The 69,999-nt window shown below is 42.4% G+C and overlaps 4 protein-coding genes across 11 annotated transcripts; 2 read left to right on the forward strand and 2 right to left on the reverse strand.

The window, feature by feature from the left end:
* Nucleotides 1-1,957: 1,957 nt before the first annotated feature.
* On the reverse strand, nucleotides 1,958-17,605 carry sytl2b (synaptotagmin-like 2b). 2 transcript variants are annotated; one of them, XM_076146477.1, is made up of 20 exons: nucleotides 17,468-17,605; nucleotides 16,486-16,646; nucleotides 13,613-13,776; nucleotides 13,346-13,460; nucleotides 11,451-11,499; nucleotides 11,280-11,367; nucleotides 10,795-11,200; nucleotides 10,523-10,695; nucleotides 6,498-8,708; nucleotides 5,524-5,634; nucleotides 5,367-5,417; nucleotides 5,168-5,259; nucleotides 4,956-5,072; nucleotides 4,549-4,718; nucleotides 4,057-4,159; nucleotides 3,773-3,934; nucleotides 3,464-3,548; nucleotides 3,251-3,353; nucleotides 2,959-3,164; nucleotides 1,958-2,631 (listed from the first exon to the last, which is right to left on the reverse strand). In XM_076146477.1, the coding sequence occupies exons 2-20, from the start codon at nucleotides 16,584-16,586 to the stop codon at nucleotides 2,483-2,485; spliced, it is 4,656 nt and encodes a 1,551-aa protein (XP_076002592.1). In that variant the 5' UTR covers nucleotides 16,587-16,646; nucleotides 17,468-17,605; the 3' UTR covers nucleotides 1,958-2,482. The 2 variants fall into 2 exon arrangements, with proteins under 2 accessions (XP_076002592.1, XP_076002593.1); XM_076146478.1 differs by lacking the exon at nucleotides 6,498-8,708 and having other exon boundaries at nucleotides 1,963-2,631.
* Nucleotides 17,606-19,246: 1,641 nt separating this feature from the next.
* picalmb (phosphatidylinositol binding clathrin assembly protein b) lies at nucleotides 19,247-34,385 on the reverse strand. 6 transcript variants are annotated; one of them, XM_076146493.1, is made up of 22 exons: nucleotides 33,673-34,385; nucleotides 29,473-29,615; nucleotides 29,273-29,348; nucleotides 28,649-28,751; nucleotides 28,397-28,490; nucleotides 28,135-28,246; nucleotides 26,950-27,056; nucleotides 26,786-26,827; nucleotides 25,579-25,664; nucleotides 25,335-25,458; nucleotides 25,111-25,241; nucleotides 24,732-24,832; nucleotides 24,390-24,542; nucleotides 23,990-24,073; nucleotides 23,570-23,662; nucleotides 23,291-23,401; nucleotides 22,464-22,580; nucleotides 22,308-22,338; nucleotides 22,117-22,216; nucleotides 21,914-21,973; nucleotides 21,667-21,771; nucleotides 20,784-21,298 (listed from the first exon to the last, which is right to left on the reverse strand). In XM_076146493.1, exons 1-22 carry the CDS (start codon nucleotides 33,800-33,802, stop codon nucleotides 21,206-21,208), a joined length of 2,196 nt encoding a protein of 731 aa, XP_076002608.1. In that variant the 5' UTR covers nucleotides 33,803-34,385; the 3' UTR covers nucleotides 20,784-21,205. The 6 variants fall into 6 exon arrangements, with proteins under 6 accessions (XP_076002605.1, XP_076002608.1, XP_076002604.1 ...); XM_076146490.1 differs by lacking the exons at nucleotides 20,784-21,298; nucleotides 23,570-23,662; nucleotides 23,990-24,073 and adding an exon at nucleotides 19,247-20,634; XM_076146489.1 differs by lacking the exons at nucleotides 23,570-23,662; nucleotides 23,990-24,073 and having other exon boundaries at nucleotides 20,785-21,298; nucleotides 25,111-25,238.
* Nucleotides 34,386-39,801: 5,416 nt separating this feature from the next.
* Nucleotides 39,802-45,976, forward strand: LOC142995433 (zona pellucida-like domain-containing protein 1). 2 transcript variants are annotated; one of them, XM_076146498.1, is made up of 10 exons: nucleotides 39,802-39,907; nucleotides 40,850-41,070; nucleotides 41,337-41,518; nucleotides 42,185-42,257; nucleotides 42,360-42,457; nucleotides 43,063-43,143; nucleotides 43,358-43,529; nucleotides 43,613-43,724; nucleotides 45,604-45,633; nucleotides 45,796-45,976. In XM_076146498.1, the coding sequence occupies exons 1-10, from the start codon at nucleotides 39,802-39,804 to the stop codon at nucleotides 45,966-45,968; spliced, it is 1,248 nt and encodes a 415-aa protein (XP_076002613.1). In that variant the 3' UTR covers nucleotides 45,969-45,976. The 2 variants fall into 2 exon arrangements, with proteins under 2 accessions (XP_076002613.1, XP_076002614.1); XM_076146499.1 differs by lacking the exon at nucleotides 43,063-43,143.
* Nucleotides 45,977-47,894: 1,918 nt separating this feature from the next.
* On the forward strand, nucleotides 47,895-50,619 carry LOC142995274 (zona pellucida-like domain-containing protein 1). Its single transcript, XM_076146265.1, has 10 exons — nucleotides 47,895-48,009; nucleotides 48,247-48,464; nucleotides 48,769-48,953; nucleotides 49,044-49,116; nucleotides 49,221-49,318; nucleotides 49,516-49,596; nucleotides 49,907-50,075; nucleotides 50,161-50,263; nucleotides 50,367-50,387; nucleotides 50,483-50,619. Exons 1-10 carry the CDS (start codon nucleotides 47,913-47,915, stop codon nucleotides 50,617-50,619), a joined length of 1,182 nt encoding a protein of 393 aa, XP_076002380.1. The 5' UTR covers nucleotides 47,895-47,912.
* The last annotated feature ends 19,380 nt before the right edge of the window (nucleotides 50,620-69,999 follow it).

Here is a 69,999-nt window from a genome sequence, read left to right on the forward strand (position 1 = left end):
TCAGATTAGGGTTTGAGCACAAGACTTTCCCATCTGCCAGATTTGACGAACACTAGGAGGGGACATGCTCAGGGTTGGCTGGCCTTCCACAGAGAGTGCAACTGACATTCATCCTCTGAGACTAGTTCACACCCTGGGCCAGGTGACTCATTGCGTCACACTGCAGTCATGTTAGAATGTTGAAATCATTGTAAGGGGGTGGGGGTGCAAATTGCTCTTCAAAAGTAAGAAACTTTCTTTTATCAATACAGAGCAGAGTTAAGGAAGCTTACTTTCTAACAATGCTGTCCCAGCATTTCTACCACGGGTGTTTTCAGTTTGCACCTCCTCTCACCTGACAGTTGTGTGGCTCCGTAGTGACCAAGCCTTGAAGTAATATTAAGTAGATATTGAAACATGATAGCACAATCAAGATGAAAAAAAAATTACAATCCAACAATGTCAAAACAATCAAATTATGTTCTGTTCATTCTGAGCAGTTTTTGTTCTATTTCTCAACAGATTTGTTTACTTCAGCTCATGGTAAGAATCTGCATTGAATGTGTACCTGCTTTGTGTGTATAGTGAAGTTTTTATGTCATTGAGGAAGGCAAAAGTTTGCCCTTTCAATAAACTCCTGTGGATTGTAAATTTAGTTGTGAAATTGTATTACTATTGTATATACGTATATTTCATACTTTGATATTGTCGTAATATTCCTCACCTTTCTTCCCATCCAGGCACATCAGTCCAGACCACCTACCCTCTGACTTTCCTTGTTTGCATTGCATTGTTTGCATTGGTGTCCATGTAACTGCTTTGCCGCAATGGGTATTTTCTTTGGTTTTTACGTCTGACACAGCAAACCAATAAGGGATTAACATCCTCTGACTAAGCGCAGAGTCCATTCACCAGCTCTATTGTTTATGGCCACTGTGTTAACAAGAAATAAACATCATAAGAAACTAAACTAATCAAGATTATCAAACTGACTATGATCAGTATGAAAGAAAAAGCATGGAAATGGGATATTTAGCTGAATCTCACACTTCTGAATTTTACAAAGGTAGCATCATAACAAGATGGTATGAGTTATCTAGGATTTAAGCAAGTAATCATCATCAATCACATAGACTAAGAGATAAGGGCACATAATCTGTAGAATAAATGTGTATTATGTTAATTATAATCATAATAATAATGCATTTCTAATGAAATCTTTGCATTCATCTTGTGGTCAGAATCATATGAAAGAAATTCAGGTTTGATTAGAACGTCTGAAATCAGAATTTATAGTGTAATTAAAAACTTCATATATTTGCATCAATCCTGCTCAAATATGTACTTTTTTGTCTTGTGTTGAATTTTCATACATAATGAGGATTGTTTTGCAATAGGAGAGACTTGAGGCACCCTCAAATTTTTATCATTTACATTTACATGTAGTTCTTTAGTAACACGATTTTATTCGATGCACATATGAAACACCATCATCATCATCTAAGCCTCATAAGGAAAGAAAAGAAAAGAAAGACCTTTTGTTGCTTTGGTGTAAGAAATTATGGCACATTTAAAAAGCTCATCTTTTGGATGAAGAAAACTATACCGACTGAGCTATGAAATAAACAAGTTCATTTGCAAATACACAAATCACATCAAAAAGTTTAGAAAACATTTTATGAATATTAGAGTTAGAGTGGAGTTATGTATTCTTGCAAATAAGCTTCACATGGACAACATGGTGGAAATTGCCACCAGTTTACCAATTTACATACATTAAATATACAGATATTCATTATTTTCTTTTGACACTTGCATTTGAGTTCTGGTGACTGGAGTCCACCTGTGTCTAATTGAATTGATTGAACATGAATAGGAAAGGCACACATCTGTTTCCATCAGGTCGGGAGCAATGAGGTAAGGAGAATTGTCTATAGACACAGGTGTGTTATTAGTTTGCAAAGCACGTAAGAGTTCAGACATCACAAAAAATGGCAGACAACCTAAAGATGAACCCCCTCCTTTGTTCTTAAGATTTGATCAAGGTGTGATGGTGTAGCTTGCAGACCAAAACTGAGCCAATGTTCCTTATCTGCACCAAACTTTGCCCCAAATATCTCACCTGTCATTGTTTCCGGAATTTGAGTAAAATCCTTTCAGAGACTAGAGAACACCCAGTCTTCTTCCAGGTGGAAAAAAGTGTAGGTGGAAGATTTTTTACCAAAACATTGATAACATCGACAAGGGTACTTCAACAGTGAGTTTTTATTAGTACATTTTCATAGCTGACATTGGTCCACATGTCTTGCTGTTCTGCTGGTTAACATTAGCCTCATACAATGCAATCTGAGATATACCTGCCCGATAATTTGGCTTTATTGACTATTTTATGGTAAAGTGCTGTAACTAATGGGGGGCAGAGCACAAAAAGAGCTTTTCCTTGACTGAACTTAAATGACCACCATAGATAATTAACACAAGATTGTTTTTTTTGTCTTATTGCTTATTTGAAGGTGGTTTTGGTAGAGTTTAGCATCCTTAATGGGATGTCCCCTTCCACCCATTCAGTAGGGTTAGCCATCATTCGATCCCACAGGGCCACTTCATACGGAGTTGAATCCATCCAGTCCACCAGTGCTCCATAGCTTCGACCTGTAGGAGTGATATACAGACAAATACAAGCAATGAAAGCACTATAAGGTTGGGTGCCACCTGGAATATGGGACGCGATTACAGGTTGAAAGGTGGTCTACTTCATATGCTGCCAGTCAAGCAGTAACAAAAGCATGTCCAAAATCTGTGCATCACCTACTTTTAAATCACCATTGTCAGTCATGGCTTAAAATCTGAGCTAAAATCACGTAAATCTCAGCTCAGCTTTGGGGGAACCAAGTCATTGACAAAGAGTCTGACTAAGTTGATCTTGCATTGTGATATAGACCACCAGCTAACAATGAGTCGGACTTCTCCCATGGGTACCTGTTCCAGCTCCAAGTCTTAGGCCCCCCAGCAGGTTGGCGGCCAGCCGGTCTCTGTCCCAGACAGTGAGTTCCACACAGGCTTCAGTGAGGTCAACCTCTCTGATGCCGTCATACACCATTGTGTGGTTAAACACCGGATCCACGGTCCTCCGCAGCACACGTGTCTTCTGCCGACTCTTCCTGCTCGTGTCTGGTAGTACAAAGCTTTGAGATGGAGAAAAGAGACTTTGAGTTGATACAGCGTAGATTTCAACTGATAACCTCAATTATGGAGTATTATTTGCGCTTACCACTTAACGTATGGGTCAATAGTGGGCCGGATCAGAGGCAGGTTCCTGCATTCTTTCACCCATATGTGGATTTCTCCAGTGTCGGAACCCTCCTTAGCCAAGCCTTTACGGTACAAAATATAAGATTTACACATTTAATGAACGTAGGCCTAGTTATTTCTATATGAAGCCAACATGTAAAAAAGAGGTATGTCACTTCTGATACTGTATGACCTTCACTATGGATGATCTGTGGCAGGAAACGTACAGCCAGTTTCATCTCTCCTCTGCCGTTTGAGGGAACAAGATTGGGCATTGTCTGAAAACGATATTACATATGTTGCAGGGATGTTAATAATACGTAAATATGTAATAACATGTAGATATGTCCAAAGCCAACGTGAGGCTGTAAAATCCCTCTGCTCAAGTTATATAATAACTACAGTACACAAGATAATATCTGGTCAAATAGAGCTGACCACATTGTTAGATAAGGAGATGTTATTTGATGAGAAAACAAAGCTGCCGGTGTGTGTGTCTTACCCGGGCTTTCAGGGCTAAGTAGTTCATCTGGGTGTGGTCGAAGTCCCACTTGGAGAGGTCCACATCAACCTCACCCAGGAAACTGTTCCTGCCAAACGTGTCATGATGCCAAACAGAGAGAATGAGCTTCTGGGTCCTGAGATACTCCATGCGAACACGATACTGGAGGGACAGAGCAGAGCCACCTTTTGTTTGTCCATTATCAGGCACAGAGAGTATTAGTCATTACAGTGTGGGAAAATGTTTGCGTAAATTCAACATTTATCGCCTCTGCAGAATCTTACTCTCAGGATCTCATTGAAAGTTGGATTTAGTGTCTTCTTTTTCACAGACGTTTTCCTCTTTCCTAGATTGGCTTTATCAGGAACCAGGTAACTTTTGATATACCTGCAAAAGCAGCAAACAACAGACTTGTTAAGGCACCAGGCAAATTACATGCCTACACTCATATCTACCTTGATAATAACTATACTTTTCTGGAAAAACTTGGGATAATTTATTTTAATACCAACCACCTTCAAAGGTTTTTTTTAATAGTTCAGTAATAATACATACTATAAATAATCAGTACTAAATATATTTAAATATATTATTTAATATTTAAGACTTCTAATATGAATAGGAAGTTATTATTGATTTCTATACTATTTATAAAAGCTTTATAGGGGCATTAGTCATGTTACTTAGCTATGAATGGACACAATGTGAAACACAATCTCCTTTGCTTTGGAGATTAGTTGGCGTTTATCCTCAATTGAATAGAGCAAATTACTCACGGATCTGAACGCATCCTCTTCGGGTCCACAGCAGCCAAGTCTTGGCACTTGGCCACAAAGATGTGAAACTCTCTGAGCTTCTGCACGTAGTTGATGGAGAACTGGATGTTTCCCTGAACCTCCACATTACCATAATCTCCACTGTACATGGTCATCACACTTCCACTCAGCTAGGGAGACACACACACACACACACACACACACACACAAAGTGTGACAAAATGTGATGACAGATACAGATCACAAACCAGTTGCACATTTTCTGGATTCATCTGTTTCTCCTGATGATTTGTGCGATTGCTGTTGCATTTAAGAGACTTGTTAGGATAAGAAGCAAAGTTGCAGTGTTTGATGCGGACACAAGCTCGTGCATACAAGCAATGCATGCTGCGGTGTTTAAAACATACAGAAGACTCAGATGCCAAGCTGGAGGAGTTGGTGAGGTTAGTCATTGACCTGCCCATCATTCCTCTTCGTCGGCGGGAAGTGTCCTCGCCAGCAGAGTCAGTGTCTTGGCCATCACTCTGCAACACAGACAGCAGGCACAAGGAGCAACGTGCCCGGGGAGGCAGAGGGGGCTTTTACACAAACGGACTAAAGCATGCGTGGCGGCTTCTACCTCTTTGTCCAAGAATGAAGGGACGGATTTGCTCATCTTCTTCAGGTGTTCTGTATCTGAAAATGACGACGAGGGTGATGGGATGGACACAACTAATAATACAGGAAGGAGAGTGAAACCCTTTCATTAGTGTCATGATATACTGGCAAATCAATTTATTATGAATGTATCAGTATCAGCACTTCTGTCACGTTCTTACCATTACTGATGCGTCTTGGCTCAGCAGCTGAGTCTTGTCGTCTTTCCTGTCCTGTGAGAGACAGTCGGGCTTAATAGAAACTGAAATCATTCTAAATCTGTCTTTGGGGACAATTTGGGGGAAGAAACATCATTTTGAAAGTTGAAGACATTCTCACGTGGTGTTACAGATGTGATGTCCTCCATGCTTTTTGTCATATTTTTGGGCCGTGCTTCAGCTCGCCTCAGTGCTCTCCTCACAGGGTTTTGGTCAGCGCCACTTCTTTCACCTAAGGATGAGAGGAAACACTTCCCTCAGCAAAGTGTTTCCATTAACAGTGGCATGGTTCAAATTATACAGTGGTATCTTTCTTGAAAACATAAAAACAGAGAGGGATCACATGGTTGTGTGATCCTACGATCAGTGTGAGTCTGATTAAGTGCGGAAATTCTTTATATGTATAGTAAATGAAAATATGTAAGTGAGTATCATGCTAATATTTGCCAATATGTGTTATTCATTCAGATTTTATGTCTTTTACTGTGAAAAATATTCCACAGTTGTACAACTTAAAAGGCAGTATAATAATTAAACTAGGATTCATTGAGAGCAGCTTTTACAGTGGCTGGTTGGTCAGAGGGTAAAAGAGTATTTGTGCTGTGTGGTGTCAGTAAATTCAAACTTCTGTATAACCCAGCCCACTAATCAAACACGGGCAGCTGACTGCAGGCTGTTTACAGAGATTTGCTTCTGCCAACACAGATAACCACACACAGACATGATGCAGAGTATCACACCGGACACATTCTGATGACAGCTGCCTCACAGCTTACAGGAGGTCAAAACAAAGGCATTGTGGCATACTGTACACAGTTGATTTTAGTGTGTTCAAACACTAGCTCTGCATTTTAATTTAATTTAATTTAATTTAATTTAATTTAATTTAATTTAATTTAATTTAATTTAATTTAATTTAATTTAATTTAAAGTTCATGATGGAGTTCATGAAAACTCTTTAAGACACTTAAAATAATTTCCATTTGAAATCATCCAAAAAAGAAAATTTAACATGAAAACTGAAACTGAAACTGAAAATGAAAAATTCTGTTTTGTTATTGCTATGGGACTGTAGAAACTGAAGTTGCTACTCACGGTTAGAACTGTTTCTGGACCAGGTTTCTGATGTACTGCTCATAGATGACTCTTGCCCTGTGTCTGAACTACTGTAGTTCACCCAGGGGGGGTGCTGAGAGGTATTGTTGCCTCTCCTGCCGTGGCGCTCCTCCGAGCTCTGGTCAAGCTCATATCTGGGACTTCCCTCTGACCCGTCTACTTTTGTTGCCGGGGCAAGAGAGGTGTGGATGCCGGATTTATCTGTCATTCCCAAATAGTGCCGGTAGTCAGTGGGAACAAACGCACGAGCGCGGGGAGTCAGAGTTTCATTCTCCTCCGAAGATCTCCTTGACGTGGTGCCTTTCCTGCTCAGTGAGTGGATAGGGCTTGCATCCTTTTTCAGCTGGCTTGAGAAATCATCTTCATCAGCAACACTCAGAGCGAACATGCTGGTGGCTCGACGCAAAGAATTTCCACGAATGCTAAAATTACCGGCTCCGTCTTTCTTGTTCTTGGGACAACGGGGCACTTTCCCAGTGCTGCTTTGGGGTTTATTGCTTTTGTCCTCTCTGCTCGAGTCTTTTGGCCCCTTTGTCGATTCTCTCTGTGGCGGCTTTGATCCAGTGGAAGAAGATGATTTCACAATGACTGCTCGAGTGTTTGAATTATCTGTTGGGGAAGATGTGCAGTAAAACTCTGAATCAGCACACTTTAACTCCTGAGGTTGAAGCTGGGAGGTTATTTGTTCTTTCCTTTTGGTGCTTTTGGGTTTGTCAGAAGAAAACAAACCCTTGGAATCTGATGAGGCGTCGTCCCAAAACTCCAGCAGAGAGCTAAACTGCGTACGGTTTACGCTGAGACTTGGGGAGAATTTTTCTAGCCTCTGATTGACGGCAAGAACAGTGAAATTTGGTGGATTTCTGACAGGGTCATCTCCATCGCTGTCTGAATCTTTGGAAACTAACGTCAGGTCAAACTCTGACTTGGTGAATCTTTTGCTTAGTTTGCCTTGGTTTGCACCACGCATGGCTCTACCTTCGCCCACTGCTTTAGGTTTGCCAGCGAAGAACATGGTCTTGTTCCTCTCCTGCTCCCAGAACGATCGAAGCTGCTTGATCTTCTCCGCATTGCTTTCTTGATTCTGTCTCTGTGGAAGTGGGCTGGTCAAGCTGTCTCTATTCGAGGTGTCCTCTGTTGTTTTGGGAGGCACACTCGATTGCGCACTTTGATCTTCAACGTTCCTTAACTTCGCTTCTTCATTGCGCATTTGTGTTTTGGATATGTATTGCACATCAGTACCACCTTGCCTGTAATCCATGTGCGCATTGCTTCTAGACAGGTACTCTGGACTGTCCTTTGCTTGAGGCTCCGTATGCAGTTGAGATTTACAGGTGGAGGACTCATCTTTCAGAGGACTTTCTTTAGAGTGGAAAATACTGTCGGTTTGTGGATTTGGTGTCTCTGAACAAAAGCTCTCGGAGTCTGGGATGAGTCTGGACTGTGAACAGGTTCTTGGCTGTGGGCTGCATCTGGTTAAAGACAGAATCTCAGTGTCTGACTCGCTCCTGTCTTTTAAATGGGGACTGGTTGGTAACTTGCAATTGATTGAGTTGTACGTTGGGTCGTCTGTCTGTTGGTTATTTACTGTATTTATATGGAGACTTTCAACAGATGCAATGTCTTTCTGTGGCTTGATTACTATTGGCTCTCTGTGAGGGTGTTTTAAATTTTTGTCGTCTTTGTCCACCGTGAGCTGAGCAGCTTTCTGTCCTTTGTCATTGATCAAGTGTGATTTGCTAATAATTATCTTGGGGCCTGGGGTGCTCTTCTCCCAGAATGACTTCAGGTGAGAGATTTTCAGTGTTTGGCTCTCATCTTCCTCATCTGTTACCTCCTGTGGCCTCCATCTTTCTCTTTCTTCCTCGTCTTGGGTTTTGATCGCTTCCTTGTCCGTGGCTCTGCCAGTGGCTTTTAACTGGATCTGTTGCCCGTCGATGTTCCCAGCTGCTTCACTTCTTGATGCTTTCCTATCTGCATGTCTGTCAGTAGCCTCTTGACCATCCTCTGTCTTTAGCCAATCGATGCTGTCTGTGCTGCGGCTGATCCACTCAAGCACCCTTGTGATGGTGTCCTCCTCCTCCACAGAGGGATTAGACATGTGACGGGTTAATGCGAACACATGTTTCTGATTTGTCTTTGTGGACTGATCAGTCTTATCAATGAAGTCGAGGTCATAAGATAGTGGTGGATCTGAAACAATACAAAGAATAAGAATAGAAAGAATAAGAAAGAATTGACCACTTAAAAAAATTCATTTCATTTTTCTTGTGTTCATTAAAAATGATGAAATATATTGACATTTTAAGCGACGATCAAAAGACACATTTCTGGTGTCACTATACAAGGAGAGAAACACAAAACCACCAAAGTGTAGCTAAGATGATGCGGATTCCACAGAATTATTAGCTTTTTACATATTTTACATATAGTTATTGATCCAGAAGGAGATGATGTCTGCAGTACCACTGTTAAGTACAAAGACTTAATGTGGTAAACCTGTTTTGGCTTGGAGGTAATAATCCAAAATTGGATGAAGTTTGGTTCCATATTAGCAAAGAAAAGTGAAACGCGGTGTCCTTGGTGGAGGTATGTGCTCTCTGAATGATCACTCCAGGCAGCAGTAAAGCCTCGGTCACATCCTGTGTCTTCCCCTTTTTTGCTGTCGCTTGTCTCTACTGTACGTACGTATGTATATGTGTGTGTGTGCGTGTGTGTGTGTGTGTTTGTGTGTGTATATCTCCCCTTTGTTCCAGGCTGCCTCTCGTCTGTCACATGTTTGCTATATCCAGTCAGTCACACACCTGATTCCCATTCCCTCATTAGTCCCCCCAAAGTGCAGCACCAGCAGCACTGCTCTCCTTTGTTCTGGTGTACTTCCCCTGTTTGTCCATGTTGTGACTGCCAGCTTCTAATGACATTTTGAGAGTTTCCACTGCTGTTCTTGTCTGTTTTCATGCTTTCTGGGTTTCTCGTGCTCCTTGGACTTGTGCCTTCCAGACTCGCGGTTCACATCAGAACTATTTCTTACAGAGTTTGTTTCCCTGCTGGATTTCTTGATTTCTTCCTCGTTTTTGTTTTTAATTTTGGACTATTTATTGAGCCCTTCTCGCCACCTATTAGACTCGGAGCCTCCTTATCTCATTTCTTATACTCTGCCAGCATTACATTTCTTCATGTTTTACCTCCTCCTCCTGTTTGCTCCTGCCTCTTGTCCTCACTTTTTGAATTGGAACGACCTTGCCAAAACATCAGACACTTAAGTTTTTCTTTAACAATCATGGAGACGGCCATCCTCACTGATATGACTTGAGGTGGCTGTTTCCTTTTGGCTACCCATGACCAGTTAACTTTCTGTTTGCAGAAAGCCATTAATCTCTGCAGACCCTCAGATGTCCTCCTTCTTCAGTCTTTTCAGATCCAGTCGCTTTGTCGTTGGTCCATGGCTCAGCTTGGTCTTCCCGTCTATGTTTCAGGTCGTAAGATCCAGCTTCGTCAGCTCTGTCAACTGCAACTACTGTTCTGCATGGACCCCATGAAATCTGGACGGGCCCAAGCTGCCAGGTTCATCTCATCTCTTTTTTCGTTCCGTGTTCTCGTGACATTTTGTGAAATCCCAGTGCTTGTGTGAGTCCTGCTGCTGTCAGTTTCCTTGCGTGTTTGACGCATTCTTGTTTTCTTGTGTTTCTCTGCCTCCAACCTCTCGGTTTGTGTCAGAACTCTTTTTTTGGTTGGTGCTTTTTTCCTGATGCATACCCTTTTTTCTGTTCCTTCTTATGTTGAACTATTTATCTGAGTCTTTGTCAGACTCAGTATATCTTATTTTCCTCTACTGGCGTTTAAATTTAATAAAATGTACCTTTTATTCCTGCCTCCACACTGAACCGTGACAGTTTCTCAATTCATTACTAGGCAACTGGAATTTCTAAAAATGTAAAGTTGTACTGCAGCTGTCACAGTCACTCTGCATATGACTTAATCAGAGTTGTGTTTGTGGCTGAACTTACCCACAATGCTATGGGTCACACTGAGTTCCTCCTGTCTCGTTGCTGTACCCACACTGCTGTTGTTTTGACTCGCTGAATCCCGAATCCTGGTAGTGTGTAGAGTGACAGTGTGCACTCCCGCTTCTTCTCTCCCACTCTCGGGAGATGTGTCGCGGTTGGTGTGTGTGGCTGCTCTGAAATTGCACAATTGTCAGTTTCAGTGGAAGGATGAGGAAGATTCAGTGGAGGTGTTTGGGCAGATGTTATAAGGAGCGAGGAATTTTTCCACTGACCTGTCTCCTTTAATAGTGGGTGGGTTTCTGTATCCGTCCAGGCTGGTGTGAGCGGAAACCTGAGACAAATCACCCGTTGGCTGCTGGGAGGTTTCATCTGGACGCTGACTATACTGAGATACTAGATGAGATTGTGTATCCATGGTCCTCTGTGGCATTTCATCTTGGTCTATTAGGCTGGACTCGTGAAAGTCCAAATTTAGGAGGCTCCCTCTTGGGGCAGGGATGGCCTTTGAGCCTGGCTGAGGGTCTAACCCAAAGCCGTTGCTTTCTGATGCCTTACGTTTGGGCAGAATTGTCCTCTTTTTGGGCACAGGCCTTCGGCAAGAGACTTCGGTTGTGCTGGAACCTCCTAACATCTGATCAGCCTCAGTAGCTGGAAGACTCTTCAGTGGAGATATGACCTCTAACAGAAACAGAGAAGTTAGATGTCTGTTCTGCCTGTATCAATGTGCAGAATTAGTGTTGGAGCTATTCCTTCAAACCTTTCTCATTTGAATTGGAGTCCTGATCTGTCTTCTCTAGAGGCTCAATGAGAATAAGAGAAGCTCTGTTGAATGGATTGTGTCTTTGCTGAAAGGAAAACAATGGATGAACTCTTGGATTATGACTGCAACGAGTCCAACCATCTTCCTTTTATAACATGTAATGCTTACCCTTCCTGGTGAATGAATTGCCGAATTTAGATTCTGTTTCTCAGTGCTCCTAGGGAAAAAGTTGAGTAAAAAGTGTGGTATCAAGTGTGAAACATCAAATAGAAACAACATAAATTAAGCATTTAACCACTGTAAAATTGAGCTGCTCCTGGATGAAAGAAGGCCCAGCTCACAAACAACTGGAGCTGAAGCTTAAGTAAGTCAAAGTTATGCTGCAATGTGCATGACTGACACTTGCTGACACGTGAATAATGCTTGTATCAATGAGAAGGAAGTGCAATGGCTTTAGCTTTAGGTTAAGCTCCTGCCTATATTCGGTCCCAGCAGGACCCTTAGATGCTCCGATCGGGGACTCCACCCTTTGTCTATGCTGAAACCAGAGGTAACGGAGCTTGAAAGTTATGAACCCAATTTTTATTAAACTTGGTGGGCTAGTTGGACTTGATCCAGGGAAGAACCCATTCAATTATGGTGCCAGTTGATCTGGTGGTGGCGCTGTAACTACCACTTTTTGGTCTATCATTTTTGGAACCGTGAGCCATAGCATCAAGATTCTTTCTTTCCTTGTCTATCTACTTTCATCATCACTAGATTTTCTGTTGTTTTGCATTTCCTCCATACCTATTTTTTAGGAATCTTCACCAATTTTGTATCTGTTATCGCAATATTTTATACGTAGAAGGTATTGTCATTGTGTTTTGCCTCAGGATTTTGCTGGAACTGACTGACTGATTCATCAAAAGTGCTATGCCTCATGAATGAATGAATTGTTAGCCAACTTGGTTACAGTAAACATACAAAAAGAGCGCAAATCTGTCAAAATACTGTAGTCAAACCATCTCCAAGGGCCACAATAACTTCCATTGTAAGTTTTACTGTGTATTGAGGGGAGCGTGTTGATTTTGCAGCCAATTGTACAGCTTTTAAAGGCTCGAGTAAATAGACCAAAGGAGCTGCAGTACATTGCTAGACCTGCTGTTGCCACATTATGAGCAGCTTGGCATTCACAGCCGTGGGGCCTGTATTTGTTTAGCCAATTTACAGCCCGGCCAAGTCAAACATTAAACTGGATGCTGATAGAAGTGGAACTGCCTTACTGAGCCACTGTATGTGTTTTATCTTATACATAACAGAAGCATCCACTGGAGCAAGTTGCACATTAAAGAAAATCTCCAAAATGTTGCGATAATCTCGACGAATGGAGAAAACTTTTAGGGTGGCTTCATTTTGATCCCTTTGGAATTTCGTTACATGAATTACCAAAACATTGACATAAGCAAATCAGTTCTCATTAAAGAGTTATTATCTTGAGAAGCATTAATTATTAATGATCAAACACTTTACGAAAACAAGTCTTGGTTCCCATCATACATCAGACCTGCCTTGTTAATCCACATCCTGTGTTACGCTATGAACAAGACGGATTCCACATTGGCACCACCTATGTTTACACAGTCTGAGTCACAAGACAACCACAGATAGGGCAAACACACACACACACACACACTCTGAAGATAGGGTAGCTACGTAATTTCATAGGAGTCATAAAGGTATTTAATTAAATTGTTACTTTTCTGTGAGTTTTTCTGTCCCGATAAAGAACTACAGACACATCTTGTGGGTTTAGTCAGACAGATTAGACAATAGCCAAACTTTGTTGATATCTATAGAAGCACGGCATGGCCTATTGATTGATTTTAGAAGAATTTCACTATGTTTTCAGATGGCATTTCTTTCTGACCAATCAGAGACCAGCATTATCCTATCAGATGTAAGAAGGGTTTGTGTTGATGTCTCTGTATCCCGCACTGAAATAACGTCTAACTGATTCTCTCATGGCTGTGTTATGCTAATGAAGAACCTGAATATAAGGGAGGGAGGATTAGAACGTGTACCTGGCCACCAGCTGCGGTGTTGCCTGCAAAGATCTGGCAGGTTTGGGTGGAGGAGTGACGTCCAGACCTCGACCACTGGGCGCCTTGTTGGGTTTTTCAATTCTGAGGGAGCCATCTGCAGCAGGGGAAACAAGGAGTGTATGAGTGTGTGTGTGTGTGTGTGTGTGTGTGTGTGTGTGTGTGTGTGTGTGTGTGTGTGTGTGTGTGTGTGTGTGTGTGTGTGTGTCATCAAAACATCCCTTTTTATTTGCCATCACATGTACACACCTAAACTTCCACCCTTCCTCTGCTTCATGGAGGCCAGGATGATTTCTGAGCCGTGGATCTTGTCCATGTGTCGGCGGGACTTGGCCTCATAAAACCACTCTCCCGACAGGTACTTGAGATTGGCATCTGCCTGTGAGCTGCTGTTCAGTATTGTCTGCAGCTTCCTAGTGACACAAAAGGAGACGCGATTGAGAGGCATGGGGTTGTGTGACTTACACTCAACTTGGACTCGAGTGACAGATTTGCTGACTTTAGCCTCAACTTAATGAATAAAGATTCACTTGTATTTAAGCCTTTTGACTCGGAAAGCCTGGTACCTTCGAAATTTTTTTTTTTTTTAATTTATACAAATATCACATCTTTATAGTCTCATCTATCCAAAAAAAAAGGATACATTTCCTTAAGAAGCAACCACAAATTTTATTAAACAGATGAGACTAATAATGATATCAGATTTGTTTAGGACTTGAAACTCACTGTTTATGACTTGTGCCTTGACTTGTGACTCACAAAACAATGAATTGGCTCCACCTTTGTCAACAGATATTTAAATTTAAGTTCAGAATCCAGTAAACGGGATTACCAATGTATCAAAGTGAGAAGAAGAAAGGAGTCCAATGTTAAAATACCTGAACCGTTCTTATTCGTCATGTATTCAAAAGCTTTACAATGACTTTCTGACAACAAACTGTTCACCGCAGCTCTTTCTTATTGAATAGAAATAATGAGCGACACACATGAGATTGTGCCGCTCCGGCTCAGTGGCTACAGACACAAAAAGTCTCTCCTGAACAATCAAATAAAAGACGGTGAATGGAGAATCTGACACCTTTTCAACCCGGGCAGTGAATAGCTCTGAGCAGCACCATTATTCTAATATGAGGCAAAACATAAAGTGAGGGGCAGACAAAAGGAGCCCGAACTAAGCAGAATGACTGATTCACGCTGCACACTTTGAGAAACGTTAGTCTATTTTTAGTTGTTTCACTCTTATTTTCAAGCTTTATTCTGCACAACCTTACTCTCTTTCAGGGCTTCATAAACTTCTCCACCCAAGTGCCCATAAGCAAACGGATCATCTCACAGAGTTGGGGCTGAGTCAGTGTCCCGCGAGTCATGAGTGAGTCACAAGTTTTGGCATTCAAGTATAAAAACTATATTTGCATGATAGTATAATTGCCAACCAACCAGCCCACAAAAATCACAGAAATGTGCAAGTGTGTGTGTGTGTGTGTGTGTGTGTGTGTGTGTGTGTGTGTGTGTGTGTGTGTGTGTGTGTGTGTGTGTGTGGGCTGTTCTGATCCTGAGCTTGAAAAGTGCGTAATGAAAAAAAAACAGAATTTATACAACAATTGTTTAGATTTTTGTCAAAAATTCAGTACCACCACCGGTACATGCCCCACAGATTGGGAACCCATGCTCTATTTTCTTAGCAAATTCAAGTGTAACAGAACTGATGTCAGTGTTTGTTTGTAGCGAAACTACAAGGTACATTTTTGACCTCCTGCTTTGCCGTCGACTGGTTTCATAGAACAGGGCGCGTGATCTTTCCAAATAACAAACCGACGAGCTATAAAAGGAACTCACACCTCAGAGTGAGCGAGCGTCCAACTCACTGCAGCTCTGGACGAGCAAAGTGGTCATGTGAAGAAAGGGGAGCACATTATTACGGCCTGTTGGCTTAATCCTTTTACACCAGGCCGACCAACCCGAGACACAGCGAGCATTCAGTCTCCCGCTGATGACAGAGCCCACTGCTCAATTCCATTACGCCAAGTGAAATAGCACATTGTTTCATGCCATTCTCCACTTTTACACATGGAAACGTAGCAAACATCTTCAAAGAGGTTTTAATGGCGCATTTCTTTTTTGTTTTGACACAAAGCAAAACAACAAAGACACACACGTTGGACGCTTCAGGACAGCCAGGAGGGTTACACGACTTGTCTGGAATGTGTGAGTGAGTGTGTGTGTATGTGTGTGTGCGTGTGTGTGCCGCCCGTAGGTTACATGGAGAACGTGACTGCAGGCGTGTTCAAACTTCAATTACATTCAAATTCAGTTAGAAAAGCTCAATTTAAGCATCCTGTTTGGCTGCTCCTCCATTTTCTCCAACCGTAATGTTTGATAACACATATTTCTCCCACGTTAGAAGGCGTTGAAACTAAAAGTACTTCCAAGTATCTAATCAGGATCAAAATTCATAATCATACTGTATGTTGCTGTTGCCTGTGTCGTGATGGAAACCTTGTATCTCAATTTGTTTTGAGGAGGTGAATAACTTTTTCAATCCAATGTTGGAGACTGTTCTCTTCCATATGCTGCTAAGGTTCTCAACATGCTGAACTCCAGTTTTCGAAATTTCAAATTAATATATGATTAATATAACCCCTCTGAGTAGTTTTACCTTTGAATTTTGAGTAAATTATGCTGCTAATGCATTAACTTTACTTTAAGTATAAGTATGAATAGAATTTTTCAGGTTGTTTTCCAAACTGGATCTGATCAGGATCTGTGCACCTGAGGAGCCTCTGAATGCCCTTTGGCGTTTCTATTCCCGTCCATCAGTGCAGCATGATCCTCTGCCGTGTGTGGAGTGGAACCTGCTCCTGATCTAATTACCTGCAGTATCTCACATTGGGGATTCTCTGTGATGATCAACGTCTGTATCTGGCCAAGCTGTTATTGTGTTAGTCTATTATGGCCAGACAAGCATCATTTGAACCTGCATGTTCACTGTCCCACAAAAACCCCCTCTCACAAAACGTTTGATAGAATACTTTCGCTTACTTATTAAATCATTAAAAGGCCACTGGCTTAATAGCTTGAGGCGAACAGATTTGTTTTTTAAGATGTGGATCGCATATTTGTACCTGATTCGCTCCTCCTCTGCCCTTTTCAGTTCAGCATCCCTCCTCAGCACCGTCATTATCACGCCCTGCTCCTCCTCCGTCAGGTGGCTCAGGTCAATCATGGTTCCTCTGCCTCGTCTCTCCCGGGTGTGAAAACTTTCTCAGGCTGGAGACACTCGTGGCTGCCCAGACAAAATTCCGTCAGTGAGACCCCACTAAGACTCTTAAGTCCCACACTCTAAGACACTCATACTCGCTCCCTGCATCCCGACTCCATCGCTACACCTTTGTTTTGATGCCATACAAAAACATGTGAGCTATACACTCTGTCAGATACAGCAGCCTCTATAAACATATGTAAGTACATTCTACATGATGATGGTGAACACTTGTATTGAATAAAGTTTGATTAGAAACAGTGAAACAAACATCTCTGCAGCAGGAGTTAGTAGAGTAAATGTATCTCATCGCACAGTTGCTTGGAGAACTGGTTGCTATTATAACATCAACACAAAGTCACAGAGTTCCCTTAATATCACCGCTCTTAAAGCACATTGATACAAATACAAACGTTGACTTTGTTATGTTTGTGTTATTGTGATTGTGTTATTCTCAAATGAAAGTAACAAGAATATATAAATATAGTTGAGTGATTTCCTCTCCTGGGATTATTAAATGATTTGGCTTTATTAAGCTAATTTAGAATAACTGCATCATGTTCCAATATAGTTTTCACTTTTTTTTTAATCTAATCCGAATTAACTAAACTTTATGATTTAAGGGGGTTGGGGTCAGTTTACCAGATAGAATTTCCCTCCAGTGGGCACCCAAAGCATAAATAATAATGTAATGTAATAATTAACAAAATCACTTATGAGACTACACTAAACTTTGGCAAACTGGTTATCCAGCCAGTGCGAGCTGAGCGCCTCCCTCTAGCTTTGACATATGAAGCATCGTTTTTCTGACTATATAAGAGCAGAGGAATGGAGATGGATCCTACCCAAGCGCACCCACGGGACCCTGCAGCTCCTCTACACGGCTCCCGGCCCTTCCATCCTGCCCTGCTGGCTAAATACTTGAAAGTTAGTGTGTGTTCCGCGGGACTGGTGGTGCTGCTACAGCTGGAAGAGCTGCTCTGGCAAAGCAGTGGTGGGGAGGAAGGAGGGCGGACTCCTGCGGATTGGGAGGACCTGACAGAGGCGCAGACGCACCAGCTGAGCGGCCTCACACAGCAGTATAACGCTCTGAAGTCTCTGTTTCTCCCTCCAAACCCTTATTTGGCGTGCATTTGTCCACATTTGCAAAGTCAAATCAAAGACATGTGACACAACCATAGAGGAATCGGTGAAACGGGTTAAGCGTGTCCATGTGTGGTGTAGTAGCAGGTGGCGTCCAGCAGGTGGCCTCTGTGTTTGATAAAGAGGCGTGCGTGTGTTTAGCGTGTGTGACAGCAGGCGCTCCCTCACCTGCGCGTCACGTCAGCAGCTTGGAGGGTAAATAAAGTGATTTCATGTGGACAGTGAAGATTCAAACTCAATGATCCAAACAGATGAATAATGATGAAAAACACCGCTAGGAAAAGTTAGAAGTATTGCAGAAGCAAACAAGTACAAGCAGTGTAATTTACTCAAGAATCAACACTAACATTCTGAGTCAACATGATTGTTGCGTTGAATGCGTTCACTTGCAGCTCGTACGTGACAATGCATAAACCGTGACTTTGTTTTGAAGTTTTCGTGGTGGTAAAATCGTCACTTTTTCTTACCACCAATGCATAAACATTGGAATTATCAACAACATTCCTCTCTGGACATATTTTGGAATTGAATGATGAGGGTTTTCACGCATCTTTATGGGATTTTAATGACAATTAATTGGGAATACGAAAGGAAAGTGGCTCAAAATGACAGTTCAGTTCGATATTAGAATATCTATTTTGCACCATTGAAAACTGAATCCATCCCAGTTTGGTTTTATTCAAAGAGAGAAGTTGAAGTTCAAATACTGCATTTAGCAAACAACATGTCAATTGAAAGCTTAGAAGCTGACGTCATTGGAGGCGGGAGAAAGTAATATTCATTCAAAGTGATTGGTCAGTTTTTGTGTCAACTGTTTAAGAATTGCGCGCGAGACCACTGCACGGCCCTGGCTGGAGCCTTACCGTGACTCTGGATAGTTTCAGGACATTACAAGCTTCCAACTGACAGTGAGTGTCCACATTTATTCCGTATTTTGGCGGTTTTATGACTGTGAGTGTGTTATAACTCCATGTCAAAGTTTAATGCCCTGCTGTGTTGGCTGTTGTTGTTTTTGTTGTGCCTTGTCAGCTTCTGTTGGATTGTTTGATGCTAAACGCTGCTTCGCTTGCTTTGCTAGGTAGTTGACCATATTGCTAACTAGGTTGCTCTTGTGAAATATCAAGTTCAAACACTTTTATGGCTGTTCGTTTGGAGGTTGGTGTGTATGTGTGTAAAAAAAAAAGTGGTTCTTTACAACAGAAACATGGCAGGTTCAAGATTGATACTTCTGCTGTGTTCTGCGTTCTGCTCATTTTGAAAGTGTTGTTTCCATGTGAGAGTGGGTCGGTTGCGTTATTGAACTGACAGTACTGTCCCACCTGCTGGCAGCGCAGGATAACCAGGCTGAACATGAGGCATGAACATTGAGAGGCTGAATCCACTTATTGACAATCAGTAATCAATAGACATGCAGACACAGGGACAGCAGTTTGAATCCCCCACAAGGGGAAGCATCCAGCAACACAACAAGAACAGGAGTTTGTGGAAGCTGCTCTTTATTTGTAAAAGAAAGAAAAAGACGTTGTCTGAGTCATTGTCTGCTACACGTTCTAATTACATAAAGAAAAGATCTGCGGAGACAAACGCAGAGAATATCCTGAATCAAACTTAGGTAGAGTCAAATTTGATTGAATTGCTTTCATATTTCATACATCTTTCACGTTTGCACTCAAAGAACAGTCAGTATTTATATACACAGAGCGCCGATCAACAGCGCTCCACTCCCCCCCTACTGCTCCTCTGGATCTTTTATACAATTAATTTACATCGAATCTGCGTGACCCCTTCTCTTTTTTTGTTGTTTTCCTTTCACCGGCGCAGCGGCCCGTCACAGCCACCAGACGCCACTGTCTTCTCGTCTCGCTCAGTGAGGAACTGTAGTATGGAAAGATGTGTGCAACATGAAGACAACTCTTTCACATTCAGAGTTAAAGGCAGCCTTGAATACGGTCAGAGAGTCGACGGCATGCCAAGCTTAAAGCAAACGGAGCCCACCGCCCAGTGTGAGAACCCAACAAACCAAAACCCTATAGGCACAGAATCGACTATATACTGTAGATAACTGACTCGTACTCTAACCCCTGCACTTTAAGTACAACGGAGACTGTGAAATTTTTCATCTAGTAAAAATTCATCTTAAAACACAAAACTTGGAGAATATTTAGTGCTCTATCATTCCGCTTAATAGGTGTAAATTTACATAGTAGCTATAGTCTGAGATCCTTGTTTAATGCTGAAGCACTCCCACAGGTGTTCGTTGTATTTGTAGAGTTTTACACTTTACATTTTTTTCCCCCAAATCTTAAAACTGATAATCATAAATAAATACAAACAACACACAAGGAATGTCTACTGTAAACACGGTAAAAAAGACAAAAACTAAAACAGGTGTAAACGTCATTAGCATCACTACGCAGTGACAGGGAAATAACTGTGGGACACGGATGACTGATGGATCGGATCAAGAAAGGGAAGGACCGCCACTTCCTGCCACCTCCCTATCCCCTCCCCCACATCCAGCCTTTACATCCAACCACAGTATTTCCAAAATACATAACATCAAAGACTCTCAGCACCCGGAACTACCTTTACAGATAAGGACTCCTTTTTACGGGGGGTGGTTAGACAGCAGCATCATTCAATGTCTTGGACAGATTACACAATAATGGGTGTGAGTTATCGCCAAACGTCACTTGGACACGGTTACCATGGTTTCTGACGGTCGTTGCACCATTGTGTTCTTGACATGTCTGTTTCTGGGGGCGTGTGAATGTTTCTCTGAAGAGTTACGACTGCAACGAGGACAAAGCTTTACTGCTAAGTGCTTCATCTTCCGAGAGACACTTCCTTCATATTACATGAACTGCATCTGCATGAAGGGCAACACACACACATACACAATATTACTCAAACTATTAACACAAGAAGTTAAATCCCAGATCTCATAATGACCATGTGTCACATTCAAGTTCAACTGGGAATAAATAAAACTAAAACAAACAAATTAACACCCAGTGGCAGCAAATTATTTAGAAAAATATATAAAAATGCTCATTAGGTCATTTATGTATCAATCACTATCTTTGTTGACACTGGTAATATCCATCTCCCACTTATTTTGGCTGTTAGTATGCAAGTAACTCATAAATACACTATTTCTGATAGTACGTGAAGGCAGCATCAGTTAATTGTTCTTAAACTTCCAGATATGGACATTTGTATCAATAGAAGACAAGACAAGGCAGGATATCAACAAGCTACAAACAAACCATCACGATAAAATGAACCAAAACAAGACAAAAAACAACAGAGAATCGGATGAAAAACAAGGATATGCAAACGGCACAAGACAAAAGGAGAGCAAGGAATCAGCACTGAGCATGTGGCGCATGCAGGTTCATCCACAAGCAAAGTGAGCATGCTGTACCTAAAGAGTCGGTCTACAAGAAATCCTTGAGAGAGAGGTGTGCAAACGGGTCCTGTCCAGGGGCTCGGAGAGGACTCTGGCTGGAAGGACTAGAGGCTGCAGAGGGCTACATCAGGGAGAGACAGAGGAAGAGGAGGCGGGAGGACCAGAGAAGTCAGAGAGTCAGACACCCAGAGCGAGCGAGGGAGTGATGAGATTAGTTCGGAAAAGCTGTGACGTACCAAGAAAAAGGTTAATAAAAGGGAGAACAGGAAGTCGCACAACGAGGGCGATGACTAACAGTTTTGCCCCTTTCCCATTCCACAGAGTAAACGGTTAATGAGAACGTTGACGTCAGTGTTCAAACGCACAACAAGGACTAACTCTGGCACACAACACACACACACACAACTTTACTCCGACTGTGTTAATGGATTGTGACTGTGTGATGCACTGGTGTGGGCACAGTGGGCAGACTCGCTGCCTTTCACCCACCTGAGCACTCGACACGGCGCCAAAGGGGTTGGGTGGCCTCATCACGGGCTGGCTGTACATCATGGTGGGTGGATTCATTATACCCATGGAGCCCATTTGTGGAGGCTGCAAAGTATCACAACGGCACAGAGGAAGTTATTTCATATCAGCGACACAGCAAACTCATATCAGAACCGCAAAGATCAGTCCATTAATCCAATAGCTGATTGATAATGAGGACATTTGAAAGTTGCGATACAACACTAACCATGCCATATCCCATCATGCCTGTGGGTGTGGTGGCAGGGAAGGCCATGATTGAGGTGGGCTGCAGAGAAAAGATAGGAACATAGCATTTACCATCACAAACATTATGCACATTATGACAAGAATAATTATTTAGCAGTAAATGACAAGCATTAAATAAGCACAAAGGCAGATAGCGTCAGAACTACAGCGTGTGTGTGTCACCATGGAGACGGGGTTCCAGGTTGTAGTCGGCGCTGCCTTTGGCTGCCAGTTGGTGCCGCCGGTCAATCTTTTCTCGCCTGGCTGGCTCCAGTGGATGTCACTGGAGATAAAGGCAGTTCACATTAGCATCAGCACACGCAGAGACAAAGCTGCTGCTGCACGGAAGCTTCCGGCGCTCAGCCATCACTTACTTTTTCGTTGTGCCGTTTCCAATGCCGAGGTCTGAAAGGGAGAAACAGGAAGGTGTCAGATGTTTGTCTGCTTATATTCAGTGTCTGTGTGAATATTTGCTTTGATGAGCCTCCTCTGTGTTTACTTTGCTGAAGAGCCACAAGCAAAACACTTACTGCCAACTAGATTAGCCAAGGAGGAGTCCAGGTCGTCTGACACCAGCTTCTCTGGCTGCTGATTGGATGGCAGGCCGGAGCCAGCGAGAGTTGGTTTTAAAATGGCCCCAGCAGCGTCTAACATCACAATCAATAACGGATAACAAGCAGGTTATGAAGGAGAGAGTCACATTTTAACATGTTTTATGCATTTTGTCAATGCACTTTCAAAGTACACAATATATACAACAACAATGAAAATGTTAACATTACACTAAATCCATCTTTAAGTCCCAGTCCTATTTTTAGAGGGAAATTTAAATTAATATTTCAAGGTTCATGGTGAAAAATAAATGATAATTTTTTTATATCTCACATGTGGTCTTGTGTTAAAGGGTGTATTAAAATCTGTCAGCAAGTTGGAAATGGGTGAGATCGTTCTACAAACATTCCCCGTGTCATCTTGCTTATTTGAAGAATTTCTGAACAGATCTCAATAAGAAAAGGCTTCCTGCAGGCTTTGTTTACATTGTGGTGCGTTTCAGCTCGGCTTTGGTCAGAGACGAAGATAAAGTGACATTCTGCACATGCGGACTGCTTTCTGTTACTAATGCTGCCGTGCGGTAAAAATAGTGCAAGGAAGACAGCGGCCTGTACTGAATGTGCTGCCATCTGTAGAAAACCTGCACGACCGGGATGCTGCTGCTGCTGCAGGTGTTTGTGCAATCTGTGACAGATGTCTGAGAGCAAACGACATACTTAGATATTCCCTCCTCCTCCTCCTCTAAAGCTTTGGTGGTTAACATGTTTATGTGCTCATCAACTTTCTTTTCTCATTTCATCCTCACCTTCAGGATTCAGACTGTTGCTGCCTGTAGCTTTGGCTCCGAAAACTGATTCAAAGTCCACTTGAAGTCCCCCTGCTGGCTGCTGTGGAGGGCCCTGTGGTGTCGAGTATCCTTCAGAGAGACGGAAAAGGCGACGGATCAAACGTGACGAATGAATTTCCAGAGATGGGAGAGAAAACATGGGACCCCGGATTTTGGATTCTACCCTGACCCCCTGGACGTGATCATCTAAAACACTGGGATGGAGAGTCTAATATAACTGAGCTAACCCTTCAGTACCTCTGAATAGACCTGCTACAGTAGAGGGCTCAGTGGGGTAGGGAGCCTGGTGTGGGAGGTGCTGGGCAACGGACACTGGACCACAGAAGGAGTCTGACACACCACAGGAAGCAGGGAGAGGGAGAGAGGAAAGAGGACAGCGAGAGGAAAGGCGTTTCAAGGCCGTGGCCAGAGTGACAGGTGGGAAACAGCAATACACGCAGGAAGAGGACGGCTAACATGTGTCCAGGGTTACTAACTGCAATTCAGTTTAAGTAAAGTCAAATATAGCAGAAAGCAGGATATTAAGGATCCTAAGGGGTTAGGATTAGTTTAAGTCCATATTAATGTACATGTAACAATAAGGGCCCATGGGTAAGGTATAGGATCAGGGGCCTATGTTTGCAGGAAACATGGGCTGATGGTGAGCCATCCAAGTACCTGAGATGGAGTGTTCTATCCGCACTGTGCGTTTGTAATTGGTTGAAACGGATGAGTTTGTGTCAATAAAGGGATTGTAACGATCTGGAGAATCAAAAATAGCATTGGTAAAAGAAGAGCAGTGTTCAATTTAAAGCTCTACGGCACGTATCTAAAACAACACAGCATGACACACAGCGTAAGCATCAGAGAAAGAGAGAGAGAATGGAGGGGAGGAGTGTGTGGCTGCTCTAGTGGGGTCCTACTTGGTTGATGCACAGAGGGAAATAAGACTTTGCTTCATCAGAAATAAGAGGATTTACACTACAGCACACAGTCAACATGCAAGTTAGTCATGCTGCTTAAACACGTCACTACAGAGAAATGGGCAAGAGTGACAAGAAACAAAATGAGTCGTTACCACCAAACATTTCATGAGCAGATGTCCTAGAGGAAAAGCTAACACCGTCTGAAGACACGACAGGTAAGTGAGCGGCATCGACAACGAGTTTTGAGAGGAAAGGGTTAAGGTTGGGCATGGAGTCATCTCCAGCTTCGCCGGAGGTGAAAGGATCTACGCAGGCAGAGGAGAGAGAGAGAGAGAGAGAGAGAGAGAGAGAGAGAGAGAGAGAAGACAGAGAGCAAAGAAGAAGAGGACATCAGAGTCAAGACAACAAACAAGAGAAAGGAAGGCATGCAGAAACGGCTCATGGAAGATTCCTGGGGGAGCAGCAACTCAGGCTGCGACTCGGTGATGCCTCACCTGCCCACGCCGTCGCCACCGGAAGCCCTGTGGAGCCCGACTGCATGGACGGCTGGAAAGACGACTGCAGGTCAAAGAGGTCGCTCTCCATCTTCAAAGCACTGCGGACAGAAAACAGCGGCGGCTGAAAAATCCAGACTTTTTGGTTTTAATATTTTCTTTTTTCTGCCCCTTATCAAAACTGCAAAACCATTGTCTAATCTTAAGTGACAAATAAACAGAAATGCAGACGATTTTCCTGCAAGGCTGTTATGGCAACTGTTTTTTGCAAATCCATTGCAGAGATATTTTCAATAACATCACGAATTGAAGTTTTCAGATTTTCTAAAGTTTCTCCAAAACCGCGTTCTTCATCCCCCTTGGTCAGACAGTACAGTACCCATTAGAGCAGCTGGCTGTGGAGAAGTCTATGGCTGGTGCTGTGCTGATTGTGCCCCCAGTGGTGGAAACGGGCGACGTGTCGGTGGTGGCAAAGGACGGCCTTTTGGAGAGCTCCTTGAGCCTTTGCTCCTGGGTGAGAGAGTCCATTTTAAAAACGCTGGCAGAGACACTGCAGTCGTCTGTCACGAACGCGGTGGCGCTGTTCGTAAACGGCGCGGATACCTTGAGAGCCTTGAGACGAGCCTGCTCTTCCTCCAGTGCCGCCTGCTTCTCCCGCTCATCCACTTTAGTGAAGGACATCCCCGTGCTCGCCAGCGATGACACTGCGTTTGACAGAGTGCTGGCCCTGGAGGGAAACCCAAATACACATCAGACTCTAAACTGCTCTAAACTGTCGGTAACCGTGGCAACAATACACCTGCTTCACGCAACATAACCACATAACTCAGACTTGACACAGCCTTACCTGCTGGCTGCAGTGGAGTCTTTGACCTTCTTGCCCTCTAAGGAGGCCAAGTGCTGCTCCAGAGCTTCAAGCAGGCTACTGGGAGCCTGTTATGACACAAGACATCATCATCAGCACGTTTCGTACTCACACACTGTAGGTATATCTATTTGCACAACACAAAACGATATGTGACAGTGGTGGGCAACCAAGCATGAAGAGAGAACATCTAACGTCGCACAAGATCAAACTGACTGCGATGTAGCAAACCAATTGAAACCTCTGATTGGAGGTTGTTGTTTTGCACACACAGGTAGAACACCTTCACTAGCTACCCACCACTGATCCATGACAGCATTCCAGCAGAAAAGATACTGAGGATGAGAGCAACATCTGAGTGGAATGAAACACCACAGGACTTTCAACAACCGAGGGCGTTGTTGAATCGACCGTGTCTCTAAGCACAGCAGGGCAGCCAAGTTGGATGAGCTACACTGGGTTACACGCCTCACGTGACCAAAAGTGAACACCATTAACCACAGAGCGTTTCAGCTCCTTCAACTGCTTTCACCACAATGTAGGAGACAAGAGTCAAGAGCAGAGGCATGCAAGAAACAACATTAAAGCAAGTCACAGACACAGAAGAAGAGTTAAAGGATAGTACTTACACAAACTGTGAACTAAAGTGGAAAGATAAGGGAGAATACAGAATATAAAGGTGGTGACAGTCAGAGGGGGGAAGCAATTTAGCTGCAAAACTCAGGGAGGAAATATTCCATCAATATTTCTCCCCAAAGCACCGCAGGATAATGTGTGTGCATCAGGTGTAATCAGGAAATGTCTAACTGTCACTGTGTAGGAAATACTGAAGGTAAACACAGCGAATGTTTTGTCACTTATTTTAAAACATAAAAGGACAGACTAACACCTTTATTTACTGTAGAGAGTAGACGCTGGTACATATGAGAAAAAGGCAAAGAAGGAAACTGAAGAGGAGCAGAAGAACAAGATAAATATAAAACAAGACAGAGAATAAGAGGGGAAGAAGAAGAAGATGAAGAAGCCCTCTGGCGGAAACATGCACTCGAGAAGAAATTCATGCAAAGTGTCTTATTTTAGGGGGCATTTGTGCAGTTTATACACAAAGAAAGAAATGGAGAGAAAGAAAGAAATTCGTAATTCAAAGTGGACATATGTCTCTAGACTGTCCTCAGATTGTTCTTCTTACCTGCGACAGGTCTGGGATGTCTCCTCGGTCGATCCCCACTTGCTGTCAGAGGAAAAACAAACAACGTTGTCATCATTTCACTCGGTGTGACTCGGCTGCTGCAGCCTGCACACTGATTTGGGCTTAACCATGTTCTTTGTGTATTTAAGGAAACCAGACTTTACCTCTGCTACTTTGAGGAACTCTGATATCCGGGTCATTCTGGTGAGGAACTTCTTGTAAATGTCCAGACCTTCTTTACACTGGGTCTTCTTCATGTCAAAGTATTTCTCTGTATGGTGGGAAAGAGGAAAATAGGAGCATTTGCAATCCCAGAATATTGTCAAGTTCTCTTTTCAGCCTGTAGAGGGTGTAAATTAGTCATTTTCATACCTCAGGAACTTCAGTACTCAGATCATTTTGTCCACCGAAAAATATGAATATATGAATATGAATATTTCAAAATATATTGTGTATATAATATATTTCATGTGTGTTTCATATGTTCATCCTTTTAAAAAAATCAGAATTTTCGAGCTGAATTTCTGTTACAACAAGCAGAGTTTCTACAAATATTTGACGATGAGTATACCTACACTTTTCCATAAACCATCCGCTACGTAATTTATTTTAATTTATTTATATTAACTTTATTTTACCAGGGAAGTCCCATTTAGATTAATAACCTTGTTTTTTGATCAAAGTACACGCAACAACACATCCTCTGTCTTGAAACGCTAAGGCTTTCTTTAGCCGCTACTGATATCTTTCAGTCAATAACCAGGTGTTATTAAAACTGCATTTGTGTGGCTTTGTGATGATGACTGAAGCCAGCTTGCTCTGGTCTAGCAAACATGAACAAAATCAGTAATTACACAAGAAATGACGACCACAAAACACCCCATCTCATCTTCATCGGCTGCTTTCCTGAGATGATATGAGAGCGGATTTGAAAGAAAATAGAAATGTCTTGATTACTGTTACTTCCCAAAATGATTATGATCACTATTAAAATTTACATGACCAGGATTTTATCAACCACAGAATGCCTCAAACCAGCCAATAACAATAATCAAAGCACCACCTATTAAGACGACGTTGTCGCCTGTTCAAATGTCTATAATAACTACCTGAAGCACCGTGGGAGCAGGGAACTCTCAGAAGCCACCATGTAATCCCTGCTCCACAGAGTTACATAAAGAAGTTTCTAATTACACTGGGAGGGGCAGGAAGATCACGCTATACCTTCCAGGTGCAGGTGTCCCAACCAAGCACTTAAAAGCTGTAACCGTGGGGACAAGAATGAAACCCCTCGCTGGCCCACACCCCTCCCTCGCCAGTTAGAATAAAGAGAAAGCTTGCGTTCTTACCCAGCAGGTTGATTATGCCTTCGTTGTAAGCGGCAAAGAGCCTGATGGAGTCTTTGAAGAGGAGCATGAAGGCTGCATTGATAACTCCATTAGTCAGCTCGTTGGCATTAACCTGAGAAAAGACAATTGAGTTAAGAGGACAAGCGCAGCATTGGTCTCACAGCTTCCCCGGTTGTACAATCTGCAAGATCCAGACAGACGAGACCCTATTTCTTTTATTACACAGGCAGAGCAGCCGTGGGTGGCTTCACCTCAGACTCACATTGAAATCGAGGAGGGCGTCCATCTGGTTCTGAATGATGGGGATCGTCTTAAGCAGCTTCTCTGTATTCATGGTCCTCATTACACCGTCCACCCTGCACCGACATGTAGCGGAGCGGAAGACAGCACAGGGGACAGAGACAGAGAGACGGACAGAGGGAGGAAGGGAGCAGCAATCAAGAAGTGTGACCTTTTTTTAAATCCCTTGAAGTAATTTGTGTAGGTATTCAGTTTACATCAGACCGCTCCTTACCCTCGCTTAACTTTCGTGAAGTCGAAGGCGACCTGTCTGTATGAAACAGCTTTCTCATTCAGGTATCGACTATACCTCCTGATAAACGTGGACATGTCATAACCTGGGGACAGAAAGGCAGCGGACACTTTTAATTAACACAAGTCACAGCAATTCATTTGAAAATGGTGTTTAATTTCAAGTATCTGTGTGTATGACCTAAGATCCCAGTATACTTTAAAGACATTTGATAAAACATCGAAACGACACAGTCGTTGAATGCAAGTTGATTTATTTTTGGCACCAAAGGCAGTGGTGAAAGAGGCTCACAGTTGGTGGCAGGCGACAGGACTTGGCGCCTGCCGCAACAGTTTGTCTTCCGTCCTGAGGAGGAACGAAGACAAACTATTTTTGGTGCCTAAAGGTACCCAAACCAACCAATAGGAGTTTCCGGAGCAGCAAAACAGGGACTAGAACCCTTTCCCAGGTTCCCGCCCACAGATACAGCCAAAATGTCTGTGAGAACTAGGGTTCGTTTTATCCCGGTGTCAGCCATTAGAACTTTGTGTTTCTAGTAAGCACAAGTAATGGCAGTATACTGGGACCTTTAAGGCTGACGTGCAACAACTGCCATCACGTTTTTACCTTGTAACCCACTTTTGTCCAAAAAATTACTGAGGTTGAATAGTGTATTCCTTGAAGCCAAGTACTGGACAAAACGCTGTGTGAGGGGAAAACATTTTTAAATACAATTCTAAATACAATATTCTGCAACATTTGCCACATTATGAAGTCATAACAATCTGCTGCGGTCATGTTTCGGTGATCTGCGCACTGAGGCTCACCTCGTTGCCGTAGACCATGAGGTGGTGCGTGGAGATGAGCGACTTGAACACCACCACCCAGCTGGTGTTGGTGGTCCTCTCGAACAGCGAGTCGGCCAGCTGGGGAATATTCACATTCATCTCATTGGTGCAATGGATCAAATCTGAGGCGGAAGAGAAAGAAACGGGAGATTCAGAGGGTCGGTTACACTACACGGTTCAGCTGGTTACCTCATGGCAGCGCACTGTGCAACACCCTGTGTAGAACCAAGATGTAATTATAAGTTATTTGTGCAGGAATGCTGAAGGGAACAAAACTCAAACCAAAGCTACCAGCTGCTGTTTCTTGTAGTGCCATTAATCATCCAAGTCTATGTAAACTATGCACGCAGGGCTGCTGGCAAATATGTAAGCAATGACTAATTAACACAAGGGGACATGTTATCCTGGTTTTAATTCAGCTTAATACCAAATAAGTACAAATTGCAAGCTTTCACTGAGAAACATAGTCCTGTGGCTAGCCTAGCAACCGCATTGCTATGTCAACAATGGCGTCCAACCACTGACAACTTGAATTAAATTCCAAACTTGCATTATGAAATGCAACATATGAACGTGATAAATTAATGCCACTTCTTTCAAGATGTTGACATCCCCAGTTAGCACTTGATAGCTGTCATGGTATGCTAGTTTGTAGCTAGCTAGGTATGCCATGCCGCGATGTGAAACAACAGCGAACGTTGTGATAGTTTTTTCAATGTCACAATTTTGATGTCAATATGTCTTAGTTTGACAGATTTATACTAGCAGATGGAGACGAAACATCATCTGATTGTCCAGTTAAATACTTAAAATTCTATCCATTCAACAGTTTCGATGCACTTCAGATGCCCATTTATGACAGAGCAGACACCGTGTTGAGCTTTTTCCTATTATGTAAAAATGGAAGATGACAACAGAACAGAGACACCCACTGATCCTCGCAGAACTGAGCCGAAAAACAGGCCGACGTGACTCATGTCCTCTGCAAAACATCACGTATGTCCACAAAGCGTGTGCTGGTGACCTGTACACAGTATCGACTCGAGCTGAATCAATTAGTCAAATGCTGGAAAATCAGTCATTCACTGAGTCTCTGTGTCGTTCTGGTTTTGTATCCCTCTAAATCAAAGCACTCTTAAGTCTCGCGGCATTAAAGGATCTACAGCACAACAAATTTAAGGCTACAGTAGATACAGAGCCATTTTGTTAATTACAGCCTTAATTGGCAAACCCCCACAGTTGTGTCTGTTAGCTATCCCCGTGTTTCCCACTTCGTCAGCCTCTTTATGGCTCCAGTACGTCCGTCGTGTTGTCCATCATTAGCCATGAGTGCTAACAACCCTGCCATTCACAGCAGTGATCAGACTGATGGCTAATTGGGTCTCCCTTTCTGTCCTATATTTGACTTTTCAAAAGGCAGGGGAGGGGGGGGGGGACTCTAAGTAGGACAGGATAACCTTCCAGAGGAGCAGCAGCTAGCATGGGCGACAGAAGACCGAGGGAGAGGAGAAGGAGGAGGGGGAGCACTCACAGCGCTGTCATCTTACAATCATTGTGCTCTACAATAGCTGACATCACTCTTTCCGTACGCACCTATTGATGTAATAACCATGATGAGGCGTGATGTTGTATCTGCTTGTGTTTAGCGTGATCAAACACATTTTTGGGGAAGGTGAGTCGTTGATTGAGAGAAGTGGGTTGATCTGTCTGTCACACTTTCTCAAAACCATCAATAATTCATTGTGTCCTGTTGCATGAGCCAGTCAGAGAGCAGTGAGGATTACAAGGGCCCTTAATAGAGCTCATACCTCTGCCCAGGCTGTAAGATCAGGGTTTATCACTGGACCATCTGGCATTTAAGGGCAGAAATGACTCTAATAAGAACAGGACTCACAGCCAAATTGCACCAACTAGGTACAATGAAATAAATATGCCTGGTCTGCACCTCACCTTCCCACAACATCAGTTCAGGACAATTTGATGAATCCTTCAAACAAACCAACCAACGGACGCAGGCAAAGACAGCTGTAGCATCCAGCACATTCCAGTCATGCTGCCCATCACCCAAACCAACATGAATGAGAAGATGAAACTCTCTCCCTCTCTCTCTTTATCTGCATAGTGAGAGGAGTCAGTCCCACTCAGCTCAGGGGAGTCGACCTGAGCTACACAACAGGTGAGAAACCTGCAACTTCTTTTTTAACCAGTGGACAGAGTGTTCATGTTATGCAACACGGCTGCTGTGATGGATATGAAGCTTGAAATCTTTTTTTTAATGACGGTCACATCCATTTCCTCCATTTCTGCCTGAGAATCAGAAAATAATTCCCAATATGTTACAATTGATGTAGTGCCTGTTATAATACTGTTAGGGTTAGCCAGAGGTAATTCTGCTGTACTGGATCAAACCTGTACTCTGCTGAAAGAAGCTCAGCTGGATGTTTCTGAGCACTAAACATTACAATAAACCATTTTCATATTTAAATTGTAGCATGAAAGAGCCATTTTCAAGCTGAGATGTATCATTTCAATATGAAAAAATGTCAAATTTCTAAATTGGAAAAGGTTCAGTTCATTCAACAAGTGCATGAACTTCTTGTAGATTCATTTGATAACCAGAAGTGGCCAAGTAAGACGGTAGCATGAGACACATTATGTTTAGGTTAAGGGATCCGTTTTGTAATATACGGTATATGATTTAAACCGATCGCTAACACACAATCTAAAACACACAGTTCCAATTTTATTTCAAAGTCAAACCATAACCTGTCAAGAACCTAAAATGTTAATGTCTATGCCTATAATGTCTCACACTAAAATGACACAGAGCCATTACTATCATCAACAATATCCTGTAAATCCACTATTGCAGCTCTAGGGTTTGACTATTTTACCTTTGTGTGTATCAGTGTGACCACACAATGTCTTATTGGATACCAGCCTTGACTGATAAGTTCTGAGCCTAGCATAGATCTTCTCCATTCATCTTGACACACTTCTGCCGAGAATTCTTGCGGGATTTTTTTTTACCCACAGTTTTTTTTTATACATTCAGTACGTGAGTACAGCCACTGCACACTGGCCTAGTTTGTCCATCTTGTAAAACTCACAGAGCGTTTAGGATGCCTCCAGAACTCAAGCCTCATAATCATTCAACTCCAATGAAAGCAGCTAATGCTGAGAAAAAGCTATGGAGTTATATTAGTCAGCAAGTTCCATGGCAGTCATCCAGGCAGTCTAGGATGTGTACCTGGAATTGTTCTAGTGTTGTTCGTGACATGTTCAAGTTCAGAGATTGGCCCCTAACCCTCCCAAGATGCATCACTTCCCCTACTCACTTCCTTATAAGATGGGCCCATAACTTATCAATCAACAAATGTGATACTGGAAGCATTTCAATTACAATATATACATACTGGCATCACTCTACTGACATCTCCTCTACAGGCCAGCAACATTCATTCGTTCACTCATTCATTCATTCACCAACACCCTGCATTTCCATACTTCTCCTCTCGTGTTGTCTGTAGGAGTACACAGGAGGTATCACATTACTCAATTGGTATGTACAGAACAGAACAGTACAGTACAGTCCAGTCCAGTACAGTGTGTGTCCGGCTGAAACACACACTTGTCTTCCTGCAGGTGAGCAGAAGATGGGAGATGCCTGCAAGCATATTCCTGTCAATGTGGCTTCCAGGCCTGAGTGCATATGGGCCCACTGACACGGACACACTCCTCTGGTGCTCAGCAGCTGAAACAAGCACTCTACTCACAGCAAATGATCAAATCAAATAAATGACTCTTTACATACCATTATGTATGATGATAAACATGCAAGCTGGGAGCAAAGTCTAGATGAGACACATACAGACAAGAGATCTGGGATTTGAATAATAACCAGCAGCTAGACGTGTTTTTATAACATCTCACAGGGAAATTAACTAAATAACATCATCGACAAACACGTCACGCTGCTGCACTTTCATCAAAACCCTTATTATGTGTTGTATTCTGTCCCTTAGGCCTAAACTGCTCCAACATGAGCCAGCAGTAGCATGTAGCCTATGCTGAGGCTTTGAGGCCTGGCTCACTCCACCATCCTCCGCCATAACTCCGCCAGCGAAGCCGCGTTTCATTGTGAGCGTGTGTGATCGGTGACTCGGGTAAAATACTCACAGTCCAAATGTTTCTTTTTGGGGCCCATGATTTCATGTGTGGTGGCCTTGCATACGGTTTTGGACACAGCAGATCCCGTTACACTGTGCTGGGCTGCAGTTATCCTGTCCGTAATGCTCTGCCCCGACATCTTCCTTCAGCCGGTCAGTGAACGCAACAAAAGACTCTCAAATCGCGATAATGTTGTAATAGTTTCTCCTCAGTGGATCAAAAATGAAGTACAAAATGAAATAAAGTGTCTGTAACCTTGCCCGGACCCCCCTTTTGCCCCAGCTACAAAAAAAAATCCAAAAATCAAAACTAGGCTATGGCAACCGAGCAGGGGAGGGCGGAATAAAGACAAGCGGAGGAATATGACAACAACAAGCCGGGATGTGTGGATGTGTCGATGGCTGTGGAAGTCTGTCTGCTCTCACGGAGATGCGGCGCAGGCTCCGCTAGCTGACTCATCCGCCCCGGGTCTCCGTCCAGCGCTCATCCCGATGTGCCACACCGGATCCCTGCGTGTCTCCTCCTGCCTCCGCCGCTCCGCCAGTCCAGTCGTCGCCGCTCCTCCTCCTCCTCTTCCTCTTCCTCCACCTCCTCCTCCCCCCGCTGCCGCTGTTGGGCTTTAAAACGGGGCTTTAAAACAGGGGAAATGGCGGGCCCGAGCTGCTCCCGGGGAAAGGGTTTGAGAAGAGCCGGTGTCAGGATGTGACTTTGCGGAGGTGGACTCGGGCTGATGGCGGTGGAGCAGCTGGAGGAAATGTGTAAAGAAGCCGCAAAGGGCGCAGAGCAGTCCAGGCCTCAGTGTGTGTGTATGTGTGTGTGTGTGTGTGTGTGTGTGTGTGTGTGTGTGTGTGTGTGTGTGCGAGAGAGCTTGGGGACGGTATTGATCAGGGAGCTCAGCAAAATCAGGTTACAAGTACCCTGATAGAGTCTTGGAATGACCTCATTTGTGGCTTTGCTTCCTTTTCAACATGCTGTTAAATTAGAGTTGGAACTAATGATGTAACTAATGCTTTATTACTGTTAAGATGAGGTAATATAAGATAAAGTTTATGTATGAGAGCAAGTGTCACACACGCTGCATCTCAGGTGCCCGGTGCAGGACAAGCAAAGACAAAACACAATCAAACATTACAAATACTGAGAGAAAACAACAACAAATGTGTTTTTTAGAAACTTTGTGGATCAGCATAATCCATCAATAAGATCAATTATTGGGTTGCCAGGTTGTGGAAAAACCTCTTTACAAAGATCACAAGGTTTTTATTTTATCACCTCTGCAGATTTAAATGCTATTGAATTGCATTTTAGTAAAGGGATCTTCCACTACAGTTATTTATAAAGACTGTAAATGTTAATAATGCATTTTGCACTGATGCTCTACTTTTGCAAAAGTGGTACAACTGTTCATTAGTGGAAAAGACAAACTGGGTTCAGCTGAAGATCCATTGGTCACTGTCAAGTCATTATTGATCTCCGCTGTCAGAGTCCCTATAGAAGTATTAGTCCCTCTATCTGATAATAAGCTATACTTTCTTTTATAATGGCTTAGTAGGTTGCAACTAATGGCTTTATTTATGGTTAATAGATCATATACATGCTTCTGGATCAGAATAAAGCCATTGTAAGGGTGTAAGCATTCTTCCAATACAAACACCTTTAGGTCTGTAGTTATGAATATTGATTTAGTTGTAAATAAATACATTTTGTGGTTGCAGGGTTGTAAAATTACCTCTGGCTGATGTATATCATGGTATCCAGACCCTAATTCATCGTTTAAAAAGTTATGAACAGTCACAACTTCAGACGTGATTGATTGTTGTAATGGAAGAATCCTTTATTTCTGCTCTATAACAAAGGACGCATGAGGCCATTATTGAACCATTAATTACAACTTTTAAAGCCTTTTTTAAAGTATACTTTTTCAGAAAGTGGTACAAGTTCTACTGGAACTTTAAGGGCCGCAGTCAGGATTTCATCCAAAAGTTCATGTGATTTAAACCACAACAGGGTAAAACTACTTAAATGTTGCCTTTGCTGACATTGGCTCAGTTTCCTTCCACTCCTGATTGGAAACAGCTTGTAGTAGTGGAGGCGGTGTGGCCACAGGGGGGCAGCACAGGGCCACGGTACTCTGTGTGTAAAAGGGTCAGCCTTGATGCTCACTTATGGATTTAGCAGAATCAACCAAAAACTGTGTTAATTCTTTGTTGGTGGTGTGAAATCGTTCAGTAATGATTCTGCTCGTCAAGGCAAAGCATCTAGGCGGCTCAGTAGCAAACGTATCCACATGTGGCCTCACAAATGGGCTTAATTGGAAGTTTTGTTTATCACTCTACATAAACAGTGGAATTGCTCATTATCCCTCATTATAAAGTTGTAAGCGATATTGGATATTTGGGCAGCAGAGTCCAGATTCTTTATTATTGTTATGGCACAAGTAGAATACAATGAAATCGCGTTGGGCAGCAGTCCGTGTCAGATGCATTGATATTACACACAAAAACTAACAAAGAGACAAGTCCCATTAGCGTGGGACACTGTTTAGAAGGGTGACATCTCTGGAGGGGGAAAGGCTGCTTCTCATTCTGGAAGTGCCTGTGTGCAGTGTCCCAAAACGCATCCCGAGGGCACAGGGACAAACAACTGGCCTGTGAATGACGGAAATAGCTACAGTTTCGTTTTTTTACGTGTGATATCCTCAACAAGGTCACAGTAAAGAAAAGGTGTGCTCCTTTCTCTCTTTCTTTTTTTCTTTCACCCACCCACCCCCACACACACTCACACACGTTATTGTCTTAATATAGGGTGGTACGGTTACATACATAACCAATATATGTCACCCTGTTGTTTTTCTCCTCTCACCCGGGACTAAAGAATCAGTCACAGGCTGCTGTAAAAGCTCCCAACTGAGAGCTAAAGCCTTAATGTGGCTCCATAAAGATGTTTTCCAGGAGCAAGTACCCTGTGAAACAAACACATTTCTCTTAATCTAGCAACAGTATGAAAATGATGATTAATGTGGGCATCTCCATTCTCAGTCTGTACAATTAGAATCTCTTGGTACAAATACCAAGTAAAAAACTACCAATCTTCTTCCCCCAGTTGGTGATAAACTCTGTCTTTAGAAAATCAGATATATTCCTGTGCTGTGGCAGAAAGAGGACTGTGGTTTTTTTGGAAATGGAACTGCAGAGGATCAAATCGCAGCACAGCCTTTTGATGAGGGCTTCGCTTTCACCCTGTGTGTTCAGACTGGAGCGTCACATTACAGGCACGCTCTCACGGGTGTGGTGATGCAGCCCCAGATTGGGATTTGGGAAGCGTGTTTGTTTGGGCCTGAATGTTTGGGGTTAATCAGATAGAGACGTCTCTATCAGGCTCGATCTCAGCGTGGCGGCAGGTCCAGAGCTTTCACCAGTCTCTGAGCACAACGACCAGCACAGCACAAAGCTCAGGAGATGGCTGTTCAGTTACACACTCACCCACTCATGGTATTAGAATGGATGATAACAGAGGACAGATTACAAAGACGGAGGGTGTAAGATATCAACTGACTGTGATATATGTGTTCAAATATACAATAAGTTTCAAGATTAGATAAACATTCTCTTGTTCTAATAACATTATGGAAGAAACTCCAACAATCACAGGATTTAACTACTTTATATGTCATTTGAAAAGTGGAATCTTTAATTTTTAATCTGGATATGGGTTAAATTAGACAGAAGACAGTTTTTAAATTGAGATTGGTCTCTTAGTTTTGAAAAAAATTGACAAAAATAGGATGAATTCTCTTTCTATCTCGCTGTTATTTACATTTATATTAGATTTGTTTTGTTTATCTCAGGGCAGGGCCTTCACTTCAGGCTCATGAAAATCAAACAAACAATCCAGGAGATGTGGGTGAAGGTTGGAAAATACGTTTTACGTTGATTTTCATGGAAAAGCAGAAGGGGATTGATATTTACCAGGAAATCTGTGATTGTCCCACCTGACCTACTGAATGTTGTTTATCAACACATAAAGCATATATGTGTAGGCCCAGGATAACTTTACATCTTCAAGACAGTCAGGTGCTTATACAAGGAGCAAGTAGGTCATGTGCTGGGTGGGTTCTGTAAAATAAAGGTAATGGGTTCAGTGTGTGTATTCATTTCATTTTAGGTAGCCATCTGATCCCATGTGCTCTGAATGGCAGTTGTCTGCTTGTAAGCTGTCCATATTTGATTTCAGGCCTACCTCATCGTTGTGACGGCTGAGGCTGAACAACACACGCCTCACGCTCGGCTGTGGGTCAGAGTGTCACACGTGAGGCCACAGACCGTGGTGTGTGTGTGTGAGGGAAAAGTTTTCTTAGGCAGACAGGGAATAATAATATGGGCAAAGTAAACAAAGGGACCTTATAAGCACACATACACATGAAGTCTCACTCACACAGATACATGTATAGTACAAGGTGATAAAAGAGTAATTAAAGTGAGGATTCTTTAGCTTTAGATAGCTGATATGTGGATACAAAAGAGCACAGCTCAGGAACACAAAGAGGGTTTTGCTATTCAGTGCACATACAGTATAAAGAGAAATGCAAACACACTCTTTGCAAACACACCTACAGTATAGGGCTGAAAAACATTGCAGTATTCTGTCTTTCAGATAAAAGTAACACCAAGGGAACACAGCTCAGAGCTTAAAACTATAATTATTGTAATTAAGTGCTTTCATTTGTCATGAGACCCAAGAGTTTCTAGACAAAACTGCACCTATTGATAGTCAATCATTGGATCAATACAGATGTGGTGTGGTGGGTTTTTAGTTGATTTTACTTTTAAAGAAATTGACACAATAATTGCCCAATCTCACATTGTGGAAACCTACAAGTCAAAAGTAATTACGGAAAAGCAGTAATTTGTTGATGTTCATTTCGCTTCACTTCACTTCACTTCACTTCATCTTTTTGTGATAAATAATCAAAAATGAGAGAGGCAAACTAAGAGTCATAAAATACATTTTCCATGAAGCTCTCTTCTTTGTGCCTCTTCTTATTCTGTTTTTAAGCTGGACCATCGTTTGTAGAATGTTTATCTGTCTCCTTCAGTGTAAAAACTCATTGAAACTCTGTATGAATGTTAAAGGTCATAGCAGTGAGATTGCAGAATATGTGGTTGGAGAACTGCAGCTAAATAAAGGGTGAGCAGGTTATCTCCAGGCAGAAAAACAAACTGTTGGAAAAAGCAGCAAAATTGACTCAAGATTCTACTTTCATCCCTCTGCAACACTGAGCACATTATGCTGTATATTCCACAGCATGCCTGTACTCAAAGTGACGCCTTGTGCATCACAATTACCTACACACAGCCCTGCATCAGACCGTGAGTTGACTTTTATGTTCATGTGAATGTGGGCTGCAGATTGCTCGCTGTTCCAGACGATGACAGACTAATTCCTGTGCTGTGGCCCCCCTGCTGAGGCCCCGGCGTTTGTTCAGGCTGACAGACAGAGATCAGACTGAGGAGAGATGAGTGGGAACCCTGGGAGAACGCTCAGGTTTCGGGACACTGTGAAAAGCTTTGTCCAGGCCGTTCTCCATCTGATGGAGTTTCCCCATGCTCATTGCTGTTTGGATAATGAGTCCCCTCTATCTTTCACACACACATACACACACACACTCATGCATACGTAAGGCTGACGTTGCGGTCGGGTTCCCAGAGTTTGAGGGTGCTTGATGCCACCAAAGCTTCGTGGCACAGTGCTGAGCCTTTCTCTCGTCATAAACCAGGGTAAGAGGGGCTCCAACTGATTACGGGATATAGCAGGAAATGGGTGAAAAAGTGTGAAAAATAAAAAAAAGAATCAAAGTGGGGCGAGTAGAGAATTTGGACCAACATGAGGGACTTAGGTAAAAGGCAGCAGAGGGAGCAGGATAAGGAGGATTAGGGGACTTGGGGAGAGAAGGTTGTACTGCTTGGATAGAGGTCAGAGCTTGAAGTCGTCCAGGAAACAGGCGAGACAGAGCAGCATTGTTTCTCATTTAGAGATAAGCACCGTTTTTAGCAGCAGAGCCGTATAGCCGAGGAGTGTGGGTAATGCAATGTTGACCTTGTGACGATGACAGTGGCTGAAACTCTCTCAGGTGCGGAAATGACACCAATGTGCTTTGTCTTCCTGCTGATGAGCCAGAGCGCGTCTGTCTTCGCACAGTTTAACGGATACAACTGCGATGCCAACCACCACAGCAGGTTCCCCGGTGAGACCCAACAAAGTCTATACATTAACATGTCAGAGGAGAGGCTCACTTAACACGTCTTCCCTTTCAGGGCATTAACTTGTTTTGCAGATGAGGCGTCTGTCTCCTGAATCTTGAGTCTGTCTCCGCACACAGAGACAGACACAGTTAATCTGAGAAAAGACTTTAAATCACTGAAACTAAGTGTTCAGGCTGAAGCTGTCAGTCATATTCCTGCTGGGTAGCTTTGATTTATGACCACTGTTACTCTGTAGTCTTTACTTGCTCTTTTGATTGTTACTGTTTGTTGCTATGCATTTGACACAGTTATTTTATTTTATTTTATTTTATTTTATTTTATTTTATTTTATTTTATTTTATTTTATTTTATTTTATTTTATTTTTCCCGTTCTCATCTGGATCCAATCATTTCTACAATCAGACCTTAACGTTGTTGTTAAGATTTTAGTTGTGACATTTTTGTTAATTCTTCAAACATAATAGATCAATCGCAATTTTTGAATATCCAGAAACCCTTTTTTCATGACTGACTATCAAAGGTGCACTTGGCTCCGCACACACAGATACATAAGGCAGCTGGACATGAATGGAAATGCTGTAGAGGAACAGAGGGGTAGGGGGGACATAATGATTGCCTTTCTAGTATTTATTTATTTGTTTGTTTATGGCGCTCATAAACTCGACTGGCACTAGTATAAAGTTTATGCTGTTAGAATTCTCTCTTATATCTCTTTGAATACAGACATTTGCTCTCTAACATGAATTATTGCATTTTTGCTTGCCAACATTTCACAGTTTGCTGCATTTGGAAGCTTAACATCTCCACTCCAGTTTCAAATGCAGAGGTGTTTGGTTAAACAACACACAGAAACAAGGTGCAGAGAATGTTTGATGTTCATACTAACTACTGCTGTGGAATCTGCGTCTCCTCCTGTTGTCCAGGCGAGCGGGACATTAGTGTGTACTGTGGGGTCCAGACCATCACTCTTAAGATCAACTTCTGTCCCGTGCTGTACTCTGGCTACACCGACGCCGACATGGCTCTGAACGGTCACCACGGCGATGCCCAATGCCGTGGCTTCATCAACAACAACACTTTCCCCACCGCGCTGTTGTTTAGCATCAGTCTGAACACACTGGAGGCCTGCGGCAACAGCCTGGTGGTGAGGAGCTTGACTTTTATTTATTGTTTTGACCTTTTTTAGTCAGAGTGGTCTCAAGTGGGCAAAATAGAGGCACAATTATGCATAAGCCAACAGAGACAGAACATTTACAAAAAAGAAGTGAAAAGGTCAGCAGAAAATAAATAAAATAAATGAATTAAAACACATCATTTAACTTGGTGTGCAGGGAATAAAAAAACAATATCCAAATCTTGTTTACTGAGTAAGAGAGCAACCTGGTGTAGCAAAGATGTTGTTCTGCACAGGTCACTACAGCCTACGGGGTCAACGCCTACGGGAACATGTCTCTGGTGCAGATAGGGAACGTCTCAGGTTATATCGACACCCCCGACCCCCCGACCATCATCAGCTACCTGCCCGGCTTGTTGTACGGTTTCAGCTGCAGCTACCCGCTGGAGTATCTGGTCAATAACTCTCAGCTGGCATCGTAAGTGGCCGTCGGTAAATCCTCTGAGTCTCCGCAAAGAGTCTGACCTTCAGCAAATTACCTCAGTGAATTTGGTCGTCTTCCTTTTAGATTTAGATTTATTCCCTTATTAATTAAGAGTTTTGTGTATTGTGTCCCTTCCCTGTGTTTGGTAATTAAAGGCCTGAGTGGCTTTGTTTTTATTCCAGCATTTTGCATCTTTTATTCATGATGATGATGACACATGTATGTCATCTTTCTAGATTGTTTACGGCATTGTTATCCAGAAACTAATACACAGCTGATGCAAAAATAAAAATAAAAATGCCATCAAGTTCTTCTCTTTGAGAAGAAGATAGAAAATCTAATTTTAAATAAATAGAAAAATAAATAAGAAAACAATGACAACGAAAAACGTCTTTTATTCTGGAAAATATTAGAAAATAAAAGCTCTAAAAACTCTGGAATAAAAAAAGATTTGTCATGTGAGCCATCTTTACAGATACATCCGCTCTGTAAACAACAAACCGCTCTTCACACCCGCCTTCGTCACACCTTTCTGCCATTTTCTGCGTTCTCGATTATTGTTTGCATGGAGTCAAAAAAAATGTAAACACTGTCTGACTTCAAACCCCCGGAAAAACGCATAGTAATGAAGCAAATGTCACCTGCTGCATATGTTCACAGTTCATCTGCTGCCATATCAGTCAAGGACAGCAACGGCACATTTGTGAGCACGCTGAGTATCATGCTGTATAATGTGAGTTTAAAGCTGGAGCCTATACTCCTTGAATATTAATAGATCATCCCAGTTTGATCTAAGCTGACGGATTTGGTTCGCTTTGATTTTGTCTCTGTGCAGGACTCGTCGTACAGTCAGCCGCTCTCCATTCCAGCAGCTGGACTCGCTTTGAAAACTCGAGTGTTTGCTGCTGTGAAAGCCACAAACCTGGACAAAAGGTACCAGATAACATTCAGCCACTGAGGGTACTCAAGTAGTCGTATAGTCTCTAAGTAGTGAAGTACTCATACATTAGAGGCTCTTTGCCTTCTATTTAGGGTGACTTTACACTTTTATACGATTGTGATATCTGGTTAGAGAAGAATATGATTACACACATTCAAATTCTGATGTATTCCTTCCTTCCTTTTTTCCTTGCTTCTTTCCTTCCTTCCTTCCCTCTTAACCATCTTCTTTTCTTTCTATCTCTATCTGTTCTCCTTTTCTTAATTTCTCCTTTTAAATTCCACCCTTCCTTCCGTCCTTCTTTCCCTCGTCTGATTCTGATTGCCTGGTAATCCCCCAAAATCGACAAAATGTCATTTAGGCTTTGATTCTGAACACTCCAGTAGTCCTGCCTGCTTTCACAGCCACACATAACTGAAGCCCCACATGCACTTAGAGCATCCTTTAATTGCTCCTGCATCATTTTTCCACATTATGCCATTATGTTATTATGCTGCGTGACGGCGCCAGTCAGTAGAGGGGAATGGCAGATCTGCGCTTTCCCATGTGGTGTTTGATCTCTATCCTGCATCGCCTCACAGTTTTGTCTCTTGTGCAGATGGAACATCTTGATGGACTACTGTTACACAACCCCCTCAGGGAATCCCAATGATGAACTACGCTATGACCTTTTCTTAGGGTAATCTCTCTTTTTTTCCCACCAAGATGATGACAAGTTAAGCCATAAAAGAGAGCCATTACCTATTCACCCAAACCACTCACCTCACAGCCAGACTCTCCAAAATCCTGATAAGTGCTACTTTTTCACAGTGTACATCTTCAAATATGTGCGTGTGTGTGTGTGCACGTATATACATGTATGTGTGTGTCAGTGTGTTGCTCTTTTGACTCAGCTGCTACAAAGACCCTCAAACCACGGTTTTTGAGAACGGGAAGAGCCAGATGGGCCGTTTTGCTTTCGAGGTCTTTCGTTTTGTTAAACACCGACACCAAAAGATGTCCACTGTGTTTTTGCACTGCGTCACCAAGCTTTGCCGGGCAGATGACTGCATCATGCTCATGCCGGTAAGTGGAAGGATTCAGAAATCCCCAAAGTGCGGCAGCCGAGGGGATCCGTCATGTTTTAAATATGAAGGTGTGATTGGCAGATCTGTGGGCGGCGGCGGCGGCGCAGGCGGGATGAAGAAGAAGGCCTTGATTCCCAACCAGCAGCTTTTGGGAATGCCATCATCACCGCCGGACCCATTATAACCAGGAGTGGTATGAGCAATAAACTGGCTCTAACAGAACACACACATACCTACACACACACACACACCTACATGAACACACATAAACCAATCAACCAGCCAGGCATCTTTTCATCAGTGGTCTGGGTTCAGAAATCACATTCTTTATAAAGGAGCTTTGGAATCTGGAGTTCATTTCTGTTAGAATCCTTTTTCTTTCTTTTTTTTGTAAATGTCTGTTTTGAGTAGACTTCAATAGGAGAAGGCAACACAATGAGACGCTGAGCTTTGTTGTCACATCTGTTAGAATTAGAAGGTTACCCATCACCAGTATTTGTCTCCCTCTCTCTCACTCTGTGTGTGTGTGCGTGTGTGCGTGTGTGTGTGTGTGTGTGACATCTAAAATAACAAAAGGGATTTTGAGGAAATTGTGTTGGTAGATAAGAATAGTTGAATAGATTTAAAGGCAGGTGTGGAGACGGTAATTTGGTTTCACTTTCTGTAACCTTGCATGAGGTGTTGCTCATCATTTTGGTGTATTTCTTGTCATTTATAACACAAATATTAATGACAAAATCCAAAAGGGATAAACAGGTAACACATCTCGACATGTGAGGACAGTACTTGTATTTACTCTTCGTATCAGCTTGTGCTGTTATCTGGATACTGGCTGTGCTGTGATTAGATCACGTCCTTCCTCTTCCCTCTATGCACGATCTTCATCCATCCAATTCGCAAGTCTCATTCTAATAACTTTATGAATGCGAGCGAGCGGAGCCATGAGGACGAGGCGGCAGATTTTATCTCATGAATGTGTCCCTGCATGGCAACTTTTGACAATGATCCAATCTCAGCCCTACATTATCCTTCCTCTCTGGATACATTATCCAAATACTGAGATCCGATTACAGCACTTCCATGTACGCTGCACATCAACAGCCTCACCAAACAGCGTCCTGTTCATCAGGCTTCCCATTAACTCCTGCAGATGGAGTTGCTCAGTCTTCCGGGGGCCCCTGAATGCTACATGAGCAAATCAAACACTAAATAACACACTGCAAACAGATCAAAATATAAAATCCACAAAGTAATTACATTAAAAGAAATTAACTTACTTACTTAGACAATAAAGTGGGTAAAACGATCATTAAGGAGTAACAGTCATTTGACTTCAGTGAGACATGATGAGTAGGGTAATTGAAAGAACATCAAAAACAAACAACAGTAAAAAATGTGTACCTCAAATTGACATTGAAAACACAGGAGAAAAAGAACAACTGCTGGGATTCCTTTTTTTTCTTAGCCATGCAACAAGAAAGCCTTTTATCCTTAAGAGCAGTAAAGGAACTTTTCTTATTTTTGACCTGTCTGAGCCCTGGCACTACTTTAAATCCCATGCTGGAGCACTCTCTTTGGAAATCCTTTTACATTTTATATTATTTGTCAATGAGTTCCAGTTTTGAAGTGGCTTTTTAAAAAAAACACCTATATTTCAAGTACCTTGTGCACTTGTTTGGTAAAATGAGAGTTGAGCTTTCTTTGTAATTCTCAGTGAAATAATCAATTATCAGGTTTGCCTTAGAGTTTTGTGTGTGAAGTGGTGACCAAGACAGTCTGAAAAAATGTTAAGTCAAGCATTTGTATGACGCAAACGATGCAGAGCTCATCTAGAGGTTCCAAACTAGCTGCAGCCAAATCATCTCTAAGATTATGTTCATTTAGCAGTATTCATATTGGACATATTTTCAACTGTTAATACATCTTTTTTCACACATCTGATTTCATTTCATGGCAGTCGTTAAAATTGTAGTGAGATCACTGATGGGTCTTGGTGGAGGTATGTTATGAATGAACTCTTGTGATTTTCATAACTAATCTGTCCAATAACTCTTCTAAAACCTTTTTTCCAGATGAAACTCGTGTCAACAACTCCCAACTCGGTAAGAAACTTTAATCATGACATCAGAAATCATAATATGGTATCACACCCACTTCAGTTCCACAGAGATCCAGCATGTGACACTTTAACTTGTGACATAGAGAGAAAGCGTTTAGTCATATTGTGTTACGTTTGTGTTCTTGCTCTGCTTTCCCTCCCCCAGCCTCTGCTGAACCCTCCCTGCCCATGAACCCAGTGACCACTGCTCTGCTGTCGGGCGTGGTCGTGCTGGGCGGAGTCAGCATGGGCTTCTTCCTGCTGTCAATGCACCTCCTGCAGAAGTCCCGCCTCCAGACAGCCACACCCTCGGGTGTCTGGAACCCCAACTTTAAGTGAATCAATAATAGTGTGTGAAATGATCTCACTGACACACAGTACACACACAAGTACATGCTGCGGCTCACCTTTGGCTTTCTTTGAGTGCATGCATAATCAAAGGTGTGTATCTTATCGGTTTAGGTGTCATGTATTTATTGTTTTCAATATCTCTACATCTATTTTTTGGACGTTGTAGTGTTAGTAACATGTCAAATAATAATGATATAACACAAGATAATTGTAGAATTTAATGAATGATCATTTTGTATTCAAATGTCAAGAAGCAGGTGAGAAAAAGCTAATGACACATGAATATTCAAAATTCAAATCATGAGTTATGAATGGTAATAAAGTACAGTGGGTTAATATTAATCAATGTAAATTGTTTGTTGAAAGTTTGAATAGGGGTTTAATACACTGGAGCGCAACATTCATTAAGAGAATAAAAACATTTTGTGCAGCTATGAATTTAAATACGGTATCAATAATTGTATTTTTATTTGTCTTTATGCAATTGTCATTCATTATCACCTTTTCTTTATGTAAACATTTAGCATTCAACCCTGTCAGTATCATTTGAGCTTTGCTTTTTTAAATAAACGCTTAATGTGAAGAAATGTAATGAATAACTTCTGATTAATTTTCTAATTGTAATATATTTGCTCCACACCTTTCAAAACTTTTTCTTGCCATGTTCTTGTGGCAAAAGTTCCAAAGGAAATCTTTCCATTTCTGTCATATGGATTTTCTTCCTGATGACCTAAATACAGTAAATGTGACTCACTGCTCTTTATTACCCCATCACTCATTTCATCCACAATGACAACTGATGAGTAAAATGAAAGGAACAAAAGCCTCCATCATCCTCTCAAGGTCAAACCTTCCTCCCAAAAATGGTCATACGGGTCAGAAACAAAGCACAGGCACAAACGTTACAGGTTTGCGTGGAAGTGGGAGTGGGTGACGGGGTTAGAATGAGTCATGGCCGTGTCCTGCATCTAGCGGCGTGATTTCGCACATGTGACAAGAGAGGCTGGATGACTCCCGTCCTCCAGTTTGACCCTAATCACAGTAAACGCTTTGCCTTCCCAGGTGGCTCAGCTGACACGATTGGGTTACTGGTGCCCTTCAATCACGCTTCAAATCACTTGAAGCTCTGGAAATGTGGGGGTTTCTGTATTGACTCACACGCGCTTCCTGACTTTTTCCACCAAGTATCATTGGGAATCAAGTTTGCAATTTTATCACGTATGCTCATGAATTAGCAGTCACACAATGAGCAAAATGAATCCCAACCAAAGCATCAGTTGATTTATTTTGTTCTTTTTTCCATCTGATTAAAATAACATCTAATGATTAGCAGCTGTAATCATTTGTGTTAATTTGTAAACTAAAGGGTCATCCAGATCATATCAAACCCTAAGAAAACAACAGACGCTGCTCTCCCATTGTTCCTGTGGTCCCAATAGACAGAGGCCATATGTTGCTTTACTTTATTATATGTCGTCTTAGCAGGTTAAGGGCTACATTTCACACACAAAATCACAAAGCTTCCTGGACATTGTGTCAGCGTGTGACTTTGAAGGTAACTGTGTTGGGTTTCATGTTTTGCCTCCAGGAAGGACCACGGCCTAAAAACCACTATACAAACGTCTTGTTCGCACAAAGAGAAGCAGCCCCACCAATCCAATCCTATGGAAGTCTTACGATTATGCAGGGGTCCTGTCGGCCATATATAAGAGCCCACTTCTCTCCAACCCTAAACAAGGAACGAGGCAGAGGAGGTGAGAGCCCAGACTAACAGCATATGTCATAGGAGATTGACAGCACTGGAGTGTGATTCTAAATGTGGACCTTTATCTTCTGGACCTACAGATGTTTGCCTTTGGATTTTGAGGATTTGCTGTCACTGACCCCTGTGTGTGTTTCCCTCAGATTTTCACAGAGGGCAGTAGCAGTGAGATGGCTTTTTCCACCTTCCTCATCCTGACCTCCTTGTATATTGCGGGCCGAGAGGCCCTCAACCTCAGTGATTGTGGAACGCTTGCCAGGAGACCAGGTACCACAGCCTTCATGCTGTAAGCTTTGGATTGGAGGCTCACAGGGATTTCATTGAATGTATATCAGGCAAAACTCAAATTTAATGTATTAAGATTGGTATTTGCATTTGTAATGGATATAGACACAGATATGACAAATGCATTAAAAATTTAATTCATTTTGGACTTCGCACATTGGTGTGGTTTGGAGTAGCCTTGTTCTGTTAAAGGGAATGATCTTATCTCATCTTCATCAGAATACACTGATATTGCCGTGGTGTGTGGGACTTCTTCCATTGACCTGGCCATCCAAGTCTGCCCGGTGATCTACACCGGATACAACGAGAGTTTGCTGATCCTGAACCGTGTCCCAGAGAATGACTGTCAGGGGACACTGGACACCTCGGTCATGCCTCCAGTGGTGAAATTCAGCTTCCCCATCAGAGAGGGAAACGCCTGTGGGAGCACATTCAGAGTGAGTATTACAACAGTGCAGCATACTGATTCTGATTCGTATTAAGCCGAGGCACAGGTGTTGGAAAATAACAGGGAATCTGACTCTAAGGTCCTGGTCCTGGTCCTGGACCTGGTCCTGGTCCTGGTCTCTCATGACCACACAGTAACATAGACACAGTACTTTGTTGAGCCAAGTGAACCGTGTTCTAACACTTTCTTGCAACGATTTCATCACTGCTTGCCTGGTGCGTGGGAGCCTTTGGGTCAGCATTCATATTTGAGCGCTGATTAAATTATCATGTTTCTTCTAAATAATTCCTCAGACTACAAGTGCTCCGGGAACAGGAATATTCTCAGATTTCTCCAACGTTCAAACTGTCAATGTCAGCGGAGTGATCAGATCTTTCGATCCGACCATCGGAACAATCACGTTCAACGCAGAGCTCAAGTATTTCTACTCGTGTGCTTACCCACTGGAGTATCTCATTAACAACACTCAGATGGATGTGTAAGTACGTTGTATTATCATGCAGGTGGTATAGTTTTAAGTTATCAGCGCATCATCTGATTTCCTTCCGTCTGCTCCTCTTCCTCTCAGGTCAGCATCCTCCATTGCTTTGAAGGACAAAAACGGGAGCTTCATCAGTACTCTCAACATGGCCTTGTTCCAGGTGAGACCTCACACATCTCCCAACACCTTCCTCACATTCATCCACTTTCAAAGCCAGTGTAAGGGTTCAGATGGTGGTGACCTTTATTCTTCTCTCTTTGCCAGGACATAAACTACACGAAGCCCCTTGTTATTCCACCACTGGGCATCGAACTTAGAACTAATGTCTACGTGGAGGTGGTCGCCTCCAATCTGACGTCGCAGTAAGAGCTGTTATCGCCATATCACATGTGCATCTGTAATCATCTGATAAAGAAATGGGTGTCGTGAGTGAATGGCCAGATAAGAAGGTTCTCTTAGTGTCCAGCCATATGTGTCTTGATAGATTGTAAATTTGAGGATTCCGCCTGTGACCTGGAGTCTCTGACTCCGTGCTGGGGACCTCATTCTTTCTCCACAGGTACTTTGTACTTCTGGACCGGTGCTATACCTCAGTGTCTCCACAGCCCAACAACTCCACCTTCTATAACCTCTTTATCCCGTAAGTCAGAGCAAAAGCAAGAACGCACAATGAACAATGTTGAGAAAAGTGTATGTGGTGTAAAATCTGCTCCCTCCACTGCTTGAAGGCTTGATTATGAATTCTGCCCCGTGGACTGGAGAGCAGGGTCCAGCTTTAAAGCTTAAACCTTTAACTGCTGTACACCTGCAGGTCTTCCACAAGCTGGGGTTTACCCAGGGGTTCTGTTTTCTCGATTTCATCTCCCTCTCTTTCTATCATTAATACACTGCCTGTATGTATCCGTGTGATGTGCAAATGGGCACTGGTGAGGTTCGCCTTCTATTGAAAGGTGCTCTGCAGACCAGATGACCACGGTGTTGGAGAACGGGGACAGCCAGAAGGCCCGCTTTTACTTCCCGGCGTTCCGCTTCATCGAGCAGCAGGATGAAACCATCTCCACCTACTACCTGCACTGCATCACGCGCCTCTGCGAGAGCAGCACCTGTAGCATCTTCAAGGTATAAGGACGGGAGGCCATCTTACAGTGTAAACCCCCCATTCAGACCACCAGCTTATCCTGCTCATTCTGGCCTTTTCCCACAGCAATGCAACAGGAAGCGGAGGAGTGTGGGGGCCACAGTGATCCAGGAGACCATCACCCAGCCGTCTGTGCTCACTGTGGCAATCAAAGCCAAGGCAGAGAACCGTACGTGCACCACTAGAAAGTCTCTCATCATAACTATCTCCTCTTTGACATGTTTCACTCGTAACTGAAGCAAAATATTGATGACTACATTTCTCTCTTCCAGCTGTTCTCGCCAAAGAAGAAGGTACGTATATGTTTCTGGTATTAGCATGTGTCACAATGTCTGCTGTTGTTTGGAGTCACGCATCACATGTTGCTGTCGCTCTTGTTTGTGCACAGCTCTGTCTGCTGACCAGTCTGACGGCAGGAACGCACCCGTGGGCCTGGGGATTGCCGTGGCCTTCCTCGTTGTCATAGGAGCGGTGGCCGTTATGATGGCTGCGTGTTTTTATCGCAAACTGAAACTGTTAAGCTAGCAGAGGCTAAACTAGCAGAGGCTAAACTAGCAGAGGCTAAGCTAGCTGCAGCACACACCCTGGTGGAGGTAAACAATGTATGTAGGACTCTCTTCTACTCAATCAAACTATCGATTAGCCTTTTGTTTTTAACAGTTAATGTTTCTTTCACTGCCCTGAGAGACCGTTACAAGGTAAGAAGTGTGATGGGAGAAAGAAAGAAAGAAAGAAAGGAAGGCAGTTAAATGTGTAAAACAGCAGATTAATCTTGTCCATGTGTGTATGAAGCTTGAAGCACAGATGGTGGCCTGCACACACTGTAACGACTCTTCATCTGAGCTTTGATGGTTTTACAATCAGCATTGATTACTCGGTTGAATTAATCTGCACTAAGACTAATGTTGCATGTTATATGTAGAGAAGCCAGTATAATTAAATGCTTCTGTTGGTCAAACAGGCCAAGGGGGTGAATTAAAAACTTCTAAACGTATCGCAAAAGCAAATATGTGTCGGAAATCCAGTATTTATTGACATTGTCTGCTTATCAGGGGGATTAACTTAGTTAAAGTGCTTTGAATCGTGTATATGATGCAATACAAAGGCAACTGGACTTTCTGAAAAAGTTGGTTGACTTCCAAGCTGTTAAGAGTTGCTGGTGTGTATATTTGTGTAATTTTTGTCATGTTTTCATGTAATATTCCCATTAAAGCTTGACGGCTGTCAATCAAACCATCGGTTTCTCAGTTCAACATTTAAGTATCATTTATATCCAGGAGGATTTTTAGTCAGCATAGGCTTATTAGAGGAAACTAAAGGGAATAAAATGATTAATTCATAAAGCTGAGTGGAACTGGCATGTGTACATCAATACGTTTTTATGAGTGACAGCACGTACAAGATGGTACAGCTCTTCAATATGCAGTATTTCAGTATTTCAAATTCATACTTCAAGAGTTTTCTGCAAGTTCAGCCTTTGCATTGATTTAAGGTAAAATTCAAGTTTGTGCTGAGATGTTTTTTAATTAGTCTCCACTAGATGGTGTCTAATCACTGGTTTTTAAAACCGTCCTATTTTACTGAGCGCTTTTACTGCTATTATGATTTCCAAGTTCATTAATTCATGTTGTGGATAGTTAAACATTCAGAAATAAAACAGATGTGGCAGGAGAACATTATCAGAAATCTTGTGAGGTTTAGGTTTATTGTGGCTCATTGCTCAGTGAAGTCAGCCGTCCACACAGTGTTGCAGAGAGGTTTGTTCCTGTTCAAAGCTAAATCATGACAGACTGGAGGCATAACAAGCTGCCTATGCTGCTATTCTGTGCAGTCAGGTGAAGGCAAGATAGATGCTTTCAGACTGACCCAGTGAGAACAGAGACATCCTCTCCTGTACGCCATAAAAAGAACAAGTAAAGCAATCAGCAGGGTTGACAAATGATCTAATTATGAGTTCCTGCATTGTTAAGTAGGCCATGACAAACTCCATGACAAGACGACCCACTTTGAGACATTAGGAGATAAATCAGCTGAGCGGGGAGGTAGTGTTCCATTAGAGCCACAGTAACGCGTACGTTAGGGATAAATCCACTTTTTATGAGTTCCCGGTAATTTAATTAAATCAACAGGGATAAACGTGTGCTCTGTCGCTCTCTAATGGTGTGGACATTAACCTTTGGATCCGGCTGATTTGCCCTCTAAAATGTTAATGGCCGTTGGGAGAAGGAGGAGATTGAGAAATTTGTATTGCCACTCCTTGCATTGCTCCATTCGCTGCATACTCACCACATGGGACAGCTGCAAGCTATCACAGGTGATCATTAACACAATGAGCACAATTGAGTCAGGGCAGCGTTTCTATTACTGCTATTAAAACCGCAACTGTAAAGTTTTATCTCCGACTATTATCTGGAAAAGACATGACAACTATTTGTTCACCTTCTTTTTTTACTTTTTAAGTGGAATTTTGTCCTCGGGGTAAAATAAATGCCATGTCATTTTCAAATGCATGTGCATCTGAGTCTGAGTGTCGGCTATACGTTTGATTTACTAGACAGCTCAATCAATGAAGAATTAATGGACCAGCTGTGATTCAGGTCAGAAAAATGAACACGAACACTCAGATGATGATGATGCTGACGATGATAATGATGACTTTGAATAAAGAGCGGTGCTGATGGCTTGATATGATGTGATCACGCGCCTAATAAAGTCGGAATGAGGTTCAAGGCAGGTAAATGCCAAAAACTTCATCTCATACCAAAGTAAAACTTGTGAAATGCTAAACAGACCAACCCGAGCTGAAAGGTTCAACTGTCCCATTAACCTATTATAATGAGACGGAGGTGATGCCGAGACTAAATGTAACGGCGTGTCCATGTCTTATCACCAGGAAGGGAAAGATGCCTATGCTACATGCCCAAAGTACTTACACTTAACATTCCTAAATGTCTGAAAAGCTGGTGGACGATTCATGCATTTCTTTAAATGCAATACACGATTCAAGGACATCTTTGAATGTTGTTTTGAAGGTGATTCAGTTTGGATTTTCTCTTTTTACAGAGGTAAATCATTATAGGCACCATATGTATGTGGTTCTCAGATTGTGGTGCTTGTACCACTGGGGGCCCTCAAAGTGCCCCCTGCTGTTAGGCAAGATGACTGTGGGAGTGTTATGGGTTTCATTAAGACACATTTTATGGTTAATTGTTATTCCCTTTCATGCCATCTGTACTTGGGTGTCAATAACTGTTTCTACATTTCCTCTTACTGAAGGTTTTCTCATTAAAACTTTACTTTACTTTACAAGGTTGTGTTTGTTGCTGATATCCACGCATGTTTAGTAAATATTATACACCAGCGCCTCTGCAATGTGACTACCAGCATTAGATACTACCAGCGTTCGATAGACTGATATGACCTCAGTTTTTTTAGTAGGTTTCAGTATGACATCATCAGTGTAATCATTTTAACATTGGAAACTCATTAACCATCATCTTAAAATGAACAAAGTTTCCTTGGCACCTGTTGACTTTATCAAAAAGATCAAAAAGATGTGGAATGAAAACAGATGTTCTCTTTTATGCATTCAATTTATAATTGTTAAATGGCAATCAACATGTCAGTGTATACAAACAAGATTAAACATTGCATATCTGCAACCATATGGTGTCACTATCAATGATGCAAAGATTAAAACAGTACATCTACTGTAAATCAAAATCCGCAGTATGTTGTTTCTCTTGGAAGTGCTATGTATTATTCATTAATACCGAGGTTGTACTTCGATTTTGGTTTGCTCAGGTGCTACTTTCTCCAAAAAGTTTGAGAACCACTATAACCTAAGCTCAAACTGAAGTTTAAAAAGTAGAGTTAAGTGGATGATTGACACACAGCCTTGCCAACACCTATTAAATGAGAACAACACAGCTTTGCTCATTTTAACAATCGGATCCTTCGAAAGATGTTAGAAGTGTTTTTGTTTGCCCGTTTCTGGGTCCTGAGTGTGCGATCCGTCAACAATTTGAGAATATTTTATCCTTTTTTCCAATAAAATTATTATGTTTAAGGAGTTTTCTGCAATGAGTGCCAGTATCTGGAAATGAGAGTAAAGCAGATTGCTGCACTACAGAATCAAGCAAAGGGCTCTTGATTCTGGAGAGTTCTCAAACACCTGATTGTGGTTTTATGGATTTTTGATTGGGTCCCTTGCTCTCGCTCTGTAACCACCAAGTGATGCCTCACACACGGCAGTGCAACAGTTGTTGTTTATGGGCTGGATAGAAATGATGAGATGCCCTGTCATGTGTGAGATTTACTACTGAAGTGAGCTCAATATAAAGCAAATGTATTCACTTCTAAATCAAATTTGTCCTTTTTCATTAGTGATATGAAGCTAAGCAGGTGATGAAGATGAATTATTCACCACTTATGAGGTGAGATGGTTTGATATTACTTTCAATTCATTTTGGCTCATTTGCATCTTTCCCATACACTTGTTAGTTTAAAATCTCCCCAGATTTTGCATTGTACTTGTAATGTTGCTTTTCTCAGGCAGCAGCTGGTGTTTATCTGATATGATGTGGATGCAGCATATGCCAGAGTGAAGGTTCAGCATCACTGCAGAAAATAATCTAGTTTTTGTCCAATTAGTGTTGAGTATTGTAGTGGACAAGGGTAAATGTAGGACATTGAACGCAGCACGGTGCCTTGAGGGGTTGTTGTGGGATAAATCCAACAAAATAACTGTAATGAGAAGCGCCCACAGCGACATTTGTCTTCTCACCCTCCCTCCCTTTTTTTCCCAGCATCTGAGGGAAGGTTACATCAGATCACTGATCACTCAAAAACACAACACAAAGAAAGCGAGAACAGGCAAGAGAGTGTGTCTTGTGTGAAAGTGTGCAGACTGAGCTTGATTGGCACTTGTAGCATACAGCCTCTGATTCCATTTCATTTCCTAAAGTAAATCTGTTGCCGTGGAGATTCAAAGTCAAAGAAAAAGTCTTTGACTGGCGTATTTTGAGTCGGGCCTTAAGGGAGGAAATGTGAAGTCATTTGGGGTTTCGGCAAGTTCAAGTTTCAGTACCAAACAATGTAATTAGCTGCAGTGACATATTCAGATTATAGCCAGGAGATCGGAGTCACACTGACACGTTATAAGTTGTGCCAAATTACATTTTGTGCATTTCATTTTTCAGTCTGACATTTTCCTACTCTTGGTTGTAAACGACTGCAATCAGTTACCTTGATGCCAAATATTTGCAAAATAAAGTGAATAGACGATTACAGCGACGCAAAGCAGTCATGAAACACTGCGCTAGTAATTGCTATCATAATTGATCGGGCTTTTCAGAAAATCGATACAAGTTAAACTTAAATGACTTTTACTGCTATTAATATATGAGAGCGCCATAGACAAATTGTTCGACTGCCTCCTTCGATTACATCGCTTGAAGCAGCAGTATGTCTGCCTGATTGGATGGAATCGTGGAGGAGAATGTCATCTCCATTGCTACCTGCTGCTCCCGTCCAGTCTCCACAACTCCTCCCACCCGAGACACCCACTGTTAGTGACAAAATGTGATGAATTGTGTTACATTTTTGGGGCTGTAAGAATTCTGCCCAATCACACTGCATCAGTAGGAGGCGCTACAGAGACATGTGCATCACAGAGCTTTCAATTTGTGCATATCTCTGTGCCTGATTAGATTTAGCAGTTTAAGTTGCAAGTTGCTGCAAGCATGAGATTTCTGCACGAGTCAGTTTTGCTGACTGAGAACAAACAGATTTAGATTTGAGGTTTTGGCCTCTGTGCAAACATTAACGAGAAGAAAGAGAGCTGGAATGGGAAATCCCTTCTAAAGGAGGAGTAATCCCATTCTGGATCAGCGGCTCCAGTCGTCCTCCATACCTGCGCCTAAAATCCTCCTTTGGGCTTGTTTTAGGACTTCTAGATTATCAAAGTATGCATCCCTTATGAGCAAGTAAGTAGGAAAAGCCACAGGAATTTCTCTAAGAGGAGCCGGCCACCCACCAGAGAAAGTATTATGTGTCATCAGAATCCCCTGAAAGCACTCTGTGACTTGAGTTTATATTTGGTTTAAAGCTTGCCAAGTGAGAGCCCATCACCCGCTATGATTATCCTCCTCCTAGAATTATAAACACATCTATTCTGAATCATTTTGTTGGCTGCATCTGGATGATTCCATTGTTGCGCCTTAAAATTGCCCGAAAAGTGCGAAAGGCCAACATCACCTTGTGCCACTTCATCTTGACTTATTTGTCAAGCTGTCCATCATCCTTTCAACAAGGGGCTACTTGTTAATGATTGATGCGGCACCTCTTAATGTGATGGATGAATCGCCCCGCTGCATGATGGGACGGGGTGAGTCACCCTCCCTGCTCCCCTCCCCCACATCTCGCCACCCCTCCCTGTGTTTGCGAGGGGACACACGCCTTGTGTCCGTCGACTGTGGAACAAAGGCACATTCAATTTAAGGCCCATCAATAATGTACAGCCGAGAGGAGCCGCGGCGCTAAAGTAGTCCTGTAAAAGCTCCGGCATTGTTGTCGTGGACACAGCAGGTCCGGGTGGTAGTGGTGTTTTATCTCCGGATCCGCACACTGAGTCACGGATGGAATCATCTTTGTATTCCATGCTCGATCAAAGTATTGCACGGTGTCACAGCAGAGACGTCTGAGAGGCCTCTTCACTTGTTTTGTCACACTGCAGCCCGGTTCTTTGGCGGAAAAATCCTCATAGGATAATAAGAAGATTGTCACAGTTTTGGGCTCATCACGCTCCACATAAAGACACCAGCCGTCTGCGTAAACGACACCCGCACATATTTTTGCTTCACGCTGATTTGAGGAAGACAAAAGCACGGCAAAAGCCTCACCTGTCACATTTTAAAGAACGTTGTCATAAACGGAGCGAGGATCACTGACACAGACACGCTGTTTCATTTCAGTGCTGTGTCACCGTGGGATACGGAATCTGACTGATAACAACCTGGATGTCTTTGCCCTGTTAGAGCATGTAAAATATTTTGTCAGCACGAAGGCTAAAAAAGTGAGATGCCAACAAAATGACACTGTAGTTTAGAATAGAGTTGACAAGGAGTGGAGGAAGTTTACTAAAGTCTAAAAGTCATGTAAAGGACAAAACAACAGGACAATATAACTACTCATACTCATACAAATTACCATATTGTGCTAGAGTTTGGCAGCATGCTCAACAAATATTTTAGCAGCAAAAATAATCGCTTCTTGTTACAGTCCAGAAAGTAAGACATGTTCAAGTCTGCTCAGTTTAATTCCCCAGCATGCACTGTAAAACAACCTCATCTAAAAATAAACAAAAGCTCATCAATACTGATCTGATATCTGACCTGTGCTTTTAATAAAGAGCCAAAAAACAAAGAGAGAGAGAGAGAGAGAGCTGCAGCAGCATAAACAAAGATGTTAGATAGAAGCGTGAATTCCAGTTTACACATTTTATTTTTTACGGCGTTCCGGAGCTTGGATGAGCACGACTGCACAACAGTTTGAACATTAATCAGTCATGCTTGTCCACGATAAGACGGCTGTCAAAGACACTCCGCGACAGCCCGGGACACAATTCCTCCCCCCCTCCTCCTCCTACACCCTCCCTAGCTGGCTGGGAATCTCGGATGTCATCCTTCCGGGACCCGAGACGAGCAAAAATCCACATTTGTCAACTTGAAGAATGTGTGTGACATCCAGGTTTGAAGGTCACGGAAACAGGGGCGGGGAGTTTTAACTGTGTTTCTGCTACCGGGGATCAAGTGATTCAGCTGCATGGTCGCCTCTGCAGCTGCCAGTGAAGCTATATGTGTTTGAGTTCAGCAGAAGCACCTATAATAGCATAGCATTTTATACTTCAGAGTCCATGCAGCGATAATGAATACTACTTAAAACCGGTTCACACTGTTCCTCGCCAAACTCTGTGTTTATGTCTGCCAGTCCCGACACAACTGCACTCAGGTCTGCAGCAACTATTTATTTGTCTCCTCTCACCTGTTGCCACCGAGGTTATTTGAATGATTAGCTCCCTTTTTCAATTTTTCTCAATAAGGCCCTTTTTCAAATTCGTTTTTTGAGTTTTTCATCCATTTCTGTTTTCTTTCTTTCTTGTTTGGTGACCTCAATTATTAGTGTTATTTATTTGTTCAGCTTTGAAAACACACAGCGCAAATAAACAATAAAAAAAACAGGCGCGTAACTGTAATAAACATTACAAACAATAAAGCATAGCCATAAAAATAATACCAATGTCAATATGCTCAAAGCAACCAATCATCCCTCTGAGTGAGAACAGAACAGGGTTCATTATGTAAAGGGAATAGAATAGAATACAATAGAATAGAAGGCCAATGGTAGCGTCTCCTTCTGAAGGAAATCAAGAAGTTTAAGCGAACACAAGTTTAAGCTCCTCCTCTGGCTTTGTGTTGACCCTCTGTGCCATTAGTGACATTTTCCATTGATTAGTCCATTTAGAAACGCTAGCCTGGACGTTTCCACCAATTTTAATTTCAGTTCAGCAAAGTTATGTCTTTACTTCTGCTCATCAACTCGGGATGCTGCACTTTGCTCAAACGCTGGTTGTTCACTTTGTCTGTCAGGTCAAGCAGCAAGGTCAGCTTATCGCTATGACAATGGAAACAGCTCAAACCTACAATCACAGTTGGGGTAAAACCAAAACAATGAGCGGAAAAAGACTACAGGCTCAGTAAAGCTGCAGAGAGGCTGTGAGCAAAGCTTTTATTTTGCACTTGACTGTTTGACTCTGTATTTATTTAAAAGCTATTGATTAATACGGTTTTAGTCGACTCCTACCCTCCCAGAATGCTGGATGAGTTTGCTGGATTTGGAGTTTATGCCGAAAGACAAACTAAAGAATCCATAATATTGTATATTTAATAATGTGTAATAATCGGACCTGAAGTACAGTTACACTCCTTCTACATCTAGGCAGGGGGTCTTCATCGTTCCCTCTCCTCGTTGGTTTTCATGCTGAGCACGCAAACAATCATCCCGTTTTTTTTTTACCCCCTGCTAGCTGGGAAGTAAACATCAACCCCATTCCTACACTTTGCACAAATCTCTGTCCAGTTAGCCCTACTTAACCCGGCACTAACACAGGGTTTGGGGGGCGAGCGAGAGACTCAGTTGCACAGTTGCACCATAGACCCAAACTGCGTCGTCTCACACGCTGCAAATGCCCTTCAACAACTCCGCCGCCTAAGATGGGCAGCTTTGCCCCTCCATCCATCTGTGGCCGGCGGGGAGCCTGCGGGAATCATGCTTCATAATTCATAGAAGGAGGAGGCAGACATCTAGACAGAGAGAACCCCAGGCGTGAATGTGTGTGTGTGTGAGCGTGAGTGTGAGTGTGAGGGTGGGGGGGGCACGCCAGGATGAAGAAGCCCTTTTCATTATGCATTGGATCTGTGAGTCAAAAGATTCAGATGCTCCTGCTCCTCCTCAGCCAGCTGTGAATGTACGTTATTAGCTTAGTCAGATCTACACACAGCGTCACACACTGTAGCTGCTATGTACTGTAGCTGGGAGAACGCTCACTGTATAATGGCAGTATTAGAATGATGAATAAGAGCCCGCTTGGTGCTCGCATAGGTCAGTGATTAAGTAGGCCACCTCGGCGAACTCCTCCTGGGACGTAAAGCAGCAGTAAACACACCAGGAAAGCACTGCGGATTCTGGGAGAAAAATCCCCTTATAGTGAGGACGGATTCCCTCCTCGGAGGCAAATCCTGCTCTGCTGCATTGTTAAGGAGTTAAGAGCAAAAGAGCAGAAGCAAGCGGAGGATATGAAAGCCGCTCAGGTTTGGGGGGGGGGGGGGGGGGGGGGGGCTCCTGATCCCCGCTATCCTTCCCAAGCCATGTTGTGCAGATTGTGTGGTAGAGAATAAACTCATTCCACCCCTGCTGGAGTGTCCTTGAGCAAGATGTTTAATCTCTACAGGCTCCGAGATGCTGATCTGGTGCTGACTCCACACTTTGACGCTACACTAAACGAGCGAAACTAGAAGGGGAACAAAGAGAAATTCCAAAGAAATCCAGCGAAAAAAATAATTCCTTAAAACAACACTTAGCTTACACTTCCTCTTTTAATCAACTGATCTTGTTTGCTTCTCAAAAACATCTGCAGAAACTCTCTTCTGCAGTCACATGTAACAATTACGCCACTACACATTGGGATGGATTGACAGAATCAGGCTTTGAATGGCGCGAGTCTGTCTTTTATCACGCTTGTGTCATGGAGATAGATGGAACAGATCATATCCTGTTTCCGTCGCGGCCTTTCTCCTCGGTTTGGGAAAAGCCGGGGTGTCAATTGCTCGTGAGGCAACAACCGCCAACATAACCATGCGACACAGAGATTTGTTTCCACCTTCAGCGCCGCAGAATGATAAATTGCGTTCCGTGCTCCTCATTTGTCTCCCCTCCCCCTCCCCCTCCCCCTTTCCTTCGTCTTCATCAGCATTTATTTAACATTTTTCCCTCTCTGTTAGTGTGAACGAGCGATTTCTCACTTGGAGGTGCAAACGACTTTATCCCTCCTCTGCCTCTCTGCTCCTCCCGCATCTGTGTGTCTTCTATTTTTGTGCTTCCTTCTCATTGTTCTCGCTTGCAGCCACTTTGTGTAGTTTTGTACAGTTTGATACATTTTCTTGTAATTATGCTGTAGTTTTTGATCATTGCCACTCTCCTCCTGTACTGGAATGTGCCGCTCACCTATTTGGGTTGAGCACATGACCTCTGCCTCCCCTATACGTGTGTATTTTACATTCATACTTATGCTAATTATACGAATCCAGCTCCCTTTGTTTGTTCGCTGTATTTTCTTTCATCTTTCATATATGGAATATGTGTTTGTTCCCATGGGTGCATATGCTTATGACTCTGAGTGCAATACAGGCTCTTTGAAGTTATTGTTCTCCTCACTGTGGGGGGAGACATGACGTGTGTGTGTGTGTGTGTGTGTGTGTGTGTGTGTGTGTGTGTGTGTGTGTGTGTGTGTGTGTGGCAATATTAGAATATTTCTACCAGCGCGTCCAATCTTTTGGGTGAAACCTGCTATTACTTGCAGAGGAAAGAATTGGAGATAAATACACTCTCCACTGTGTGTGTGTGTGTATACAGGTCACACAGGGTTGTTGGAAATGTACATAATGTGGCTAAGTGCTCCTGTTTTGCTGTAGTCATTGTGCGCGATCATACATATATAGAATATTATAAAATGACAGTATAATTTCAGGAATATCTCAGTAGAACAGCCACAGCCTAACGCACCACACGGGGCATTTTGCTGAAATCTCCATTTATTGCAACCATTAACCCCTTTCATTCATAAATAATCACTTCCTCCTTTTACTTTAACCATAATGCAGCGCTTGGAAGTAGCACTTATCCAAAAATCCATAAATTGTCGAGATGCCTGTAATGTAAACTACTGCATGAGAGACACACTTGCGGCTTCCGCTCCGGGAATCAGCAAGAACACAGAGGTGGATTAACGACTGTAAAATGGATAAATGTGTGGAAATGTTGCAGTTGTCGATCTGTAAAAGCATGAGATGATTTAGTGATTACTGATACTTGATTTGAACTCATAATGTAATCATAAATACAATCAAAGACACTCTCATCTCCTGCTCCTCACCTATTTTCCCCCTGTGGAGGTTTATTATTCATTTCATGTTCAATCTGCGCCTAACTCAATAGTCTCACTTTTCTGCATGTTTATGTGAAAACTGTTTTTGATATTTAACTGGAGGCAAAATGATTAAGTATGTGCTTCACCATCTCCTGTTCCGAACCCTATTTTAAATGCTGAAATAGCACGGCGTCCCTGTGGGAGATGCTGCACAGGGAAGCAAACACACAGCAGCTTGTGCGCAGAGACCCTTTCCCATGACACATTTGTACCGGTGAAGGGTTTTATCCTGTTTGGGAGAGGCAAGATCTGAGATCTCAGCATCTGCTATCCAGCTAGGCACTGTGAGCGCTGGAGGCGAGGCGCATCACTGCCGTTTGATTAAAGATTTATACCCTTTTCTGACATGTTTTCTCTCATTTTTAGCAAACCTTATCTGCTGTGCTTTGCTGTGAGCTGTTTAAGATGAGGGAGTGGCTCCTATCTGTATTGTTTTCCTGACGTTTTCTAAAACCCCAAAACGGCAGAGGGGTGTTGTTTCATTAAATGTGTTCTCTTGGCCTGAATTAAATATGAATTCACAATGGACACATCGTGGCAATATCAGTGCATATATTTTCTCTGGTGGAAAGAGAATGAAATATCATTATTGCATTTTAAAGAATCTGTTGTTTTTTAGCGTCGGATTATCTCCACTAAATGCTTGAGTGCACTGGAGTTGAACTTCATTCACACTTTGTCCTAAACAAATGAGTAAAAGCCTCCATTCAGCAGATTTGCATTTGAATTGAGGACGGCACAGCACTGTCGGTAAATCACAGCCCGGTATTATAACTTTCCCTCCCTCTCTCTCTTTCTCTCTCTCTCTCTCTCTCTCTCTGTCCTTCTCTCTCTTTTAACCAAGCCACATGTTTTTGAAATACAAAATTATACATTCAGAGACGAAAACATATTTATGAAAGGTGGATGATTGGCAATAAAAATTCACCCTGAATGATTTGTGCTTTTGCTGATGACACCTCACAATTCATGTGTCCAATTTGTTGTAAATTTCTCTGATTTCTGAGAATAAGGAGCCCAACAAAAACCAGTTGATCAGCTACCATGCTGAGAAACTTTCCATCCATTGGTCAGCATGTTAAATGTCACGTGTTTCCATCAATATTTCATCAAAATTCACTTAACCATTAGTTGCATCAGAATTCCATGCAGACACCAGCCACCTTGTGTTGTGGAAAATGGGAGTGCGGCTCTCACTCTTTATCAACTGGAAAAACTAGTTCTGTTGTTTATTACAATCCCTATCGCCATTTCTATTGCTGTGATTAGCTTTCCGCCTGCATGTATAAACAAAGACGGATGTAACAAGTCTGAACAAACTCTCAGGGGGGTTTGAATTTGTTGTGAGAAACTCAGAAGAACATTAATTGAAAGTAGAATCTGGCAGAGCGAGCTAAGTCGAAAGAGAACACAGTCAAAAATTTACATTCTGCTGCTTGATCGCAAAATGATTCACGGAATGCACCGCGCATATCAGATAGATGTTACTTAAGAGGATTATCCAAGGGTAGAATGTTCCTCCCAATAATATCCACCTGAGTTGGCTTTTTTCTGCTGAATATGTCAGTCTGTCTCCCCCTGCAGCCTTGGACAACGCCAAGACTTTTAATTGGTCTCTGTGTCATGGAATAGAAATGTAAAGATTCGCTCTCAGCCCTTTAATTCCCCAATGTTAGCAAGAGTAAAATGTTTAAGAAGTTCCCCCCCTTTCAAAGATATGAAATATAAATTACCACAGATGTTTCCTAACAGAAACCGAATCTTATTAGAAGCAAAATGGGATTGCTTCATCTTTTGAAGAGTGACAAAGAAGGAAGGGGTGTAGGAGAACAAATTAGCTCTCGGATTAATTGGGTCTTTAATTTGCTCATCACTATTTCCCCACAGAGAGAAAGCGAAGCAGCATTGGACCATTAACATAAATGTAAGATTAAATATTAAATATGTGGGATTTGCTCAACCTGAGGCTGATGTGTTGGTTTGTTGGACCTTTAAGAATATAAGTTGCTGAGCGGGAGAGCGAGTGAGGGCTGAATGTGAAAGTTTTGGGTGGTGATTCATTACTCAGGAAACTCGATAGACTCGCTCACAGGCACATCATTGTTGCTCTGGGTTGTGTGGAAATAGAGGTCTCATCTCTGAATTGGAAAGGGTAGCGCCTGTCAGGCTTCAGGGAAGGCTGGGGAGCCGACCTCTGACCCTTGCAAAAGAATGTGGCCTATGCTAGCAAGGACGCCTTGTTTGGAGGGAAGAAAAAAGTGCCAGAAGGCCTTTGGAGGGCCTCCAAAGACCCCAGTCCTTAGACCGTCCCTGGAAGCAAGAAGAGAAGAACAGATGAAAAGTAGTTTTTTTAAGTCCTATTTTGTAGCTTTGGATATTATTCCACTCTCAGGAAAACGGAGACCAGACTGTAGTGTGTGCTGACCCTACGGACCCTATAGGCTTCAGGCTATAGGCTTGCTGCAGCTCCCAAACCTTTAAACACAGTAGTTTGTATCTGCACACATATCTACTCGTCCTTTACATCTGTATTGATTGTTGACTCCATTACTTAATAGCAGAGATCTTGGGTCGTGGCAGCGTTGCTACAGCGCCGTCCAGTTAGTCGACACAAGCAGACAGATGGGTTGTAATAAACTCCAGTTAGACCGACTCATCGACATCAAATTATGCAGGAGTGAAAATAAAGGTGAATTAATCTGTAATGTCACTTTATTGCTAATGGGTTCTCAGACCCGACGCTGCATATTCTCCATTTCTCTCTGCTGCAGCTCAATCAGGTGTGTTCATTCGATCCAGAGTTGATGTCTCCATGATTTTGATTGATTTAGGTAATCAGTTGCGGGTAAAGCAGGGAGAGGTGGAAGTGTGCAGTGCCGGAGGAGCAGAGCTGAGAACCACTGGCTTATTTAATTGAAAAACAATGGTTTGCATGCACGGCTGTGGTAAAGACAGCTAGCCTGGGTAATAAAGATAAATCTTGTTTTCACTTGGAAATAACCGATTGAGATTTTATAGCAAAACTGGTGGTTTGTTTACAGCCTCCGATCGATCGTCTGACTGTTTGTGTTGCTGCCTTACAACGTCGTCAGAGTTCAGCGAGTAAAATGTGAGCAAAACTGATAACTGATAGCAATCATGTTCAAATCTAGAATAACAAGCCTGAGGTTGCAAAAATTAATTCTTAAAAGGTTTCAGTGATGGTGACGATGTGGAACACAGAACGGTTTTCTAATTCTCGCCTTTCAAACATACGAGAGAAAAAAACAAATAAAGGCCGAGAATTATTTGTTATCTCACATCAGAAATCACCCCGAGTAGACGTTGCAGGTGTTGTGCAGGAATGTGAACAGGCTATTATGCTGTCCACGTATCCGACCAGATTAATGGTTTGTTGTCGTCCTGGCAGTTGCCAAGGCTGCTGGAAGATGAATGAAATGTGACTTTTTTCTGTAGGAAATGAACAGCAGCACACATCAGGAGCGAGATTTAAGAGCTTGTCTAATTACAGATAGAGATAGAGGCTCTGCTCCTCATTATCAATCCATACAGACACTCAAAGTAAAAATAGTGTTGACATCTATGAGTTATTGTGTTACCCTTCACCTTCACTGCCCACTGCAACAATGTTGAACCGGATTCTACCCATAATGAGGATGTTAAATAGATGTAAATATCCCATACTTGTGTACTTTAAATTACTGCTAATCATTTTCCACAGCAGGGTGCAGCGTGTTCAATAGTTTTTCTAACACCACGTTGAAGCAATTACCGAATAGCATAAAATCAATTTGCAGACGCTTGGAACGTGTTCATATTAAGTCATCCATCGCAGCAAACACACATTGTGACAGCAATTTCTTTCTTACAGCAACTGGAACGCATCAGGGGTTTTAAACACACCTTTAACCTGCGTATAAGCCTCGTTAGGTTTTATTTTAGCTGAAAGCCTGTTTTCTGCAGGTTTATGTTATTCATTTGTCACTTTGTTGTTTAGAGAATCTTCCCCTCATGCCTGTACAGAACTCATCGGAAGCAATTCTTATTACAGGTTAGAGCCTGTCTGTCAACCATTAGTGTTCATCTGCCAAACAAGCTTTGATGCTTCCTGACGCCTTTCAAAGGGCCTGGGAAGAAGCGTCTCCATCTGGGAAGTCTTCAGGCTGTCTGCTTTTAGCCCTTAATCTACAAATTACACATACAGTATGTTTTTGCCAATTTTTTTAGGTAAACACACTTACTCAAATTGACTCAGTATGTTTACTCACACATTCACACTTCTCAAGGATACAAACAGCATTCAAACACCATAATTACCTTAAAATGAGCATAAACTGACATAATCTGACCACCTGGATACACAATTGTAAATCAAGCATTTAAACATTGCAATGTATGTATGGTGAAGAACACAAACATATTACAAATCCAATTATGTAGTATGTAGGTTACTGACATTTTTGTTTGCCTTAATCCCAGTCCAGTCCAGCAAACAGGCTGTTTGGAAAGCTGCTCATCCTTCACAAGAGTTACTGTGCCACAATAGTTAAGTTTCCATTTACCATTTTACTCAAAACAGGCAAAAGTTCCAAAAGTCAAGTTTGAACTGTGAAATGTTCCATCCCTTTCCATTAAATAACATCCTCACAATAATCCTCAAATCTGTCTAGGTTTTACTTAAATTGAATAATTGTGAAAATAGTTCAGCTTCTATTTGTTTTGTATACAATCATGCTTTGCGATGCCTTTAAAACAAAGGGAAGAGTAAGTTTGTAGGTATTATTGCAATAAGACGACTAATGCTAATGCTAATGTGGAGGTTAACAACCACAGGAAGGTCACAGAGTGTCTAGTCATCATTTCATAACAGCTCAGATAGCTTAGCGGCTCTCCAGCCTTGATTGTGTCGTTCGTTGTATTGTTCTGAGGACCATTTGGAGCTCAGCGTATTTGAAGACTAACCAGGATGTTCAAGCTTTGTTCTCTTGTGATGAGAAGAGGCAGCGCTTACTGCCGTCGACGGCTTTGGCAAACGCTAGACTAATACTAATACCTACTGTGGATAACCACAAACGAGCTAACAAACGAGTTTCACTAATGCAACTGATCAGAATTTTGAGCCAGTCAGCATGTCCCCTGTGACAGAACAGCAGCGTTTCATCAAAAGTTTCTAACAAAATGAAAGCTGAGATACTTCTGGGCCACTTACTGGTGTTATGTGATAATTCAACGAAGCAGGAGGTTTCAGTTTCACTTCACACTGGCGGCACTGGCGGCAGTAGCTCAGTGGGTAGAGCTTTCGCTTGGGAACCGGAGGGTCGCCAGTTGGACTCCCTGCCGAGGTGCCCCTGAGCAAGGCACCGAACCCTCAATTGCTCCCCCCTCTGTAATGGGTGGTAATTGTAATGTAAGTCCCTTTGGATAAAAGCGTCTGCTAAAAGATCGTAATGTAATGTAATGTAATTTCATATCGTAGAAACCCTGACTGTGATTCAAATGATGTAACTAGCAACACACTGCACAGAGGAGCTAAACTAGCATTGGCCTGCGAGTGTGGCGTGTGTGTGTGACACAGACGTCACATGACATCGGGGGAGGAAATTATATGGTGAAACTGTTATGCTTAAAAAATGCTTATGACAACATTTCATAAGAAAATGAAGCTTATTTTTCATGCGCTGGCAGATTCATCCAAAATCTTCTAGCCTTCCTCATTTTATTTAAAATCACCAAACTTTGCACACTTCAACACCCTTAGTGACGGCCCCTCAATCCATTATACTTCATGCGCATAAAACCAACATGAAGAATAAATAAAAACACACCACAAAGGACTTCAAAGGGTTCTAGACAAACACTGATTCAGCTGCGGTGAGTCAAAGAGGAGAACGCTTTGTCATTGTTGTGTGGTGGCTCATGAGGACAGTGTAGGGTTTGGAGACAAAGACAGGCAGGAAGGTGAGTCAGCCCGGATATTGCAAGAGAACTGCCACAAAGTCTGTGGGAGTGTTTCGATGTCAGCACAACCCTGAACGCAGTATTGTTGTTATTGTTGTTATTGCTACTGTCTCTTCTTCCTCTCCCTCGCTCATATCTATTGCACCTCCTGAATGCAGCTCACGCGACATTGCTATTCTCATTAAGCAGCCTTGATGATGACATTCAGACCCCTCAAGCTGTATGCATCACCTGCTCTGGACAGGAGAATGCTTATTCGGGAAATGATAATGGGGATTGTAAACTTGGATTGTCTATCTCAACGCAAGTTTCATGCACCATTTGCCGCCGTCATCTTGAACATGCCATGGATGTGTCTTTGCATCAGCTGAGGCATATTCAGCCACCAGGAGAGCTCAGGCATCACTGGGGACCACTAATCTCGTTTTACTTTGCAAATGCATTTAGGTTCACGTAATTGCCACAGTAAGCAGTCACTTAGTGGATCAAAATAAAAATTGAAGGGATTGTTTGTGCTGCTTTTAACCCCTTATGAATTCAGGGGTTAACCCCAATCGGATCACTAATAATTCAATTCAGTTAGAATAATTCGGTTATCACAAGAATGCCAATAATGTAAAACCAGGGCAAACATTGGAGCTTTGACTAAATGGCTGTAATGGTTAGCAGAGGTAGAGATCTACCCGATGTAAAGCATTTGATTGACGTTTCAGAGAATATGTCATCTTTTATAACTTCCTAACAAAGACTTGAAAACAGGAGTCGGAGCTGAACGGTTGGATATTCACTTGAATCAGACGGAAATAAATCTGCACTCCTGATACATCCTGACAGCAGGCTGATGAGATAATAATGTTCACCAAATCACAAAGCTTCCACAAATACTTTCACATATATTTACATAATTCAAGGAAAAAGTCTGTGTGTAGGATGCATCAAATGACCCAAATTATGTCTTAATTAGCAGTAATTTATGGAGATTCATCTTTGCAATTGAATGCTTTGTGTATATTAAATGTATCTGAGACTTATTTCACCATAAAGAGACATTTCAGTAACATTCAGTAGATTTCAGAGGCACACTTCTGCTTTTGGGTCATCAAAGGAAATGTGTGATTGATTTGTTATTGTCCTTCCAAGAACAGGTCAGTGGAAATATTGGGGTGGCACAAGGCAATACTTACCTGAATCTGAAACAGGAAATAATGACAGCATATCCGATTTTTTTAAAAGCCATTTCCCACTCTTATTTCATGTTGCTTGAACAGTAACAACTTTTATTGTAATGGCGAAATTAACTGTGCAGATGACAGGCATACCTGGTCTTTAACGTGTAAAGGCTTCTCAAACTTGTATAAAAATTGTAAATGTCTTAAATTGAACCAATCGGCTTTCGTAATGACAGGCGCTGAAATTCAGAGCTGTTTCAAGAGAGAAGGTTAGGGTTGAAAGGCACAGCTTGCTCATTTCCATATGAAATGTGTATAACAAAGGGGAAAAATTAACCCCGAAGAGTAATTGTTTAAAGCGAAAGGAGAGAGTTTAACTAGAGGCAAGTGAAGGCACCAGAGCAGAGACACCACAGCTTTAGGCACGAAATGAAGTCGCCTGTAAATGTCCCATGAGCTCATAACATAAAAATGGTTTCTGCACAAAGTCGTAAAAAATCCACAGGAAACTCTTATCAGCATTAATTCCATCTCCATTTCCTAACAAGGATTAGATTAAGGACTTGAAAATGACGAATAAAAAAAAACAAATGGCTCAACGACCAATCCGAAAATCGTATCTATTTGAAAAATCCAACCCTATTTGATCATTGGAGCGATATTGCATTTTATTACAAGGCAAAGTGCTCCAAAGAAGCCACAGAGAGAAAAACTGCAATAACATAATGTCCTTTAAAGCATTTCCCAAGGCTACAAGTCAAACAAGTCATTGTAACCCAAAGCACAGCATGGTTATCTGAACACAGAGCATGTAAACACTAAACAGACGCAGTGTGTTCCATTTTGGATTCCAAACACATCATTTGTTTGTGTAATCCACGACATGGCTTCAGGCAAGTTTCGGGGTCATTTACATTCTTTCAAATAGTGGTAACAAAGCCAAGCAGCATGGCCTCTGCTCCTGCGTGCTACAGCAGCAGCAGTAGCTCTGCAGTAGCCAGCTGTCTGTGGAGC

Source organism: Genypterus blacodes, unplaced genomic scaffold (genome assembly GCF_046128005.1).
Source record: "Genypterus blacodes isolate CSIRO-AG114 ecotype Tasmania unplaced genomic scaffold, CSIRO-AGI_Gbla_v1 ptg000032l_1, whole genome shotgun sequence".
Classification (NCBI taxonomy): domain Eukaryota; kingdom Metazoa; phylum Chordata; class Actinopteri; order Ophidiiformes; family Ophidiidae; genus Genypterus; species Genypterus blacodes.

Bases quoted from the DNA above. Each gene is read 5' to 3' on its own strand.
- sytl2b (XM_076146477.1), bottom strand. From the start codon at position 16,586: ATGATTGACCTGAGCCACCTGACGGAGGAGGAGCAGGGCGTGATAATG. The intron at 13,461-13,612 runs GTGTGTACATGT...CCCCTGCTGCAG, and splicing joins GAGGAAGGGTGGAAGTTTAG to ATGGCTCCCTCAGAATTGAA. The intron at 11,201-11,279 runs GTTTGAAGGAAT...TGTTTCTGTTAG, and splicing joins CTCCAATTCAAATGAGAAAG to AGGTCATATCTCCACTGAAG.
- LOC142995433 (XM_076146498.1), top strand. From the start codon at position 39,802: ATGACACCAATGTGCTTTGTCTTCCTGCTGATGAGCCAGAGCGCGTCT. The intron at 41,071-41,336 runs GTGAGGAGCTTG...TGTTCTGCACAG, and splicing joins CCTGCGGCAACAGCCTGGTG to GTCACTACAGCCTACGGGGT. The intron at 43,725-45,603 runs GTATGAGCAATA...CCTTTTTTCCAG, and splicing joins ACCCATTATAACCAGGAGTG to ATGAAACTCGTGTCAACAAC.
- picalmb (XM_076146493.1), bottom strand. From the start codon at position 33,802: ATGTCGGGGCAGAGCATTACGGACAGGATAACTGCAGCCCAGCACAGT. The intron at 24,833-25,110 runs GTACTGTACTGT...TTCTGTCCGCAG, and splicing joins ACAGCCAGCTGCTCTAATGG to TGCTTTGAAGATGGAGAGCG. The intron at 22,339-22,463 runs GTAAGTGTTTTG...TCTCCCTTTCAG, and splicing joins CTTGGCTAATCTAGTTGGCA to ACCTCGGCATTGGAAACGGC.
- LOC142995274 (XM_076146265.1), top strand. From the start codon at position 47,913: ATGGCTTTTTCCACCTTCCTCATCCTGACCTCCTTGTATATTGCGGGC. The intron at 49,117-49,220 runs GTGAGACCTCAC...TCTCTTTGCCAG, and splicing joins TCAACATGGCCTTGTTCCAG to GACATAAACTACACGAAGCC. The intron at 50,264-50,366 runs GTACGTGCACCA...TCTCTCTTCCAG, and splicing joins CAAAGCCAAGGCAGAGAACC to CTGTTCTCGCCAAAGAAGAA.